The sequence below is a fragment of the Calliphora vicina genome, unplaced genomic scaffold (genome assembly GCF_958450345.1).
Source record: "Calliphora vicina unplaced genomic scaffold, idCalVici1.1 scaffold_58, whole genome shotgun sequence".
Classification (NCBI taxonomy): Eukaryota; Metazoa; Arthropoda; class Insecta; order Diptera; family Calliphoridae; genus Calliphora; species Calliphora vicina.
The window spans coordinates 42,570-114,658 of NW_027052666.1; the positions used below are offsets into that span (position 1 = coordinate 42,570).

The window sequence follows — 72,089 nt, forward strand, 5'->3', positions numbered from 1 at the left end:
GCCTTTTAAAATTGCGATTTATATGAAGTCGTTAAAAACTGGGTAATTTTGGGACATTTTTCGAAAAATGTCCGATATACCCGCATATATATCGGGTACTATTTATGCTAGCTACTTAAGTTATACTTTGTTAGAAAGCTATAATCTCATGCCATCCAAATATAAAAAAATTTAGCTTCCTAGCTCTTTAGGGCCTTTTAAAATTGCGATTTATATGAAGTCGTTAAAAACTGGGTAATTTTGGGACATTTTTCGAAAAATGTCCGGTATACCCGCATATATATCGGGTACTGTTTATGCTAGCTACTTAAGTTATACCTTGTTAGAAAGCTACAATCTCACGCAATCTAAGTGTAAAAAAATTTAGCTTCCTAGCTCTTTATGGCCTTTTAAAATTGCGATTTATATGAAGTCGTTAAAAACTGGGGTAATTTTGGGACATTTTTCGAAAAATGTCCGATATACCCGCATATATGTCGGGTACTATTTATGCTAGCTACTTAAGTTATACTTTGTTAGAAAGCTACAATATCATGCCATCTAAATGTAAAAAAATTTAGCTTCCTAGCTCTTTAGGGCCTTTTAAAATTGCGATTTATATGAAGTCGTTAAAAACTGGGTAATTTTGGGACATTTTTCGAAAAATGTCCGATATACCCGCATATATATCGGGTACTATTTATGCTAGCTACTTAAGTTATACTTTGTTAGAAAGCTATAATCTCATGCCATCCAAATATAAAAAAATTTAGCTTCCTAGCTCTTTAGGGCCTTTTAAAATTGCGATTTATATGAAGTCGTTAAAAACTGGGTAATTTTGGGACATTTTTCGAAAAATGTCCGATATACAAGCATATATATCGGGTACTATTTATGCTAGCTACTTAAGTTATACTTTGTTAGAAAGCTATAATCTCATGCCATCCAAATATAAAAAAATTAGCTTCTTAGCTCTTTAGGGCCTTTTAAAATTGCGATTTATATGAAGTCGTTAAAAACTGGGTAATTTTGGGACATTTTTCGAAAAATGTCCGATATACCCGCATATATATCGGGTACTATTTATGCTAGCTACTTAAGTTATACTTTGTTAGAAAGCTATAATCTAATGCCATCCAAATATAAAAAAATTTAGCTTCCTAGCTCTTTAGGGCCTTTTAAAATTGCGATTTATATGAAGTCGTTAAAAACTGGGCTAATTTTGGGACATTTTTCGAAAAATGTCCGATATACCCGCATATATATCGGGTACTATTTATGCTAGCTACTTAAGTTATACCTTGTTAGAAAGCTACAATCTCATGCGATTTAAATATAAAAAAATTTAGCTTCCTAGCTCTTTAGGGCCTTTTAAAATTTCGATTTATGTGAAGTCGTTAAAAACTGGGGTAATTTTGGGACATTTTTCGAAAAATGTCCGGTATACCCGCATATATGTCGGGTACTGTTTATGCTAGCTACTTAAGTTATACTTTGTTAGAAAGCTACAATATCATGCCATCTAAATATAGAAAAATTTAGCTTCCTAGCTCTTTAGGGCCTTTTAAAATTGCGATTTATATGAAGTCGTTAAAAACTGGGTAATTTTGGGACATTTTTCGAAAAATGTCCGATATACCCGCATATATATCGGATACTATTTATGCTAGCTACTTAAGTTATACCTTGTTAGAAAGCTACAATCTCATGCAATCCTCTAGCTCTTTAGGGGCCTTTAGAATTGCGATTGATATGAAGTCGTTAAAAACTGGGGTAATTTTGGGACATTTTTCGAAAAATGTCCGATATACCCGCATATATATCGGGTACAATTTATGCTAGCTACTTAAGTTATACCTTGTTAGAAAGCTACAATCTCATGCCATCTAAATGTAAAAAAATTTAGCTTCCTAGCTCTTTAGGGCCTTTTAAAATTTCGATTTATATGAAGTCGTTAAAAACTGGGGTAATTTTGGGACATTTTTCGAAAAATGTCCGGTATACCCGCATATATGTCGGGTACTGTTTATGCTAGCTACTTAAGTTATACTTTGTTAGAAAGCTACAATATCATGCCATCTAAATGTAAAAAAATTTAGCTTCCCAGCTCTTTAGGGCCTTTTAAAATTGCAATTTATATGAAGTCGTTAAAAACTGGGTAATTTTGGGACATTTTTCGAAAAATGTCCGATATACCCGCATATATATCGGGTACTATTTATGCTAGCTACTTAAGTTATACTTTGTTAGAAAGCTATAATCTCATGCCATCCAAATATAAAAAAATTTAGCTTCCTAGCTCTTTAGAGCCTTTTAAAATTGCGATTTATATGAAGTCGTTAAAAACTGGGTAATTTTGGGACATTTTTCGAAAAATGTCCGATATACCCGCATATATATCGGGTACTATTTATGCTAGCTACTTAAGTTATACTTTGTTAGAAAGCTATAATCTCATGCCATCCAAATATAAAAAAATTTAGCTTCCTAGCTCTTTAGGGCCTTTTAAAATTGCGATTTATATGAAGTCGTTAAAAACTGGGTAATTTTGGGACATTTTTCGAAAAATGTCCGGTATACCCGCATATATATCGGGTACTGTTTATGCTAGCTACTTAAGTTATACCTTGTTAGAAAGCTACAATCTCACGCAATCTAAGTGTAAAAAAATTTAGCTTCCTAGCTCTTTATGGCCTTTTAAAATTGCGATTTATATGAAGTCGTTAAAAACTGGGGTAATTTTGGGACATTTTTCGAAAAATGTCCGATATACCCGCATATATGTCGGGTACTATTTATGCTAGCTACTTAAGTTATACTTTGTTAGAAAGCTACAATATCATGCCATCTAAATGTAAAAAAATTTAGCTTCCTAGCTCTTTAGGGCCTTTTAAAATTGCGATTTATATGAAGTCGTTAAAAACTGGGTAATTTTGGGACATTTTTCGAAAAATGTCCGATATACCCGCATATATATCGGGTACTATTTATGCTAGCTACTTAAGTTATACTTTGTTAGAAAGCTATAATCTCATGCCATCCAAATATAAAAAAATTTAGCTTCCTAGCACTTTAGGGCCTTTTAAAATTGCGATTTATATGAAGTCGTTAAAAACTGGGTAATTTTGGGACATTTTTCGAAAAATGTCCGATATACAAGCATATATATCGGGTACTATTTATGCTAGCTACTTAAGTTATACTTTGTTAGAAAGCTATAATCTCATGCCATCCAAATATAAAAAAATTAGCTTCTTAGCTCTTTAGGGCCTTTTAAAATTGCGATTTATATGAAGTCGTTAAAAACTGGGTAATTTTGGGACATTTTTCGAAAAATGTCCGATATACCCGCATATATATCGGGTACTATTTATGCTAGCTACTTAAGTTATACTTTGTTAGAAAGCTATAATCTAATGCCATCCAAATATAAAAAAATTTAGCTTCCTAGCTCTTTAGGGCCTTTTAAAATTGCGATTTATATGAAGTCGTTAAAAACTGGGCTAATTTTGGGACATTTTTCGAAAAATGTCCGATATACCCGCATATATATCGGGTACTATTTATGCTAGCTACTTAAGTTATACCTTGTTAGAAAGCTACAATCTCATGCGATTTAAATATAAAAAAATTTAGCTTCCTAGCTCTTTAGGGCCTTTTAAAATTTCGATTTATGTGAAGTCGTTAAAAACTGGGGTAATTTTGGGACATTTTTCGAAAAATGTCCGGTATACCCGCATATATGTCGGGTACTGTTTATGCTAGCTACTTAAGTTATACTTTGTTAGAAAGCTACAATATCATGCCATCTAAATATAGAAAAATTTAGCTTCCTAGCTCTTTAGGGCCTTTTAAAATTGCGATTTATATGAAGTCGTTAAAAACTGGGTAATTTTGGGACATTTTTCGAAAAATGTCCGATATACCCGCATATATATCGGATACTATTTATGCTAGCTACTTAAGTTATACCTTGTTAGAAAGCTACAATCTCATGCCATCTAAATGTAAAAAAATTTAGCTTCCTAGCTCTTTAGGGCCTTTTAAAATTTCGATTTATATGAAGTCGTTAAAAACTGGGGTAATTTTGGGACATTTTTCGAAAAATGTCCGATATACCCGCATATATGTCGGGTACTATTTATGCTAGCTACTTAAGTTATACTTTGTTAGAAAGCTACAATATCATGCCATCTAAATGTAAAAAAATTTAGCTTCCTAGCTCTTTAGGGCCTTTTAAAATTGCGATTTATATGAAGTCGTTAAAAACTGGGTAATTTTGGGACATTTTTCGAAAAATGTCCGATATACCCGCATATATATCGGGTACTATTTATGCTAGCTACTTAAGTTATACTTTGTTAGAAAGCTATAATCTCATGCCATCCAAATATAAAAAAATTTAGCTTCCTAGCTCTTTAGGGCCTTTTAAAATTGCGATTTATATGAAGTCGTTAAAAACTGGGTAATTTTGGGACATTTTTCGAAAAATGTCCGATATACAAGCATATATATCGGGTACTATTTATGCTAGCTACTTAAGTTATACTTTGTTAGAAAGCTATAATCTCATGCCATCCAAATATAAAAAAATTTAGCTTCCTAGCTCTTTAGGGCCTTTTAAAATTGCGATTTATATGAAGTCGTTAAAAACTGGGGTAATTTTGGGACATTTTTCGAAAAATGTCCGATATACCCGCATATATATCGGGTACTGTTTATGCTAGCTACTTAAGTTATACCTTGTTAGAAAGCTACAATCTCACGCAATCTAAATGTAAAAAAATTTAGCTTCCTAGCTCTTTATGGCCTTTTAAAATTGCGATTTATATGAAGTCGTTAAAAACTGGGGTAATTTTGGGACATTTTTCGAAAAATTTCCGGTATACCCGCATATATATCGGGTACTGTTTATGCTAGCTACTTAAGTTATACTTTGTTAGAAAGCTACAATCTCATGCCATCCAAATATAAAAAAACTAGCTTCCTAGCACTTTAGGGCCTTTTAAAATTTCGATTTATATGAAGTCGTTAAAAACTGGGGTAATTTTGGGACATTTTTCGAAAAATGTCCGGTATACCCGCATATATGTCGGGTACTGTTTATGCTAGCTACTTAAGTTATACTTTGTTAGAAAGCTACAATATCATGCCATCTAAATGTAAAAAAATTTAGCTTCCTAGCTCTTTAGGGCCTTTTAAAATTGCGATTTATATGAAGTCGTTAAAAACTGGGTAATTTTGGGACATTTTTCGAAAAATGTCCGATATACCCGCATATATATCGGGTACTATTTATGCTAGCTACTTAAGTTAAACTTTGTTAGAAAGCTATAAGCTCATGCCATCCAAATATAAAAAAATTTAGCTTCCTAGCTCTTTAGGGCCTTTTAAAATTGCGATTTATATGAAGTCGTTAAAAACTGGGTAATTTTGGGACATTTTTCGAAAAATGTCCGATATACCCGCATATATATCGGGTACTATTTATGCTAGCTACTTAAGTTATACTTTGTTAGAAAGCTATAATCTCATGCCATCCAAATATAAAAAAATTTAGCTTCCTAGCTCTTTAGGGCCTTTTAAAATTGCGATTTATATGAAGTCGTTAAAAACTGGGTAATTTTGGGACATTTTTCGAAAAATGTCCGATATACCCGCATATATATCGGGTACTGTTTATGCTAGCTACTTAAGTTATACCTTGTTAGAAAGCTACAATCTCACGCAATCTAAATGTAAAAAAATTTAGCTTCCTAGCTCTTTATGGCCTTTTAAAATTGCGATTTATATGAAGTCGTTAAAAACTGGGGTAATTTTGGGACATTTTTCGAAAAATGTCCGGTATACCCTCATATATATCGGGTACTGTTTATGCTAGCTACTTAAGTTATACTTTGTTAGAAAGCTACAATCTCATGCAATCCAAATATAAAAAAACTAGCTTCCTAGCACTTTAGGGGCCTTTAGAATTGCGATTTATATGAAGTCGTTAAAAACTGGGGTAATTTTGGGACATTTTTCGAAAAATGTCCGGTATACGGGCATATATATCGGGTACTGTTTATGCTAGCTACTTTTTTTTTTAATATGTTTATTTATTTACATTTTTGGTAACAATTAAACTATATAAACATTAGTTAACAATATAAACTTAAAGATATACAAAGTCCCTTAATAGAGCTCTCGAGTATTATTGATATACAAGTAGTTTTCTTTTTTTATAAAATATATATTAATGATTTACTTTGAATAAAGATTGTTTTAAGATTTCTTGTAATGAAAAATTATAAAAAAACATTACATTTTTATCAAAAAAAAAAAATGGTTTAATTTGTCAGAGGGATAAAATAAAAGCAGTATAAGAAGTTATTGATTTAGCCACCAAAATTTTTTAGTATTTAATCTTTGCAAAGTGCAAGGTTTTTGATTTCCTATATCAGTATTATATCTGATATCATTCGTAATTGAACTGCAATTAACTGCTTTTATATTAGCCCTTAAAATTGCGATTTATATGAAGTCGTTAAAAACTGGGTAATTTTGGGACATTTTTCGAAAAATGTCCGATATACCCGCATATATATCGGGTACTATTTATGCTAGCTACTTAAGTTATACTTTGTTAGAAAGCTATAATCTCATGCCATCCAAATATAAAAAAATTTAGCTTCCTAGCTCTTTAGGGCCTTTTAAAATTGCGATTTATATGAAGTCGTTAAAAACTGGGGTAATTTTGGGACATTTTTCGAAAAATGTCCGGTATACCCGCATATATGTCGGGTACTGTTTATGCTAGCTACTTAAGTTATACTTTGTTAGAAAGCTACAATCTCACGCAATCTAAATGTAAAAAAATTTAGCTTCCTAGCTCTTTATGGCCTTTTAAAATTGCGATTTATATGAAGTCGTTAAAAACTGGGGTAATTTTGGGACATTTTTCGAAAAATGTCCGGTATACCCGCATATATATCGGGTACTGTTTATGCTAGCTACTTAAGTTATACTTTGTTAGAAAGCTACAATCTCATGCCATCCAAATATAAAAAAACTAGCTTCCTAGCACTTTAGGGCCTTTTAAAATTTCGATTTATATGAAGTCGTTAAAAACTGGGGTAATTTTGGGACATTTTTCGAAAAATGTCCGGTATACCCGCATATATGTCGGGTACTGTTTATGCTAGCTACTTAAGTTATACTTTGTTAGAAAGCTACAATATCATGCCATCTAAATGTAAAAAAATTTAGCTTCCTAGCTCTTTAGGGCCTTTTAAAATTGCGATTTATATGAAGTCGTTAAAAACTGGGTAATTTTGGGACATTTTTCGAAAAATGTCCGATATACCCGCATATATATCGGGTACTATTTATGCTAGCTACTTAAGTTAAACTTTGTTAGAAAGCTATAAGCTCATGCCATCCAAATATAAAAAAATTTAGCTTCCTAGCTCTTTAGGGCCTTTTAAAATTGCGATTTATATGAAGTCGTTAAAAACTGGGTAATTTTGGGACATTTTTCGAAAAATGTCCGATATACCCGCATATATATCGGGTACTATTTATGCTAGCTACTTAAGTTATACTTTGTTAGAAAGCTATAATCTCATGCCATCCAAATATAAAAAAATTTAGCTTCCTAGCTCTTTAGGGCCTTTTAAAATTGCGATTTATATGAAGTCGTTAAAAACTGGGTAATTTTGGGACATTTTTCGAAAAATGTCCGATATACCCGCATATATATCGGGTACTGTTTATGCTAGCTACTTAAGTTATACCTTGTTAGAAAGCTACAATCTCACGCAATCTAAATGTAAAAAAATTTAGCTTCCTAGCTCTTTATGGCCTTTTAAAATTGCGATTTATATGAAGTCGTTAAAAACTGGGGTAATTTTGGGACATTTTTCGAAAAATGTCCGGTATACCCTCATATATATCGGGTACTGTTTATGCTAGCTACTTAAGTTATACTTTGTTAGAAAGCTACAATCTCATGCAATCCAAATATAAAAAAACTAGCTTCCTAGCACTTTAGGGGCCTTTAGAATTGCGATTTATATGAAGTCGTTAAAAACTGGGGTAATTTTGGGACATTTTTCGAAAAATGTCCGGTATACGGGCATATATATCGGGTACTGTTTATGCTAGCTACTTTTTTTTTTAATATGTTTATTTATTTACATTTTTGGTAACAATTAAACTATATAAACATTAGTTAACAATATAAACTTAAAGATATACAAAGTCCCTTAATAGAGCTCTCGAGTATTATTGATATACAAGTAGTTTTCTTTTTTTATAAAATATATATTAATGATTTACTTTGAATAAAGATTGTTTTAAGATTTCTTGTAATGAAAAATTATAAAAAAACATTACATTTTTATCAAAAAAAAAATGGTTTAATTTGTCAGAGGGATAAAATAAAAGCAGTATAAGAAGTTATTGATTTAGCCACCAAAATTTTTTAGTATTTAATCTTTGCAAAGTGCAAGGTTTTTGATTTCCTATATCAGTATTATATCTGATATCATTCGTAATTGAACTGCAATTAACTGCTTTTATATTAGCCCTTCTAAAATTATGATAGAAGATTGGGACACAATTTTCAGTCTGAATAATATTTATCTTATCCAAGTATAAAAAGGCTTCAGGAGGCACAAAACCTTTTTCTAATGTATTTATAATATATTCATCATTCGTGTAATACGGAGCCATTATTAAATTATTTTCTATATATGATGTACATCTTGTAATATGATTTCTTATTAAATATATTATGAAATTGTCAATTCTAATTACATTTGAAATGTCATACAATTTTTTATTGGATATATATTTTTTATAATTACTTTCTGGTGATCTATATTTAGACGTGCAAGCTCTTAAACATTTTCTTTCAAACAATCTCAATTTTTCCATGTAAGATGGTGAAATATTGAACCAAATAGGGCAACCATAAGTAATAATTGGTCTAATTAATGTTTGATACATTACAACTTTTACTCTTGATGATATATACTTCGAGTAAAATAATGACTTGTATAGAAAAAATGCTTTTTTTGCTTTGTTTAATACTTCATTAATATGGGTGTTAAAATATAAAAATTTATCTAAATAAATACCTAAGTATTTTACTATTTCCTTATTTGGTATTTCAACGTTATTTATATTAGATTTAATACCAAACTGTTTCCAGTTTTTCTTAATATTATAATTACATTTATCTACTGGAGGACTAAATAGGATAGTTTCGCATTTTTGTGCGTTAATTTTCAAATTCCAATCAATAGTAAACTTTTCTACGACATTGAACGTTTTCTGTAGATTTAGATTGATGTTTTCAATGGTATTGTCAGCATGATATATTATTATATCATCTGCAAAGGATATTATGTTGTCTATTTCATTGAGTAATTTGAATATAAATAAATTAAAAAGTACAGGTGAATTTACCGTACCTTGTTGTAAACCGTTAGTTATTGAAAATGTGTTTTTACTTTTCTTTTTTTGATGATACACTTTAAAAGTTTTATTACTGATCATATTATAGATTAATATAATTTGATACATTGGAAAATTAAATTCATTTAATTGAAATATTAGTCCAGGTATCCAAACGCTATCAAAAGCTTTTTCCATGTCTATGAGACAGGCTCCAGTACAGAGTTTCCTATTCCAATTCCAATTGATGTTAGATAGAAGTAAATTGATCGCATTTATTGTTGAATGTTTATATTTGAAGCCAAACTGTTTTTCGTTTATTAAGTTCTTATATTTACAAAATGTATTAATATTATTATTAATACATATTTCAAAGATTTTACTTATATTAGGAAGTAAACTAATTGCTCGAAGATTTTTTGGATTACTTGAATCTTTATCTTTTTTCGGTAACAAAACAACTTTAGCTTCTTTCCATTTTATTGGGAAATAAGAATTATTTAGCATATTATTGAAAATATTACAATACTCAAAAATCATCTTATTAGGAATATTTTTCAGTACAATATTTGGTATTTTGTCAACACCTGATGACAGTTTACCTCTTAACTTATGAAAAATATATTGTATTTTATCTCTTGTAATGAAATAATTTTCTGTCTGAGATTCATCTAAGTTATCAGATGTCTTCTCTGTACTAAAATTTGTTAAAGTAGTATGGTTGTTTTCATATAAGGTTTTCATTTCTAAAAACTGATTAAAAAAATTATTTACTTGAACTTGTAAGTTGTTGTTTAAATTAATTGATTTGTGTGCATGAACAGATTCTAAAAATTCACCAACAGTGTCTAACATTTGTTCTTGGTCACGAATTATAAAATTATTTAAATTATCTTTTTCAAGACTATTTGGTGATATTCCCGCTCTATTTAAAAGGTGTTCCGAATATTCTGGTATTTTTATATTCTGAAGATTTAATGGTTTTAATTTCTTGAAATTCTTTTTTATTTCCTTGAACATGCCTATGGAATCTTTTGGATCTATTGTAGTCAATTTTTCTTCAATATCTTTGTTAATTACAACTTGAAAATTTTCATTGATAAGTTTTCTAATTAATTTTAACTTGACTTTCATGAGATTTAGCGAAGATTCGGATAGAATATGTTCTAATCTGTTATGTTTTTTAATATAATTTAGTATTTTACTTTTTTCTGTATGAAGTTTTTTAATGGTCGAGTTCGCTTTTTTGGAAAGTGAATCAATGTTTTTATATTTAGGTGTGACTTCTTCTATAACATTAACAATTATATTATTAAGTCTATAAACATGAGAGTCAATTTCAGAATTCAAAAGATTTCTATAATTTGGTATTTTGATTTCATTTTCCAATTTACGATTTATCTTGTTCTGAAATCTTTTCCAGTTTGTTTTCTTAAAATTGTATTTAGATATAGGTGGCTCTGTTATAAAAGTAAACTCCTCTTGTTCATTATTCATTGAAGCGTAAATTTGTATAGCATTATGATCACTGTCAAAATCTAATGTTTCAAGACCATTCAGTGAGTTGTTTTCCGTATGAATGTGCAATCTAAAATCTGCAATACAAATATCTAGATATGATCCTGATCTAGGAAAGGACGGGAAATTTGAAGCGTAAAGTTTACATCTGAAATTTATTATATTATCTGACAACCATTCTTTCAATTTATTTCCTTTCGGATTGTTAGTTGGGTTACCCCAATCTGTATTTCTACAATTTAGATCTCCTGCTAATATGTAGAAGTTGTTGGTATTTTGTAAATTTAGCGATTCAAATAAATTATGTATTTCAGTTTTAATAAAAGAATCATTATTGCCGGAAGGAAAGTATGCTGATATAATATACATTGACTTATTAGCAATCATTGGTATACGTATTATGCATGTTTCTAGAAACTTAAATGAATTTGTCATATTGTTGGAATAATTGTAGAATTTTATATTGTTTTTTATTAGTATTGCTGTTCCTCCTCCTTGTTTTGCATCAGTCCTATCTTTCCTAATCATTATATAGTTATTAAACTGTAATTTATGTCTAAAATTCAGTTTTGTTTCGTTCAATAGAACAATGTCGGGATTGTGTTTTATGAGAAATTGTTGAAGGTTATACCTTCTACTTATTGAAATTAAAGAATTTACATTAATATGTATAATTTTTAATTTTTTTGATATAGTGTTATGCTGTATACTATCCATATTTACACCCCTACCATGGAAAAAATTGTATCTATACGAGATGTTTGTAAGTGTAATTGTTTTTGCAGGTTTGCAATTTGATTGTTTAGATTGACCATCATATTTTTTAACTCTATCATAAAAGTGTTATTACTATTTTCATTTATAATATTTGTATTGGAATTAATATTATTATTATTACTTTTAACGACATTAGCAAAGATTATTTCTTTATTAGCAAGTAAATTAATATTATTCGATCTATTTTCTAATAATACTTTTTTTTTTAATCTAAATTTTTGTTGAAGTTGCTTAAAGACTTCGCAACCTTTATATGACGCCGGATGACCATATTTATTACAAACGACGCAATATAATTTGTCTTTTTCCTCTGCTGACACTTCAATTGTGGGACATTTACCTTTTTCATGATTGCAATTACATTTCACGCACTTTGATTGTAAAAAACAGTTGGCTGCGCTATGAAAAAATCCTTGACAGTTACGACACTGAGGTATTTCAGGGCGCCTTATTTGTTCCCATTTAACACAACGGTGTAAAAGAGCTTTAATATTTTTTAAATCAGTTATTTTACTGTTTGGTGAAATTTGAACAAGAAAAATTGGCAAGCTATAGCCTTTTTCAATCGATTTTTTTGTTGTAAATTGGCTAACTTTAACAAATTGTAATTCATCTGTTTGAAATTTGCATAGTTCATTTAATATTTCTTCTGTAGATATATTAGCCTCAAGACCTTTAAGTAAGTATGTTTTTGTTTTCAATCCTTTTGGCGTAAATGTAAAAAATTTTGCTTTTGTTTTTTCTAAATAAGATTTTACTTTAGAAAAGTCGTTTAAATTATTCATAAACAATGATTTTTTATTTCTGAATTCTTTAATTTTAAATTCATTTATTTTTAATGCATTTTTAATAAATTCAATAAGTTGTTTTGTTTCTATATCAAAAATATTGATCGGTGGAACTTTTTTGATGTTAGATTTAGTCATAGAAACCACTGTGTCACTCTTTTCTTTTGTTGATGAGGAATTCTTATTAGCATTCTGCATTTGATTCATTGCTGTAATAGCTGAATTTAATTTTTCAGATTTCTCCTTGTTCTCTCTTACATGATTCTCAAAATTTTTCAACAGGTTTTGATCACACTGAGTGTCTTTATCAGTATCAAGTACTGCATAGTAATTGTTTTTGTAGTGTTTATTTGTAGATGATTCCATTTCACTATTTCTTCTTTTTCTTTTGTTTTCAATATTAACATTACTATTGTTAATATTCAGTCTATCAACATGTTTAAACTTTTGAGCATCTTGCTCGCTCATATAAGAAATGTTTTTTGTATGTTTTTAAAGATTTTTTTATACTGAACACAATATATTCAAATAACTGTATTAAATATTTGCTCACTTTCAAAAAAAAAAAAATATTAAAGAAAACAACAATGTTTTGATTTATTTTGGTGTAAATGAAGTTAAAAATTCGAATCTCCGCAATGTGTGTGTCACTCATCACGGTCGCGATCGAACTCCTATGCTAGCTACTTAAGTTATACCTTGTTAGAAAGCTACAATCTCATGCCATCCAAATATAGAAACATTTAGCTTCCTAGCTCTTTAGGGCCTTTTAAAATTGCGATTTATATGAAGTCGTTAAAAACTGGGTAATTTTGGGACATTTTTCGAAAAATGTCCGATATACCCGCATATATATCGGGTACTATTTATGCTAGCTACTTAAGTTATACTTTGTTAGAAAGCTATAATCTCATGCCATCCAAATATAAAAAAATTTAGCTTCCTAGCTCTTTAGGGCCTTTTAAAATTGCGATTTATATGAAGTCGTTAAAAACTGGGTAATTTTGGGACATTTTTCGAAAAATGTCCGATATACCCGCATATATATCGGGTACTGTTTATGCTAGCTACTTAAGTTATACCTTGTTAGAAAGCTACAATCTCACGCAATCTAAATGTAAAAAAATTTAGCTTCCTAGCTCTTTATGGCCTTTTAAAATACGATTTATATGAAGTCGTTAAAAACTGGGGTAATTTTGGGACATTTTTCGAAAAATGTCCGGTATACCCGCATATATATCGGGTACTGTTTATGCTAGCTACTTAAGTTATACTTTGTTAGAAAGCTACAATCTCATGCAATCCAAATATAAAAAAACTAGCTTCCTAGCACTTTAGGGCCTTTTAAAATTTCGATTTATATGAAGTCGTTAAAAACTGGGGTAATTTTGGGACATTTTTCGAAAAATGTCCGGTATACCCGCATATATGTCGGGTACTGTTTATGCTAGCTACTTAAGTTATACTTTGTTAGAAAGCTACAATATCATGCCATCTAAATGTAAAAAAATTTAGCTTCCTAGCTCTTTAGGGCCTTTTAAAATTGCGATTTATATGAAGTCGTTAAAAACTGGGTAATTTTGGGACATTTTTCGAAAAATGTCCGATATACCCGCATATATATCGGGTACTGTTTATGCTAGCTACTTAAGTTATACTTTGTTAGAAAGCTATAAGCTCATGCCATCCAAATATAAAAAAATTTAGCTTCCTAGCTCTTTAGGGCCTTTTAAAATTGCGATTTATATGAAGTCGTTAAAAACTGGGTAATTTTGGGACATTTTTCGAAAAATGTCCGATATACCCGCATATATATCGGGTACAATTTATGCTAGCTACTTAAGTTATACTTTGTTAGAAAGCTATAATCTCATGCCATCCAAATATAAAAAAATTTAGCTTCCTAGCTCTTTAGGGCCTTTTAAAATTGCGATTTATATGATGTCGTTAAAAACTGGGTAATTTTGGGACATTTTTCGAAAAATGTCCGATATACCCGCATATATATCGGGTACTGTTTATGCTAGCTACTTAAGTTATACCTTGTTAGAAAGCTACAATCTCACGCAATCTAAATGTAAAAAAATTTAGCTTCCTAGCTCTTTATGGCCTTTTAAAATTGCGATTTATATGAAGTCGTTAAAAACTGGGGTAATTTTGGGACATTTTTCGAAAAATGTCCGGTATACCCGCATATATATCGGGTACTGTTTATGCTAGCTACTTAAGTTATACTTTGTTAGAAAGCTACAATCTCATGCCATCTAAATGTGAAAAAATTTAGCTTCCTAGCACTTTAGGGGCCTTTAGAATTGCGATTTATATGAAGTCGTTAAAAACTGGGGTAATTTTGGGACATTTTTGGAAAAATGTCCGATATACCCGCATATATATCGGGTACTATTTATGCTAGCTACTTAAGTTATACCTTGTTAGAAAGCTACAATCTCATGCAATCCAAATATAAAAAAATTTAGCTTTCTAGCTCTTTAGGGGCCTTTAGAATTGCGATTGATATAAAGTCGTTAAAAACTGGGGTAATTTTGGGACATTTTTGGAAAAATGTCCGATATACCCGCATATATATCGGGTACTATTTATGCTAGCTACTTAAGTTATACCTTGTTAGAAAGCTACAATCTCATGCCATCTAAATGTGAAAAAATTTAGCTTCCTAGCACTTTAGGGGCCTTTAGAATTGCGATTTATATGAAGTCGTTAAAAACTGGGGTAATTTTGGGACATTTTTCGAAAAATGTCCGATACACCCGCATATATATCGGGTACTATTTATGCTAGCTACTTAAGTTATACCTTGTTAGAAAGCTACAATCTCATGCCATCTAAATGTAAAAAAATTTAGCTTCCTAGCTCTTTAGGGCCTTTTAAAATTTCGATTTATATGAAGTCGTTAAAAACTGGGGTAATTTTGGGACATTTTTCGAAAAATGTCCGGTATACCCGCATATATGTCGGGTACTGTTTATGCTAGCTACTTAAGTTATACTTTGTTAGAAAGCTACAATATCATGCCATCCAAATATAAAAAAAATTAGCTTCCTAGCTCTTTAGGGCCTTTTAAAATTGCGATTTATATGAAGTCGTTAAAAACTGGGGTAATTTTGGGACATTTTTCGAAAAATGTCCGGTATACCCGCATATATATCGGGTACTGTTTATGCTAGCTACTTAAATTATACCTTGTTAGAAAGCTACAATCTCATGCGATTTAAATATAAAAAAATTTAGCTTCCTAACTCTTTAGGGCCTTTTAAAATTGCGATTTATATGAAGTCGTTAAAAACTGGGTAATTTTGGGACATTTTTCGAAAAATGTCCGGTATACCCGCATATATATCGGGTACTGTTTATGCTAGCTACTTAAGTTATACCTTGTTAGAAAGCTACAATCTCATGCCATCCAAATATAGAAAAATTTAGCTTCCTGGCTCTTTAGGGCCTTTTAAAATTGCGATTTATATGAAGTCTTTAAAAACTGGGTAATTTTGGGACATTTTTCGAAAAATGTCCGATATACCCGCATATATATCGGGTACTATTTATGCTAGCTACTTAAGTTATACCTTGTTAGAAAGCTACAAGCATATATATCGGGTACTATTTATGCTAGCTACTTAAGTTATACCTTGTTAGAAAGCTACAATCTCATGCAATCCAAATATATAAATAGCTTCCTAGCACTTTAGGGGCCTTTAGAATTGCGATTTATATGAAGTCGTTAAAAACTGGGTAATTTTGGGACATTTTTCGAAAAATGTCCGATATACCCGCATATATATCGGGTACTATTTATGCTAGCTACTTAAGTTATACCTTGTTAGAAAGCTACTATCTCATGCAATCCAAATATAAAAAAATTTAGCTTTCTAGCTCTTTAGGGCCTTTTAAAATTGCGATTTATATGAAGTCGTTAAAAACTGGGGTAATTTTGGGACATTTTTCGAAAAATGTCCGGTATACCCGCATATATATCGGGTACTGTTTATGCTAGCTACTTAAATTATACCTTGTTAGAAAGCTACAGTCTCATGCGATTTAAATATAAAAAAATTTAGCTTCCTAGCTCTTTAGGGCCTTTTAAAATTGCGATTTATATGAAGTCGTTAAAAACTGGGTAATTTTGGGACATTTTTCGAAAAATGTCCGTTATACCCGCATATATATCGGGTACTGTTTATGCTAGCTACTTATGTTATACCTTGTTAGAAAGCTACAATCTCATGCCATCCAAATATAAAAAAATTTAGCTTCCTAGCTCTTTAGGGCCTTTTAAAATTGCGATTTATATGAAGTCGTTAAAAACTGGGTAATTTTGGGACATTTTTCGAAAAATGTCCGATATACCCGCATATATATCGGGTACTATTTATGCTAGCTACTTAAGTTATACCTTGTTAGAAAGCTACTATCTCATGCAATCCAAATATAAAAAAATTTAGCTTTCTAGCTCTTTAGGGGCCTTTAGAATTGCGATTGATATGAAGTCGTTAAAAACTGGGGTAATTTTGGGACATTTTTCGAAAAATGTCCGATATACCCGCATATATATCGGGTACTATTTATGCTAGCTACTTAAGTTATACCTTGTTAGAATGCTACAATCTCATGCCATCTAAATGTAAAAAAATTTAGCTTCCTAGCTCTTTAGGGCCTTTTAAAATTTCGATTTATATGAAGTCGTTAAAAACTGGGGTAATTTTGGGACATTTTTCGAAAAATGTCCGGTATATCCGCATATATGTCGGGTACTGTTTATGCTAGCTACTTAAGTTATACCTTGTTAGAAAGCTACAATCTCATGCAATCCAAATATAAAAAAATTTAGCTTTCTAGCTCTTTAGGGGCCTTTAGAATTGCGATTGATATGAAGTCGTTAAAAACTGGGGTAATTTTGGGACATTTTTCGAAAAATGTCCGATATACCCGCATATATTTCATTGAGATTTCATTGCGAACAGTCGTGTTTTTACTAGTGCTCCAATTAATTTGCCAAAAAAAGTGTTAAAGTGCCCTTAAAAATTGTTTAAAAAAACGTTTTCTAATAAAACAAAACATTTGCTACAAATCTGCAAACAAAAAACAAACAAACATCCAGTGAAAGTGTGTTTTATTTTAAAATATAAAAAAAAACAATATACCTATAAATACCTATACAAAACATTAAAAAACCCAATAAGAAAAATCAAAAAACAAAAGAAACAAGTAAGAGAGCTATATTCGGCTGTGCCGAATCTTAAATATCCTTCACCAAATTATACTTTAAAATAAAAATTTTAAATATTTTTAGATAAACACAAATACAATTTTATTTTTCCAATTTTTTGAAATTTTTTTTTCGAAATTGTTTTATAATTTTTTTTTAAATTTAGTGAAAGAAAAAAATTTGGGTTAAAAAATATTTTTTCGATTTTTGACCCATTGTAGGTCCAACTTACTATGGTCTGATATACGTCGTTGCAAAGGTCTTAGAAATATCTATCATTAGATATCCATATGAAATATCTATCATTAGATATCCAAGATATAGGTCAAAATCTTGTGTAGAACAACATTTTCTGTAGAAAATCTTGTGTAGAACAATATTTTCTATAGAAAATCTAGTGTATGACGATATTTTCTATAGAAAATCTTGTGTAGAACAATATTTTTTATAGAAAATCTTGTGTATAACAATATTTTCTGTAGAATATCTTGAGTATAACAATATTTTCTGTAGAAAATCTTTAGTATAACAATATTTTCTGTAGAAAATCTTTAGTATAACAATATTTTCTGTAGGAAATCTTTAGTATAACAATATTTTCTATAGAAAATCTTGTGTATGACAATATTTTCTATAGAAAATCTTGTGTAGAACAATATTTTCTGTAGAAAATCTTGAGTATAACAATATTTTCTGTAGAAAATCTTGAGTATAACAATATTTTCTGTAGAAAATCTTTAGTATAACAATATTTTCTGTAGAAAATCTTTAGTATAACAATATTTTCTGTAGAAAATCTTTAGTATAACAATATTTTCTGTAGAAAATCTTTAGTATAACAATATTTTCTGTAGAAAATCTTGTGTAGAACAATATTTTCTATAGAAAATCTTGTGTAGAACAATATTTTGTATAGAAAATCTTATGTAGAACAATATTTTGTATAGAAAATCTTGTGTAGAACAATATTTTCTGTAGAAAATCTTTAGTATAAAAATATTTTCTGTAGAAAATCTTTAGTATAACAATATTTTCTATAGAAAATCTTGTGTATGACGATATTTTCTATAGAAAATCTTGTGTAGAACAATATTTTCTATAGAAAATCTTGCGTAGAACAATATTTTCTATAGAAAATCTTGTGTAGAACAATATTTTGTATAGAAAATCTTGTGTAGAACAATATTTTCTATAGAAAATATTTTCTGTAGAAAATCTTGTGTATAACAATATTTTCTATAGAAAATCTTGTGTAGATAAAACATTTTCTATAGAAAATCTTGTGTAGATAAAACATTTTCTATAGAAAATCTTGTGTAGATAAAACATTTTCTATAGAAAATCTTGTGTAGATAAAACATTTTCTATAGAACATCTTGTGTAGATCAACATTTTCTATAGAAAATCTTGTGTAGAACAAAATTTTCTATAGAAAATCTTGTGTAGAACAATATTTTCTATAGAAAATCTTGTGTAGAACAATATTTTCTATAGAAAATCTTGCGTAGAACAATATTTTCTATAGAAAATCTTGCGTTGAACAATATTTTCTATAGAAAATCTTGCGTTGAACAATATTTTCTATAAACAATCTTGCGTTGAACAATATTTTCTATAAACAATCTTGTGTATAACAATATTTGCTGTAGAAAATCTTGAGTATAACAATATTTGCTGTAGAAAATCTTGAGTATAACAATATTTTCCATAGAAAATCTTGTGTATGACGACATTTTCTATAGAAAATCTTGTGTAGATTGTAGAACAATATTTTCTATAGAAAATCTTGTGTAGAACAATATTTTCTATAGAAAATCTTGTGTAGAACAATATTTTCTATAGAAAATCTTGTGTAGAACAATATTTTCTATAGAAAATCTTGTGTAGAACAATATTTTCTATAGAAAATCTTGTGTAGAACAATATTTTCTATAGAAAATCTTGTGTAGAACAATATTTTCTATAGAAAATCTTGTGTAGAACAATATTTTCTATAGAAAATCTTGTGTAGAACAATATTTTGTATAGAAAATCTTGTGTAGAACAACATTTTCTATATAAAATCTTGTGTAGAACAATATTTTCTATAGAAAATCTTGTGTAGAACAATATTTTCTATAGAAAATCTTGTGTAGAACAATATTTTCTATAGAAAATCTTGTGTAGAACAATATTTTCTATAGAAAATATTTTCTGTAGAAAATCTTGAGTATAACAATATTTTCTATAGAAAATCATCTATAGAAAATCTTGTGTAGAACAATATTTTCTATAGAAAATCTTGTGTATGACGACATTTTCTATAGAAAATCTTGTGTAGATAAAACACTTTCTATAGAAAATCTTGTGTAGATCAACATTTTCTATAGAAAATCTTGTGTAGAACAATATTTTCTATAGAAAATCTTGTGTAGAACAATATTTTCTATAGAAAATCTTGTGTAGAACAATATTTTCTATAGAAAATCTTGTGTAGAACAATATTTTCTATAGAAAATCTTGTGTAGAACAATATTTTCTATAGAAAAACTTGTGTAGAACAATATTTTCTATAGAAAAACTTGTGTAGAACAATATTTTCTATAGAAAATCTTGTGTAGAACAATATTTTCTATAGAAAATCTTGTGTAGAACAATATTTTCTATAGAAAATCTAGTGTATGACGATATTTTCTATAGAAAATCTTGCGTAGAACAATATTTTCTATAGAAAATCTTGTGTAGAACAATATTTTCTGTAGAAAATCTTGTTTAGATCAACATTTTCTATAGAAAATCTTGTGTAGAACAATATTTTCTATAGAAAATCTTGTGTAGAACAACATTTTCTATATAAAATCTTGTGTAGAACAATAGTTTGTATAGAAAATCTTGTGTAGAACAATATTTTCTATAGAAAATATTTTCTGTAGAAAATCTTGAGTATAACAATATTTTCTAAAGAAAATCATGTGTATGACGATATTTTCTATAGAAAATCTTGTGTAGAACAATATTTTCTATAGAAAATCTTATGTAGAACAATATTTTCTATAGAAAATCTTGTGTAGAACAATATTTTCTATAGAAAATCTTGTGTAGAACAATATTTTCTATAGAAAATCTTGTGTAGAACAATATTTTCTATAGAAAATCTTATGTAGAACAATATTTTCTATAGAAAATCTTGTGTAGAACAATATTTTCTATAGAAAATCTTGTGTAGAACAATATTTTCTATAGAAAATCTTGTGTAGAACAATATTTTCTATAGAAAATCTTGTGTAGAACAATATTTTCTATAGAAAATCTTGTGTAGAACAATATTTTCTATAGAAAATCTTGTGTAGAACAATATTTTCTATAGAAAATCTTGTGTAGAACAATATTTTCTATAGAAAATCTTGTGTAGAACAATATTTTCTATAGAAAATCTTGTGTAGAACAATATTTTCTATAGAAAATCTTATGTAGAACAATATTTTCTATAGAAAATCTTGCGTAGAACAATATTTTCTATAGAAAATCTTGCGTAGAACAATATTTTCTATAAACAATCTTGTGTATAACAATATTTGCTGTAGAAAATCTTGAGTATAACAATATTTGCTGTAGAAAATCTTGAGTATAACAATATTTTCCATAGAAAATCTTGTGTATGACGACATTTTCTATAGAAAATCTTGTGTAGATCAACATTTTCTATAGAAAATCTTGTGTAGATCAACATTTTCTATAGAAAATCTTGTGTAGAACAATATTTTCTATAGAAAATCTTGTGTAGAACAATATTTTCTATAGAAAATCTTGTGTAGAACAATATTTTCTATAGAAAATCTTGTGTAGAACAATATTTTCTATAGAAAATCTTGTGTAGAACAATATTTTCTATAGAAAATCTTGTGTAGAACGATATTTTCTATAGAAAATCTTGTGTAGAACAATATTTTCTATAGAAAATCTTGTGTAGAACAATATTTTCTATAGAAAATCTTGTGTAGAACAATATTTTCTATAGAAAATCTTGTGTAGAACAATATTTTCTATAGAAAATCTTGTGTAGAACAACATTTTCTATAGAAAATCTTGTGTAGAACAACATTTTCTATAGAAAATCTTGTGTAGAACAACATTTTCTATAGAAAATCTTGTGTAGAACAAAATTTTCTATAGAAAATCTTGTGTAGAAAATCTTGTGTAGAACAACATTTTCTATAGAAAATCTTGTATAGAACAACATTTTCTATAGAAAATCTTGTGTAGAACAACATTTTCTATAGAAAATCTTGTGTAGAACAACATTTTCTATAGAAAATTTTGTGTAGAACAACATTTTCTATAGAAAATCTTGTGTAGAACAATATTTTCTATAGAAAATCTAGTGTATGACGATATTTTCTATAGAAAATCTTGTGTAGAACAATATTTTTTATAGAAAATCTTGTGTATAACAATATTTTCTGTAGAATATCTTGAGTATAACAATATTTTCTGTAGAAAATCTTTAGTATAACAATATTTTCTGTAGAAAATCTTTAGTATAACAATATTTTCTGTAGGAAATCTTTAGTATAACAATATTTTCTATAGAAAATCTTGTGTATGACAATATTTTCTATAGAAAATCTTGTGTAGAACAATATTTTCTGTAGAAAATCTTGAGTATAACAATATTTTCTGTAGAAAATCTTGAGTATAACAATATTTTCTGTAGAAAATCTTTAGTATAACAATATTTTCTGTAGAAAATCTTTAGTATAACAATATTTTCTGTAGAAAATCTTTAGTATAACAATATTTTCTGTAGAAAATCTTTAGTATAACAATATTTTCTGTAGAAAATCTTGTGTAGAACAATATTTTCTATAGAAAATCTTGTGTAGAACAATATTTTGTATAGAAAATCTTATGTAGAACAATATTTTGTATAGAAAATCTTGTGTAGAACAATATTTTCTGTAGAAAATCTTTAGTATAAAAATATTTTCTGTAGAAAATCTTTAGTATAACAATATTTTCTATAGAAAATCTTGTGTATGACGATATTTTCTATAGAAAATCTTGTGTAGAACAATATTTTCTATAGAAAATCTTGCGTAGAACAATATTTTCTATAGAAAATCTTGTGTAGAACAATATTTTGTATAGAAAATCTTGTGTAGAACAATATTTTCTATAGAAAATATTTTCTGTAGAAAATCTTGTGTATAACAATATTTTCTATAGAAAATCTTGTGTAGATAAAACATTTTCTATAGAAAATCTTGTGTAGATAAAACATTTTCTATAGAAAATCTTGTGTAGATAAAACATTTTCTATAGAAAATCTTGTGTAGATAAAACATTTTCTATAGAACATCTTGTGTAGATCAACATTTTCTATAGAAAATCTTGTGTAGAACAAAATTTTCTATAGAAAATCTTGTGTAGAACAATATTTTCTATAGAAAATCTTGTGTAGAACAATATTTTCTATAGAAAATCTTGCGTAGAACAATATTTTCTATAGAAAATCTTGCGTTGAACAATATTTTCTATAAACAATCTTGCGTTGAACAATATTTTCTATAAACAATCTTGTGTATAACAATATTTGCTGTAGAAAATCTTGAGTATAACAATATTTGCTGTAGAAAATCTTGAGTATAACAATATTTTCCATAGAAAATCTTGTGTATGACGACATTTTCTATAGAAAATCTTGTGTAGATTGTAGAACAATATTTTCTATAGAAAATCTTGTGTAGAACAATATTTTCTATAGAAAATCTTGTGTAGAACAATATTTTCTATAGAAAATCTTGTGTAGAACAATATTTTCTATAGAAAATCTTGTGTAGAACAATATTTTCTATAGAAAATCTTGTGTAGAACAATATTTTCTATAGAAAATCTTGTGTAGAACAATATTTTCTATAGAAAATCTTGTGTAGAACAATATTTTGTATAGAAAATCTTGTGTAGAACAACATTTTCTATATAAAATCTTGTGTAGAACAATATTTTCTATAGAAAATCTTGTGTAGAACAATATTTTCTATAGAAAATCTTGTGTAGAACAATATTTTCTATAGAAAATCTTGTGTAGAACAATATTTTCTATAGAAAATATTTTCTGTAGAAAATCTTGAGTATAACAATATTTTCTATAGAAAATCATCTATAGAAAATCTTGTGTAGAACAATATTTTCTATAGAAAATCTTGTGTATGACGACATTTTCTATAGAAAATCTTGTGTAGATAAAACACTTTCTATAGAAAATCTTGTGTAGATCAACATTGTTCTACACAAGATTTTCTATAGAAAATCTTGTGTAGAACAATATTTTCTATAGAAAATCTTGTGTAGAACAATATTTTCTATAGAAAATCTTGTGTAGAACAATATTTTCTATAGAAAATCTTGTGTAGAACAATATTTTCTATAGAAAATCTTGTGTAGAACAATATTTTCTATAGAAAAACTTGTGTAGAACAATATTTTCTATAGAAAATCTTGTGTAGAACAATATTTTCTATAGAAAATCTAGTGTATGACGATATTTTCTATAGAAAATCTTGCGTAGAACAATATTTTCTATAGAAAATCTTGTGTAGAACAATATTTTCTGTAGAAAATCTTGTTTAGATCAACATTTTCTATAGAAAATCTTGTGTAGAACAATATTTTCTATAGAAAATCTTGTGTAGAACAACATTTTCTATATAAAATCTTGTGTAGAACAATAGTTTGTATAGAAAATCTTGTGTAGAACAATATTTTCTATAGAAAATATTTTCTGTAGAAAATCTTGAGTATAACAATATTTTCTAAAGAAAATCATGTGTATGACGATATTTTCTATAGAAAATCTTGTGTAGAACAATATTTTCTATAGAAAATCTTATGTAGAACAATATTTTCTATAGAAAATCTTGTGTAGAACAATATTTTCTATAGAAAATCTTGTGTAGAACAATATTTTCTATAGAAAATCTTGTGTAGAACAATATTTTCTATAGAAAATCTTGTGTAGAACAATATTTTCTATAGAAAATCTTATGTAGAACAATATTTTCTATAGAAAATCTTGTGTAGAACAATATTTTCTATAGAAAATCTTGTGTAGAACAATATTTTCTATAGAAAATATTTTCTGTAGAAAATCTTGAGTATAACAATATTTTCTAAAGAAAATCATGTGTATGACGATATTTTCTATAGAAAATCTTGTGTAGAACAATATTTTCTATAGAAAATCTTATGTAGAACAATATTTTCTATAGAAAATCTTGTGTAGAACAATATTTTCTATAGAAAATCTTGTGTAGAACAATATTTTCTATAGAAAATCTTGTGTAGAACAACATTTTCTATAGAAAATCTTGTGTAGAACAACATTTTCTATATAAAAGCTTGTGTAGAACAATAGTTTGTATAGAAAATCTTGTGTAGAACAATATTTTCTATAGAAAATATTTTCTGTAGAAAATCTTGAGTATAACAATATTTTCTAAAGAAAATCATGTGTATGACGATATTTTCTATAGAAAATCTTGTGTAGAACAATATTTTCTATAGAAAATCTTATGTAGAACAATATTTTCTATAGAAAATCTTGTGTAGAACAATATTTTCTATAGAAAATCTTGTGTAGAACAATATTTTCTATAGAAAATCTTGTGTAGAACAATATTTTCTATAGAAAAACTTGTGTAGAACAATATTTTCTATAGAAAATCTTGTGTAGAACAATATTTTCTATAGAAAATCTAGTGTATGACGACATTTTCTATAGAAAATCTTGTGTAGAACAATATTTTCTATAGAAAATCTTGTGTAGAACAATATTTTCTATAGAAAATCTTGTGTAGAACAATATTTTCTATAGAAAATCTTGTGTAGAACAATATTTTCTATAGAAAATCTTGTGTAGAACAATATTTTCTATAGAAAATCTTGTGTAGAACAATATTTTCTATAGAAAATCTTGTGTAGAACAATATTTTCTATAGAAAATCTTGTGTAGAACAATATTTTCTATAGAAAATCTTGTGTAGAACAATATTTTCTATAGAAAATCTTGTGTAGAACAATATTTTTTATAGAAAATCTTGTGTAGAACAATATTTTCTATAGAAAATCTTGTGTAGAACAATATTTTCTGTAGAAAATCTTGAGTATAACAATATTTTCTGTAGAAAATCTTTAGTATAACAATATTTTCTATAGAAAATCTTTAGTATAACAATATTTTCTATAGAAAATCTTGTGTATGACGATATTTTCTATAGAAAATCTTGTGTAGAACAATATTTTCTATAGAAAATCTTGTGTAGAACAATATTTTCTATAGAAAATCTTGTGTAGAACAATATTTTCTATAGAAAATCTTGTGTAGAACAATATTTTCTATAGAAAATCTTGTGTAGAACAATATTTTCTATAGAAAATCTTGTGTAGAACAATATTTTCTATAGAAAATATTTTCTGTAGAAAATCTTGAGTATGACATTTTATAGAAAATCTTGTGTAGATCAACATTTTCTATAGAAAATCTTGTGTAGAACAATATTTTCTATAGAAAATCTTGTGTAGAACAATATTTTCTATAGAAAATCTTGTGTAGAACAATATTTTCTATAGAAAATCTTGTGTAGAACAATATTTTCTATAGAAAATCTTGTGTAGAACAATATTTTCTATAGAAAATCTTGTGTAGAACAATATTTTCTATAGAAAATCTTGTGTAGAACAATATTTTCTATAGAAAATCTTGTGTAGAACAATATTTTCTATAGAAAATCTTGTGTAGAACAATATTTTCTATAGAAAATCTTGTGTAGAACAATATTTTCTATAGAAAATCTTGTGTAGAACAATATTTTCTATAGAAAATCTTGTGTAGAACAATATTTTCTATAGAAAATCTTGTGTAGAACAATATTTTCTATAGAAAATCTTGTGTAGAACAATATTTTCTATAGAAAATCTTGTGTAGAACAATATTTTCTATAGAAAATCTTGTGTAGAACAATATTTTCTATAGAAAATCTTGTGTAGAACAATATTTTCTATAGAAAATCTTGTGTAGAACAATATTTTCTATAGAAAATCTTGTGTAGAACAATATTTTCTATAGAAAATCTTGTGTAGAACAATATTTTCTATAGAAAATCTTGTGTAGAACAATATTTTCTATAGAAAATCTTGTGTAGAACAATATTTTCTATAGAAAATATTGTGTAGAACAACATTTTCTATAGAAAATCTTGTGTAGAACAACATTTTCTATAGAAAATCTTGTGTAGAACAACATTTTCTATAGAAAATCTTGTGTAGAACAAAATTTTCTATAGAAAATCTTGTGTAGAACAAAATTTTCTATAGAATATCTTGTGTAGAACAAAATTTTCTATAGAAAATCTTGTGTAGAACAAAATTTTCTATAGAAAATCTTGTGTAGAACAAAATTTTCTATAGAAAATCTTGTGTAGAACAAAATTTTCTATAGAAAATCTTGTGTAGAACAAAATTTTCTATAGAAAATCTTGTGTAGAACAAAATTTTCTATAGAAAATCTTGTGTAGAACAAAATTTTCTATAGAAAATCTTGTGTAGAACAAAATTTTCTATAGAAAATCTTGTGTAGAACAACATTTTCTATAGAAAATCTTGTGTAGAACAACCTTTTCTATAGAAAATCTTGTGTAGAACAACATTTTCTATAGAAAATCTTGTGTAGAACAACATTTTCTATAGAAAATCTTGTGTAGAACAACATTTTCTATAGAAAATCTTGTGTAGAACAACATTTTCTATAGAAAATCTTGTGTAGAACAACATTTTCTATAGAAAATCTTGTGTAGAACAACATTTTCTATAGAAAATTTTGTGTAGAACAACATTTTCTATAGAAAATCTTGTGTAGAACACCATTTTCTATAAAAAATCTTGTGTAGAACAACATTTTCTATAGAAAATCTTGTGTAGAACAACATTTTCTATAGAAAATCTTGTGTAGAACAATATTTTCTATAGAAAATCTTGTGTAAAACAATATTTTCTATAGAAAATCTTGTGTAGAACAACATTTTCTATAGAAAATCTTGTGTAGAACAATATTTTCTATAGAAAATCTTGCGTAGAACACTATTTTCTATAAACAATCTTGTGTATAACAATATTTGCTGTAGAAAATCTTAAGTATAACTATATTTTCTGTTGAAAATCTTGAGTGTAAAATTTTTCTATAGAAAATAAAATAATTTTCTATAGAAAATCTTGTCTATAACTATTTTTTTTGGACATGTGTATAACAGTATTTTCTATAGAAAATCGTATGAAAAACAGCATTTTCTTTAAAAATCTTGTCTATTATAACAGCATTTTCTATAGAAAATCTCGTATTCAACACCACTTTCTATAGACAATTTTTTGATAACAGACGACTGTTTACAACATAAAGCTACAGTAATATTAAAATTTGAAGTACTCTGGTGATGAAGAAAGTAATTTTTTAATACTATTTTAATACGGAACAAAAATATAATTTTCCATCCCTGTATATAAGATTAAAAGTAAATCTTAAAATAGGAGAACACATATGGAACCGTAACAGCAAATCCAATATAGAATCGTTTACATAATCTGTTGAAATTTCATAAAATTTTATAGAAATTGCAAACGGAATGACAAACTTACATATACATATGTATATAGCCTTGCCACTTAAGATGAAGGGTATTAAACAAGGCGAATTTACTGTACAGGTGGCGTTGATATTACAACAAGTACAACATTGCAAAAACAACATTGTGTTTTATTGTTGCTTGGGGGGCAAATGTGTCAAAAGCAGCTGATTAAAATAAAACAAAAATTTGTCAAACAAACAAAAATAATAATCAAAAATTTGTGAAAAGAAACAAAAATAGTAATTAATTAAATAAAAAAATAAAATATAAAAGTAATTACGGGTTGTTATTCGTATTTTTAAAATGTTTTGCGGTGCAAAACTAGAGAAATCCAAGGCGCACAGCTCCAACAAGAACATCCTTCCAAAGAGTATGTGCCTGAAGCCTGTGAAATGCAAGTTTAGCATACCCATAGATGTAGAGTCTGTTAATTTAAAGTAAATTTAGTGCAGGGAGACTGTATGATATACATATATGGAGTATCTGCGGTGCTTTGCGTTTGAGTGAGTCAAAGGATGTGAGTTGTTGCTTGTTATTTGTTATATTTCATAAAAAATATGTGTTAACAATAATTTATTTATAAAGGAATTTGGCCACTTTATATCCTGTTGTGTATTTTATGGACTAGCTGATGACAATTATTTCATGTAAGATAAAGGTTTACATCACTTTGGCGTAAACACACTAAGCGTAAACAAATTAAATATACTGTACAGAAAATAGGCCGGGGCTGTTCCTGTAGACCTTTGCAGACCATATGCCTGGTGGCGGTGTATTTGCTCATACCATTACACCCATTGCTTGTTGAGTACAATCGGGTGAAGTGAAATTCCTTATTTCAGATCATCACTACAAGAGAGAAGGGACAAGAAAAGGTATTAATTACATACACTATAGTAGGGTCAGTGATAGGCAGGGGTTCTGCCCACCGGGAAATTTTAGATCAGTAAAAAAAGTAATACGTGTCCCGGCGTTTCGCTGGGTCAGATCTTGGAATCGAGATATATCGATTTGAAAGTAGAATGTATCGTATAGGAAAAATTGTAATTCGCTTGCCTTTTTTATACTTTTTGACCATCTAAATGTCCGAATATCGCAAAGTTATGTTACCGATCTAACATTTCCCGGTGGGTAGAACCCCCGCCGATCACTGACCTTTCCATTTGTCGCATAGTGTTACAATTTTTGCATGTTGTAAATACCAATTATGTTTTAGATAACAGTTTGTATTAAATAATGTTTTTTATTCCAAGAATGGAGTTAATTAATATATTGTAACTTATAATATTTTGTAAATTCTTCACAATAATAACTTAATAAAACGATTTTGGACTTTCAGTTGACTACATCGGTTATTATTTTGTTGAAATTTATACTTTTATCTTTTTCAAATTATTTGGTAGCCCTGAAAAGGGCAATTGGTTGTCATGGGTAGTTGTATTTGGCATCTAAAAAAGAGAACATGGATGCTGTTAGGGGTACAGGTTGAAAGATGGGTATATATTAATCTATTTACTTACATTTTTAATAAGCATTTCAAAAAAAGTAAAAAAATGGTATTTTTAAAGATTAATTTTAATCATCTTTTTAAATCCCATTTTTTTCTGTTTGAATTTTTGCTCTTTTAAACGCTTGTTTAAGTGACGAACGCGGAAGTGAATCCGGCACTTGAAGAAGAAGGCTTTTATCTTCTCAGAAAGCTCTATAGACCCGCTTTCCTCAAGCAGCCGCTTATTAAGATTTTTAGAATGGGAAATCTCTAGTCCGTTTATTTTATAAAAAACTCCTTCCAAGGCCTTTATTTGTTCCACAAATGACCATGTGGGTTTTTTCAAAAAACCTTTTGATACCTGATCGACCCATGTATACGAATTTTCTTGACATTTGTACTCCTCAAGGTGTAGCTTTCGGATGATGTAGCCTGATATGTACTCCAAGGCATCCTCTTCTAGAGTACCCATGTCTAGAAAATTCGTTACATCTAGGTCGTCCAGAGTATCAGTGTTAGGACCACTTTCATCTTCTTCAAGAAAGTCTGGTAAATGTTCTATAGATGTGTGTTGCCCAAAAGTGTTGTTGTTTTTTTGGTTATTGCTGTTATTAAGCCATTCGGTGCTGTCGTAACCAACATTGCCAGTGCCACTGAGGTGTTCTGTGTTTCTTGCTGAAAATACTTAATAAACCAAATTTAGGATGATCAAACATACAATTTTAATAACATACCTAAAATATATTTGCGCAGGCGGTATTTAAAATCTTTAGGTGATGGGTGGTCATTTAAGCCACCTTTGCTACGTATAGCACCAAAAAAATTTTCAAGTATATCTTGATTTACCCGCCTGGTACATATGTAAGCCATATTAAATTTCTCCGCAACATAACTATGGAGCATTTCTAAGGAATTATTAGATATAATAATCCCTTTTTGGAACCACTCCAACGTCTTTTTGTTTGGAATTATGGGAGAACTCATCAACTCTGTCATACGCTTTAGAATTTCTCTCTGGCGCTCTAAGGCAATTCCAAACGGTTCCTTAAAAGGAATCTTTATTTACATTTTTTAAATATAATATTTCAAAGAATTTACCTTTCCAGGGTAATTATATGTATCCAACGAAGAATTGAACACATCAAACCAGTCATTAATCAATTGCACAAAATCTGCAGTATTTACTGCGTTATATAATTCCATGCCTAGCGAATAGCATCTTCGAATGGCGTTTGCTGAGGTATTGGAAAAAAGCTGTGACGCCAGCTTTACTTTTTGTCGACCTAGAAGTTTAAAAAAAATATTGAATGGATAAATAATTAACTGTTATCTAATTAATTAATTACCTGGACCTTTTACATCAAGGTGTTCGTTATTTAATTTAAACGTTATTGAGACGTCACCAGCTGATGTGTGCTTTAACATCTCAATAAAGGTGCGTGATGTTAATATGCTTTTATTGAAAATTAATCCGGTATCAATGAAATGATTCCTTATTAATTTAAGAAGATGTGGTGCGTCAGCAAAAACAAATATCTTATCGGTCTTATTGACAGGATGCGGAAACCATGGTTTTTCTGAGCAAAATTTGGTTGATAGAAGAAAACAATATTAGCATTATTTTTTAGATCTAAAAAGTTTAATAAGGGTCTTGTATTCTTAATATTATGCCTTAAAAATTAATTAAATCTAAATTTACCGAAATTTAATTCATTGCTTATTATTAGTTCTGAACTTAATTATTCTTAAAAATTAATCAAATCAAAATCGTCTTAAAAATTAATTCGATCTTAAAAATTGACTCGATTTTAAATTTAAATGTGGAACTTAATTATATATTAAACATTATTTAAATCGAAATTTACCGAAATTTAATTCTTTGCTTAATATTAACCATGCACTTAGTTATTTTTAAAACTTAACTAAATCGAAATCGTCTTATTCGATCTTAAAAATTAGTTCGTTCTTAAGTATTAATTAACAAGTATGAATACCACCGATTTTTTTTACCATTTGTAGAAGAGCAAAGTACAGAACGCGATGTAACTCTAACCAATATTAACATTATTTGTCCCAAGGCGAATTTACTTAAAGTAAATTTGCCTTGATTTGTCCTCGACGAGTTAGTGGATGCAAAATGTAAAAAGATTTAATTTCAAGATGTGTAGGTTGTGGTGATTATATAAAAACTTACCTGCCGAAATATTTAATTCTCTCCATAACTTACGATTTGTGGGTCCCATGTCGCATACTATTGCAACAACTGGAAACCCAACTCTTTGAAGTTCAGTGATTATACTTGTTATAACTTCGACAGTCATTTGGCAGTCAAAGTTATAAAATATTGGTTGCTTCCAAGATTTACGAAGACCTCGAGCCATAACCACTTGTACATAATTTGCTGGGTTTTTAACAGTATCATCAGCTTCGTCATACTCAAAAGTTTCCATAACCTTCATTTCGTCGAAAGCGAGTACGCAAATTTTATCCTCAGGATCAAGGTCGGAGATTTCGCGCATGAAGTCTATGGCTGTTGTTAATATACCTTCACTGAGGTTAACTTTACGGCTCCAGCGCTGCAACGTCGAAACGTGTGGTAATGGAAACCCTTTTTTATATAAATGGTTATATGCTCTTGGTCCGAAAGCGTGTAAGCAAATCGCGCTTGAAATATCTGGCCATCTCCAATTGATATTGCCTGGAGCCATTATTTTCCGGATCTGTCCCTCCGTAAAAATTGTGCGCATTGCCTCGACGACTGTATTAGCCTTGGCCAGGTTACACCTGAGGTCCTTAATTTCTGCTTCCAAACTTTTGATTTTCTCCAAATACGGTTTAATAAAAGTTGGAGCAACCGGTCTGTAATAAATATATGCTTGGTTTGTAAAACATAACTTACTTTTCCACAAAAACACAAACTTCGCTAAAAATCATTAAAAAAAGTTTTAAAAATTCATATCGTATATACCAATAGTTCAGTTCTCACATTTTGCTACCTAAATATTATCCCCTATTTCTAACTCTAACTTCACTCAGATACATATCAGCTAAATTTAATTTCGATAAGTTAAATAATTTAAAATATTAAAAAAGTAGCATTAGGAGAAAAGTACTAATTTCCCTTTTCCTCCTTGAACTCCCATCAAGTTTGAAATTTAAAAATACTCCATTTTGTTTATGCTACAGACTTGTCTCAAACTATTAAAATCTGTGTTAATGTTCCCAAGAAAAAATATGTTTTAAAAAGTGCCAAAATGTTTACCCGGATTTGGCGCAATATACTCCTTGGTATCTAGTTCCAAATAACATTGGTTTAAAAAATACAATTTTTAACCGTTTTCTCCCCTAAAAGGTTTGAATTTCGAAAATGAACCAAACATCTGTCAAAATTTTTTTTAAGTGGAGTAATATGTATATTTATTAGTATTTTTTTGTATATTTATTAGTATTGAATATGGTTAACGAATTTACCTGTTTTTACCCATTTTTTATCCCCTTAACGTCCGGTGTGCGATGATGAATTAGTCAGTCAGTAACGTTACTCTTTTATATATATGAATATACATATATGTATAGAACATTAAAGAAGAAACATACTCAGTTTGGGTGTTTTTTTCAGATAGCATCTTTTTGGTGATTTTGCTATGTCATCACTTATCATCGGAATCATATAATTGGTTGAAAATGACTGATCCATTCCAACTGGATTGTTATTCACTGCCAAGTTAAATAATGGTGATTTATCCGTTGCACGTTCCGCCGAAAATGCAATAGAATTGTTGTTGAATAAGACCTGCTGGTCCATTGCAATTGGTGACGAAAATTGTTGTTGGGTTTTGTCTGGCATTCTATATATAAAAACAATACAGATATATTAATAACTTACATATGTATATACAATGTTATTCTAGTTACTTACATTGGGACAGCATTCGGCAACAAGGCAATACTTTTTTCCATTCCAACTGGATTGTTATTCACTGTCAAGTGAAATAATGGTGATTGATCCGTTGCACGTTCCGCCGAAAATGCAATAGCATTGTTGTTGAATAAGACCTGCTGGTCCATTGCAATTGGTGACGAAAATTGTTTTTGAGTTTTGTCTGGCATTCTACATATATAAAAAAAACAATACAGATATATTAGTAACTTACTTATGTATATACAATGTTATTCTAGTTACTTACATTGGCACAGCATTCGGCAACAAGGAAATACTTTTTTCCAGTTTCAACATGTGTGATGGCGCAAAGTGGTCCGAGCAAACTAGGGCTTGTCGGGAGAAGTCCAGACTGCAAATTTTGCTCCACTTAAGCCGGCGGTCATCGTTAGGTACCCGAAAGAAGCTTCCGTTTCCCGGTTTTTGTTTTTTTCTGCATATACAACAATGTTTCATTTTATTTTCACAAAAAGTAAAATCAAATTTAAAATAATTAAATTTTGAAAATAACTGATTTTTGTAATTGAAAAGTCAACTTTCGACGTAAAATAAATTCGCCTTGTAAACAACTTTTGACAAGTCAATCCCCAAGGCGAAAAAAAAAGTAGATCAGCTGTGCTGTTAACGCCACCTGTAATATAAATTCGCCTTGGTATTAAAAGAATTAAACACAACAATCGAACAAAAAGCTTTTTCTGAATTGTTTGTTATTTACTTTCATGTTTAAAAACGGCTAAAAAAATAGAATAACAATATGGGAGTCAAGGCGAATTGTTTAGACAAGTGAACTGTCAATTCACTTGTGATTGTTGTGGCGAAAAATACAACAAACCCAAAAGCAAAAACAACAACAGGCAACTTTGACAGTTCGACTATCTTTTAACAAAAAGATTTGTTGTTTTTGTACATGTTGTAGTTCTGTCGTCACCTTCTATAGATTCGCCTTGCTGGGAGTGGTGCGTTGCTCAATTATTTGTTGACAATAGCAACATACAACAACAAAAATGAAATAAGCGCAAAAGCAACGTGCTCAAACAACGTGGTTGTTGTTTTTGCACAATATGTGTTCTGTGCAGTGTTACCATATGTCAAGTTTTCCCTTTTTAGCAAGGTTTTTGAGACGCAAAAAGTTTTATTTTTTAAAAAAAAAGTTTTTTTGGAAAATTGATATCAATAAGTTGAACCGATGATTTCAAAATGATAGTCCCCAAATTCATTCACTAAATGGGGAGATTGATTTGAATATATTGAAAGTGTCTCCAGCACTAAATTCACATAAATTATCTCAGTTTGATTACATATATGTACGAATTGGATTTTGTAATTTTAGTATGTACTTAGAAATAAAAAGTTTTCTTCAAAAGATATATAGCAACACTGGTTCTGTGTACGCGTGAGAGAGTTGCTCTTTTGAGAACACATTATAAAAAGCTCTCTCTCAAGGCGAATTTATATACCAGGTGGTGTTGATAATGTTGTTTTGATGTTTGAGCTGTCAATTATCCTATGATTGTTGCGGCGAATGCTACAACAAACGTAAAAGTAACAAAAACAACAGGCAAACTTTGACATCTTAAACCACATAAACAAAAACAAATTGCAAGTGGTTTTTGTAAATGTTGTACTTGTTGTAGAATCGACACCACCTGGTATATAAATTCGCATTGCTGAAGATTGACAAAAAAAAACACATACATACATACATACATACAAATAAAGATTTGTTTGTTATTATACATATATTTGCATGACATCATTGAAAACAATAACAAATTACATTGTGTTTTGGTTTTATGGTTATTTCTCAGCCCAGGTCCAACTTACTATGGTCTTATATACGTCGATGCAAAGGTCTTTGAAATATCTATCATTAGATATCCATATTGTCTATATTAATGACTTAGTAATCCAGATATAGGTCAAAAATAGGTAAAAAATCGAGGTTGTCCTGGTTTTTTCCTTATATCTCAGCTATTTGTGGACCGATTTTCTCGATTTTAAATAGCAACCGAGCCGGAAGAATTCCGGAGACATTGATATATGAATCATGTATGTATGTTATTTGGGGGCTTCGGAAAGTTGATTTCAACACACAGACGGACAGACGGACATGGCTATATCGATTCCGCTATCTATAACGATCCAGAATATATATACTTTATGGGGTCGCAAATGAAAAATGTGGAAATTACAAACGGAATGACAAACTTATATATACCCTTGCCACTCATGGTGAAGGGTATAACAAGTAAGAGAGCTATATTCGGCTGTGCCGAATCTTAAATACCCTTCACCAAATTATACTTTAAAATAAAAATTTTAAATATTTTTAGATAAACACAAATACAATTTTATTTTTCCAATTTTTTGAAATTTTTTTTTCGAAATTGTTTTATAATTTTTTTTTAAATTTAGTGAAAGAAAAAAATTTGGGTTAAAAAATATTTTTTCGATTTTTGACCCATTGTAGGTCCAACTTACTATGGTCTGATATACGTCGTTGCAAAGGTCTTTGAAATATCTATCATTAGATATCCATATGAAATATCTATCATTAGATATCCAAGATATAGGTCAAAATCTTGTGTAGAACAACATTTTCTGTAGAAAATCTTGTGTAGAACAATATTTTCTATAGAAAATCTAGTGTATGACGATATTTTCTATAGAAAATCTTGTGTAGAACAATATTTTTTATAGAAAATCTTGTGTATAACAATATTTTCTGTAGAATATCTTGAGTATAACAATATTTTCTGTAGAAAATCTTTAGTATAACAATATTTTCTGTAGAAAATCTTTAGTATAACAATATTTTCTGTAGGAAATCTTTAGTATAACAATATTTTCTATAGAAAATCTTGTGTATGACAATATTTTCTATAGAAAATCTTGTGTAGAACAATATTTTCTGTAGAAAATCTTGAGTATAACAATATTTTCTGTAGAAAATCTTGAGTATAACAATATTTTCTGTAGAAAATCTTTAATATAACAATATTTTCTGTAGAAAATCTTTAGTATAACAATATTTTCTGTAGAAAATCTTTAGTATAACAATATTTTCTGTAGAAAATCTTGTGTAGAACAATATTTTCTATAGAAAATCTTGTGTAGAACAATATTTTGTATAGAAAATCTTATGTAGAACAATATTTTGTATAGAAAATCTTGTGTAGAACAATATTTTCTGTAGAAAATCTTTAGTATAAAAATATTTTCTGTAGAAAATCTTTAGTATAACAATATTTTCTATAGAAAATCTTGTGTATGACGATATTTTCTATAGAAAATCTTGTGTAGAACAATATTTTCTATAGAAAATCTTGCGTAGAACAATATTTTCTATAGAAAATCTTGTGTAGAACAATATTTTGTATAGAAAATCTTGTGTAGAACAATATTTTCTATAGAAAATATTTTCTGTAGAAAATCTTGTGTATAACAATATTTTCTATAGAAAATCTTGTGTATGACGACATTTTCTATAGAAAATCTTGTGTATGACGACATTTTCTATAGAAAATCTTGTGTAGATCAACATTTTCTATAGAAAATCTTGTGTAGAACAAAATTTTCTATAGAAAATCTTGTGTAGAACAAAATTTTCTATAGAAAATCTTGTGTAGAACAATATTTTCTATAGAAAATCTTGCGTAGAACAATATTTTCTATAGAAAATCTTGCGTAGAACAATATTTTCTATAAACAATCTTGTGTATAACAATATTTGCTGTAGAAAATCTTGAGTATAACAATATTTGCTGTAGAAAATCTTGAGTATAACAATATTTTCCATAGAAAATCTTGTGTATGACGACATTTTCTATAGAAAATCTTGTGTAGATCAACATTTTCTATAGAAAATCTTGTGTAGATCAACATTTTCTATAGAAAATCTTGTGTAGAACAATATTTTCTATAGAAAATCTTGTGTAGAACAATATTTTCTATAGAAAATCTTGTGTAGAACAATATTTTCTATAGAAAATCTTGTGTAGAACAATATTTTCTATAGAAAATCTTGTGTAGAACAATATTTTCTATAGAAAATCTTGTGTAGAACAATATTTTCTATAGAAAATCTTGTGTAGAACAATATTTTCTATAGAAAATCTTGTGTAGAACAATATTTTCTATAGAAAATCTTGTGTAGAACAATATTTTCTATAGAAAATCTTGTGTAGAACAATATTTTCTATAGAAAATCTTGTGTAGAACAACATTTTCTATAGAAAATCTTGTGTAGAACAACATTTTCTATAGAAAATCTTGTGTAGAACAACATTTTCTATAGAAAATCTTGTGTAGAACAACATTTTCTATAGAAAATCTTGTGTAGAACAAAATTTTCTATAGAAAATCTTGTGTAGAAAATCTTGTGTAGAACAACATTTTCTATAGAAAATCTTGTATAGAACAACATTTTCTATAGAAAATCTTGTGTAGAACAACATTTTCTATAGAAAATTTTGTGTAGAACAACATTTTCTATAGAAAATCTTGCGTAGAACAACATTTTCTGTAGAAAATCTTGTGTAGAACAATATTTTCTATAGAAAATCTAGTGTATGACGATATTTTCTATAGAAAATCTTGTGTAGAACAATATTTTTTATAGAAAATCTTGTGTATAACAATATTTTCTGTAGAATATCTTGAGTATAACAATATTTTCTGTAGAAAATCTTTAGTATAACAATATTTTCTGTAGAAAATCTTTAGTATAACAATATTTTCTGTAGGAAATCTTTAGTATAACAATATTTTCTATAGAAAATCTTGTGTATGACAATATTTTCTATAGAAAATCTTGTGTAGAACAATATTTTCTGTAGAAAATCTTGAGTATAACAATATTTTCTGTAGAAAATCTTGAGTATAACAATATTTTCTGTAGAAAATCTTTAATATAACAATATTTTCTGTAGAAAATCTTTAGTATAACAATATTTTCTGTAGAAAATCTTTAGTATAACAATATTTTCTGTAGAAAATCTTGTGTAGAACAATATTTTCTATAGAAAATCTTGTGTAGAACAACATTTTCTATAGAAAATCTTGTGTAGAACAACATTTTCTATAGAAAATCTTGTGTAGAACAACATTTTCTATAGAAAATTTTGTGTAGAACAACATTTTCTATAGAAAATCTTGTGTAGAACACCATTTTCTATAAAAAATCTTGTGTAGAACAACATTTTCTATAGAAAATCTTGTGTAAAACAATATTTTCTATAGAAAATCTTGTGTAGAACAACATTTTCTATAGAAAATCTTGTGTAGAACAATATTTTCTATAGAAAATCTTGCGTAGAACACTATTTTCTATAAACAATCTTGTGTATAACAATATTTGCTGTAGAAAATCTTAAGTATAACTATATTTTCTGTTGAAAATCTTGAGTGTAACATTTTTCTATAGAAAATAAAATAATTTTCTATAGAAAATCTTGTCTATAACTATTTTTTTTGGACATGTGTATAACAGTATTTTCTATAGAAAATCGTATGAAAAACAGCATTTTCTTTAAAAATCTTGTCTATTATAACAGCATTTTCTATAGAAAATCTCGTATTCAACACCACTTTCTATAGACAATTTTTTGATAACAGACGACTGTTTACAACATAAAGCTACAGTAATATTAAAATTTGAAGTACTCTGGTGATGAAGAAAGTAATTTTTTAATACTATTTTAATACGGAACAAAAATATAATTTTCCATCCCTGTATATAAGATTAAAAGTAAATCTTAAAATAGGAGAACACATATGGAACCGTAACAGCAAATCCAATATAGAATCGTTTACATAATCTGTTGAAATTTCATAAAATTTTATAGAAATTGCAAACGGAATGACAAACTTACATATACATATGTATATAGCCTTGCCACTTAAGATGAAGGGTATTAAAAGAATTAAACACAACAATCGAACAAAAAGCTTTTTCTGAATTGTTTGTTATTTACTTTCATGTTTAAAAACGGCTAAAAAAATAGAATAACAATATGGGAGTCAAGGCGAATTGTTTAGACAAGTGAACTGTCAATTCACTTGTGATTGTTGTGGCGAAAAATACAACAAACCCAAAAGCAAAAACAACAACAGGCAACTTTGACAGTTCGACTATCTTTTAACAAAAAGATTTGTTGTTTTTGTACATGTTGTAGTTCTGTCGTCACCTTCTATAGATTCGCCTTGCTGGGAGTGGTGCGTTGCTCAATTATTTGTTGACAATAGCAACATACAACAACAAAAATGAAATAAGCGCAAAAGCAACGTGCTCAAACAACGTGGTTGTTGTTTTTGCACAATATGTGTTCTGTGCAGTGTTACCATATGTCAAGTTTTCCCTTTTTAGCAAGGTTTTTGAGACGCAAAAAGTTTTATTTTTTAAAAAAAAAGTTTTTTTGGAAAATTGATATCAATAAGTTGAACCGATGATTTCAAAATGATAGTCCCCAAATTCATTCACTAAATGGGGAGATTGATTTGAATATATTGAAAGTGTCTCCAGCACTAAATTCACATAAATTATCTCAGTTTGATTACATATATGTACGAATTGGATTTTGTAATTTTAGTATGTACTTAGAAATAAAAAGTTTTCTTCAAAAGATATATAGCAACACTGGTTCTGTGTACGCGTGAGAGAGTTGCTCTTTTGAGAACACATTATAAAAAGCTCTCTCTCAAGGCGAATTTATATACCAGGTGGTGTTGATAATGTTGTTTTGATGTTTGAGCTGTCAATTATCCTATGATTGTTGCGGCGAATGCTACAACAAACGTAAAAGTAACAAAAACAACAGGCAAACTTTGACATCTTAAACCACATAAACAAAAACAAATTGCAAGTGGTTTTTGTAAATGTTGTACTTGTTGTAGAATCGACACCACCTGGTATATAAATTCGCATTGCTGAAGATTGACAAAAAAAAACACATACATACATACATACATACAAATAAAGATTTGTTTGTTATTATACATATATTTGCATGACATCATTGAAAACAATAACAAATTACATTGTGTTTTGGTTTTATGGTTATTTCTCAGCCCAGGTCCAACTTACTATGGTCTTATATACGTCGATGCAAAGGTCTTTGAAATATCTATCATTAGATATCCATATTGTCTATATTAATGACTTAGTAATCCAGATATAGGTCAAAAATAGGTAAAAAATCGAGGTTGTCCTGGTTTTTTCCTTATATCTCAGCTATTTGTGGACCGATTTTCTCGATTTTAAATAGCAACCGAGCCGGAAGAATTCCGGAGACATTGATATATGAATCATGTATGTATGTTATTTGGGGGCTTCGGAAAGTTGATTTCAACACACAGACGGACAGACGGACATGGCTATATCGATTCCGCTATCTATAACGATCCAGAATATATATACTTTATGGGGTCGCAAATGAAAAATGTGGAAATTACAAACGGAATGACAAACTTATATATACCCTTGCCACTCATGGTGAAGGGTATAAGAATGAGTCTCTGCTCCCAATGTAACAAAGAGTTACCGACAAAATTCGTCAAATGTTTCGCCTGCAACTCTCTTTATCATTTTTCTCCTTGCTGCTCACTATCGGAGAAAACTTACATGAGCATGCACAATGAACGGAGAACCGAATGGAGATGCCAGAAGTGTAAAGTAAGGAAAACATCTACTAGTAGTAGAGTTGTGTAGCTCATGAATGACCTAGTTCAATTGAACTATTCGCTCAACTGAGCGAAGTGAATCATTCATCATACTGAGCGCTTTCAGCTCAGCACTGAACGTTTTCAACTGAGCGGTTTTGCTTTATGCTCATGTTTCTTTCAGTACTCATGAAAGAGCTGCACAAGCACATTCATTTGTCATCTTCAATGTTTCACATGTTTCACTTTACTCTTAAATTCTGTAACATTCATTCGCTCACTGACATTTTCAAGCCGACTTAAGCCGAAAAAAATACGGCGGCGGCGGCTTTGAAAATTTATCGGCGGCTCGGCTCAGCCGGCTGAATGATGTGTACTATTGAATGAGTGTGAATTTATTTATGGTAGGTGGTGTAGAATGAAATAAAGAAAGAGTATTGCTACAGTTTGTAAGTATATTTCATAAAATAATAATGTAAAAGGGAAATACATAATTGTTATTTTTAAAATAATAATTGTAATTGAAAGTATGTAATTAGTAAAAAATACTATTTCAAAAATATATTAGTGGGATTATATCTACCAAAAAACATAATTAAAAAAATAGAAAGTACTGATATTCTTAATTAAATTAGCAATATTATTTCAATCACTTATTTTTAGAAAACATATACTAGTGTTTATAAACCGGATAACCGAAAAACCGGTTTTTCTTCGAAATCTCGGTTTTTTGCGAACCGGTTAATTTAAAATGTTGATTTTCGGTTAACCGGTTTTTATCACTCGGTTAACCGGTTTTTAAAATTTTAGACTAAAATTGATAAATCTCACGTTTTTGTGCATTTTTAATATTATTTAATATTATCAGACACATTATTGGTCTGATTTGAAACCTAAAGTGCTGATTAACAATACAATAGATTAATATTTTTAAGAATTACAATGATTCTGAATAGTAGAGGACGATGAATTTACTTAAAAACTTTTTCAGAATAAATTTCACATAATGAACCTATTAATAATTAAATTCCGCATAATTCTATAAGTTTAGGCTAAATCTCACTAATGATTCATATCATATCAGAAAGTAGAGGTGATAATTAATTTCAAAATTATGAAATTTTTAATTATAAAAGTGATTTACATTTTTTGGTTGAAATTTAATGAATAAACCAATAATTAAAACCAGTATTATATTATTAAGGTATTTATAGACGGCAATGCTGGGTATTAATATTTGTCAAAAACTCAAGTATCATAATACAATTTCATCGTCTAAACAAAATTTGTATTAGATTTTCAAAAAATACGAATGATTTTTTTGATTTACGGTCGGTATTCAAAATTTGTTTAAAAATATTCAAAAACTTTTTATTTTCATATGTATCGGGTATGTATGTATTTATAAATACAAAAAATGCAAACAAAGAAATAAAATATGTATAATAATATCGTGTAAACAATAAATGTTTTTTCGAAACGATTTCTTTAAATACCGAAAGATTTCAATAATATTTTAAATTTGAAAAGTGTTAGTAACATATTTATACTCAATTCCATTTGACTGAGATAATAATTTTGAAATTTTTACAAAATAAAATGGACTTGGCACTTTTGTATATTTATAGTTATTTAATATTAACCACTCCTGACTACTAAAAACTACAAATTCCAATGCTGGGTATACTTTATGGGACATTTTATGTTTTCTAAACATATATGACGGTTAACCAGTTTTTTCGATGTTTTTCTTAAAAAAGCCCAATTTTCGGTTAACCGACAAACCGGTTTTTTAAAAAGTCGGTTTTTTATAAACACTAACTAACATATACATATCTTATGCACTTTTTTACTATACTGCTACATCAACAGAACCTTTATCAGCTGCCATGAGCGACCTATCGTGGGTTTTTCGCTGTTTTTTGGAATGACAGTTTTACGTTATTTTTATTTCGTAAAACAATAAAATATTATTCCTTAAATTCAGAAATTCTATTTATATATTGTTAGATCATAAAACAATTAAGTTAATGTTGATAACATTTTTATACAAATTGTATCACTAAACTATTTATCTTAAATATAAGTTGTAAAACTCAGGTAAAAAATATATATTTTGCCAATTGATAACTAACATTATGTAAATGGGAGAACCCCCAAAAAATTGCAACAATATACATTTTGGTTTAGTTATTGTCACATTTTTATTTTGGATCACAATTATTAGATCATCAAAATATTTTTCCTTTTTCAAATTCCAGTTAATATCTTGAGTTTTTTGGTAATTTTATTATTTTGTGTCAAAAGACTGTGTGTTTTTACAACTAAATAATTGATTTAATTCACTACAAGCAATTCTCAAAATGAAATGGTCATTATACAACATACTGAGCTAATGAGCTAAAAGAATGACCTAGTTCATTTCAGTGAGCCGAGCTGAAAAGAGCGGTCACTTCACTGAGCTAATAAACCCAACTCTAACTAGTAGCAACAATGCGTATCATGTAATAGTTGATGATAATCCGCAACAAACAAATCAACAAAAACAGCAAAGAGATTTTGATGGTGATGATGATGATGCTCCCAAACGTTTTAAAGAATTATCACTAAACGATGTCAACAACAGCGTGTACATGGTAAAGACCGACGTAAACTGATTAAAAACAGACGTCACATGCATGAAAACAGACATGCATGATATTAAAACAGCAATACAGCAACTCACAACAACAATTAATCAAAACTCCCAAATAAACACAAACATTCAAACTGCACTCAACACAATTACAACCACTCTCACAAATCTTACTTCTCAAGTGAGTGAACTCTGCGAGAGTAACAAAGAAAAGGAAAAACAAATGCAAGACATGGACAAACGTATCAACTCTTTGGAGCAAAAACTATTAAACAAAAACGTAGAGATTAAAAACATACCAAATGTTAATCTCCCACCAAACAATGTTGTCAAAACAATCGCCACATCGGTAAACGTGAAAATCAACGATGCTGATATTAGTAATTCCTATATTTTAAAAAAATCACAAAAATTGATTGTTGAGTTCACCTCATTAAATAAAAAGAAAGAATTATTAAGTAAAATCAAACGTCATAGAATAGAGTCAAAAGTGTTAACTGATGATGCCAACGACAATAATTATTTGTACATAAATGACCATTTAACCGCACACAAACGTCGCCTACTATGGTTAGTAAAAACAAAAGCCAAAGAATCTAATTGGAAATTTGTATGGGTACGAAATGGAAGCATCTTTGCAAAAAGAAATGAAATTTCCAACCCAATCATAATAAATAATGCCGCCGATATCGAACTAATTACAATTTAAATTACATATTAATAAATATAATCTGCATAAAAAAAAAAAAATCTTATCCTTTTTTATAAAAATGAACATTGTTACAACAATAGAAAATTTTAATCAAATAGAAAAAAACTTTTTAAGTTATCCCACAACTATAGTTTATATGAATATTCGTTCACTTCGTTTAAACTTCACCCCTTTCTCAGCTTCGATACATAATATTATAAACAACATCAACTTTATTATCCTCGTCGAGACAAATATTACAGATGATGAAAATAATATTTACTACATAGAAGGCTTCAACTCTCACTTTTTTAATAGAGAAGGTAGAGGCGGAGGGATAGCAGTATTCGTCAGAGACAACATAATACGCACAAACATTAATCTTAAAACTATCTCTTTCGAAGCAATACAAATTAATGTAAGTAATAAAAACAAAACTTACTCTCTTATTACAATATACCGACCGCCAAACAAAAATATAAAAGAGTTCATAATAGAACTTGACAAAGTTCTAAACAAAATAAAAAACAAACAAGATGTTATTGTTATTGGAGATATCAATATTGATATTCTCACACAAAACATCACAACAACAAAATACACTGAGATGCTGTCTTCTAACGGACTACAAAGTATAATTAATGAGAGCACAAGAGTAGATATCAACAAAAAAACAAGCACTTGCATCGATCACTTACATATACGAAACAATATAACAACAGCAAAAACACATGCATCGATAATAAAAACAAGTATATCTGATCACTACTCTATCGATATCTATCTATCTATCACCTACAACTGAGGATGAAATATATAACATTTTAAAAAATATGAATTCAAGGAAAGATGCCGGTATAGATGGAATCAGACCCAAGGACATAAAATATAATGCTGCCTTTCTTACACCTGTAATTACTGCCTTGATCAACCTGAGCATCCGTAACGCGACAATTCCAAGACAATTAAAAAGCGCAATAATACGACCAATCTATAAAAATGGTACAAAAAGCGACTGTAACAACTATAGACCCATTGCTATATTACCTGCTATAGAAAAAGTACTCGAAGAAATAATAGTTAGAAGACTTAATGAATTCCTTAGGAAATACAAGATTCTAAACTCTAACCAATATGGCTTCCAGAAAGGAAAAATTATAAATCAATTGCTGGGAAATTTTTCCAACCACATAAACAAATGCCTGAGTGAAAACATCCACTGCCTAACTTTATTTATCGACTTTAGCAAAGCCTTTGACACGCTCTCGCACTCTAACCTTTTAGAAATTCTGGAACGAAATGGAATAAGAGGCAATTGTCTACAATGGCTAAAACATTATTTAGAGCTCAGAACTTACCGGGTAAAAATTAGTAATACGTTAAGTAAGGAGACATCTTCCAAAAACAACGGAGTACCACAAGGCTCAAAACTTGGTCCACTGCTTTACCTTATATATGCAAATGATATGATAAATATTCTCAAAGAAAGCTCAGTATTTGCCTTCACAATGCCAACCTCTGTGTAGACACATGTAACACATCTATAGAACTTGTTAAAAGCTATAAATATCTCGGAGTGTACGTAGACGAAAATTTCAAGTGGCTAACTCATATTAACTATCTTCGAAACAAACTAAGAAAAACTGCATACAGTCTGTTTCATTTAAGCAATTGTGCCACCTTCCAAGTCTTGAAACAAGCATACTTTTCTCTAGCTGAATCATACATAAGACATGGTATCACGGCTTGGGGCAGCTCCACATATTGCAGAAGTCTTCAGCAGTCACAAAATCAAATCTTAAAAATCCTATTAAAAAATTATCAACACAAACAACTACTACAATATGAAATGATATATGGCAACGATAACAATGCAAGTACAAACAACACCAGAAATATTAACAACATAAACAACAACACACATCTCAACACCACAAATCTCAACAACACAAATACCAACACAAATCTCAACAACACACATCTCAACAACACAAATACCAACAACACAAACCTCAACAACACAAATTTAAACAACACAAATCTCAACAACACAAACCTCAACAACACAAACACCAACACAAATCCCAACAACACACATCTCAACAACACAAATACCAACAACACAAACCTCAACAACACAAATTTAAACAACACAAATTTCAACAACACAAATATCAACAACACAAATCTCAACAACACAAATTTCAACAACACAAACACTAACAACACAAATCTCAACAACACAAATCTCAACAACACAAATCTCAACAACACAAATTTCAACAACACAAATCACAACAACACAAACCTCAACAACACAAATTTAAACAACACAAATTTCAACAACACAAACACCAACAACACAAATCTAAACAACACAAATCTAAACAACACAAATACCAACAACACAAATTTCAACAACACAAACGTCAATACTCAAACGTCAATTACGCTTATGTCAACGCCACCTCAAACATAAATCTGAACATCACACACAACACCAATACAAACGCTAGTAGTTTCAACACAGCAAACAACATAGCTACCAAACTACAAATATTAAACATCAAAAGCATATACTGTACCACTTTAATTAATGAGTTCTACAATGATCATAGATTCCTGAAACCAATCGATCACCTGTACAACACAAGACGTCGAGCAGAAGGAAGATACAAAGTAGATCGCCACAGAAATAACTACGGCAAAAATTCATTAAATGTTATCCTACCAAATATTTTTAATAATATACCAACGAATATATTAAACATCGCTAACATTTATAGAAGAAAAAAATCATTAAAATTATATTTCATAAATTCGCAATGAAAATAAAACATTTAAATTGTATTTTATATTATAAGTTTTTTCATCCTGCAGACAAGCCAATAGGCTTCGCGGGGTTAGAATTAAGAGAAAATGTAAATCAATTTCAAAGTTAATAAATAATGAAAAAAAAAAAAAAAAGCTACTTAAGTTATACTTTGTTAGAAAGCTATAATCTCATGCCATCCAAATATAAAAAAATTTAGCTTCCTAGCTCTTTAGGGCCTTTTAAAATTGCGATTTATATGAAGTCGTTAAAAACTGGGTAATTTTGGGACATTTTTCGAAAAATGTCCGATATACCCGCATATATATCGGGTACTATTTATGCTAGCTACTGAAGTTATACTTTGTTAGAAAGCTATAATCTCATGCCATCCAAATTTTTTTTTTTTTTTTCATCATTTATTTATTGTATCTTCATTATTTAATGAACTAACAATAAGTGGTTCAAATCTTATCTATATATATAAAAGAGTAACGTTACTGACTGACTGACTGACTGATTCATCATCGCACAGCCCAAACGGCTGAAGCTAGAATCACGAAATTTTAACTGTGGGTTCCTCCCTCACCAAAACGATCCGATAAGAAGGGATTTTTGGAAATTCGAACGTTTAGGGGGTAAAAAAGGGTAAAAACGGGTAAATTCGGTAACCTTATATCTTCAAAACTAATAAAGATAAAAAAAACTTAAAGTTGCATGTTACTCCATTTAAAAAATAAGCTGACAGGTGTTTCGTACTTTTTCGAAATTCGAAACATTTAGGGGAGAAAACGGGTAAAAACTGTATTTTGGTACTTTTTTGGCACCCTATGTATCTTTTAAACCAATAAACATATAAACAAATTTTAAATCGCATTCCTTACTTATCAAAAAATAAAAAATATAAGTTTGGTACTTTTTGGAAATTCGAACCCTTAAGGGATAAAAATTGTGTTTATTTTTGGTACTTTTTCATAAAATATGTTTTTCTATAATTTGACATAGGCATACGAATATTTTATTATGAGCTCCCACCACGATACAGAAATTTATTTGAATTAAATTTTACCAAAGCAATGGGGATAAAAAAGGTACCAAAAAGGGGATAAAATCGGAAAAATACATTTTATTGAAATTATTAAGCCAATTTTGATAATTTTTTTAACACTGGTTCCTGGATTCATACAAAAATTAACTAACAGGGTGTTATTTGGAACTCGAGTGCCAAGGTGTATATTGGGCCAAATCCGGGTAAACAGTTTGGTACTTTTTTAAAACATATTTTTTCTTGGGCACAGATTTTAATATTTTGAGACATGTCTGTAGCATAAACAATTTTGGCAAAATGGAATATTTTTAAAGGTCGAACTTGAGGGGTGTTCGAGGAAGAAAAGGGAAATTGGTACTTTTCTCCTAATGGTACTTTTTTAATATTTTAAATTATTGCACTTATCGACATTAAAGTTAGCTGATTTGTATCTGAGTGAAGTTTGTGTTAGGCATAGGGTATAATATTTAGGTACCAAAATGTGTGAACAGAACTATAGGTACTTTTTTGTTCTTCTAATGGTACTTTTTTGAAATTTCTATAACAATGGACTTAGAAACATGAAATTAAACATATATGGTCCTAAGTGAGTGAGAATTCTAGGGGGAGACTTTTTGGTACTTTTTCTTTATTGGAATGGTACTTTTTGTAATTTCTTCACCAATGAACCTAGAAACATAAAATAAAGCTTATATATAAACCGAGTGAGTAGGAAACCACAAGTGTGGGTTTTTTGGTACTTTTTCTATATTCTAATGGTACTTTTTTGAATTTTCTATAACTATGGACTTAGAAACATGAAATTAAGCATACATGGTCCTAAGTGAGTTAGAATTCTAGGGGGAGACGTTTTGGTACTTTTACTTTATTCGAATGGTACTTTTTGTAATTTCTTCACCAATGAACCTAGAAACATGAAATAAAGCTTACATGGGCCCGAGTGGGTGGGAATCCACACGTGGTTGCTTTTTGGTACTTTTTCTATATTATAATGGTACTTTTTGAATTTTCTACAATAAAGGACCTAGAAACATGAAATTAAGCGTATATGGTCCTATGTGAGTGAAAATTCAAGCGGATACTTCATGGTACTTTTTTTTATTATAATGGTACTTTTTTTAATTTTCTATAACAATGGACTTAGAAACATGAAATTTAGCATACACGGTCCTAAGTCAGTGAAAATTCTAGGGGGAGACTTTTTGGTACTTTTTCTCTATTCGAATGGTACTTTTTGTAATTTCTTCACCAATGAACCTAGAAACATGAAGTAAAGCTTATATGGACCGGAGTGAGTGGGAATCCACAAGTGCCTGATTTTTGGTACTTTTTGTATATTGTAGCGGTACTTTTTGAATTTTCTGTAATAATGGCCATAAAAATATGAAATTAATCGTATATGTTATAAAGTAAGTGAGAATTCCAGGGGGAGACTTTTTGGTACTTTTTCTTTATTCTAATGGTACTTTTTTGAATTTTTTATAACAATGAACTTAGAAACATGATATTAATCGTATATGTTCTAAAGTGAGTGAAAATTCTAGGGATAGACTTTTTGGTACTTTTTCTTTATTCGAATGGTACTTTTTGTAATTTCTTCACCAATTAACCTAAAACCATGAAATTAAGCTTATATGGGAGTGAGTGGGAAACCACAAGTGGGGGATTTTTGGTGCTTTTTATATATTCTAATGGTACTTTATGAATTTTCTGTAATAATGGACATAGAAATATGAAATTAGGCGTCTATGGTCCCAAGTGAGTGGAAATTCAAGGCGCTTGGTACTTTTTCTTTGTTCTCATACGTACTATTGTGAATTTACTATAATAATGGACCTAGCGTTTCCAAAAAACCAAAGAATTTCAAAACCGCGGTTTTGTTTTTTTTTGGGTTTTGTGATAATTTTTAAATATTAATTGTTATAGAAACAAAATTAGTTGATAATATAGGAAAGGCTATACAAATTTAAAATTCAAAATCGACGGGTTATGGTTTAGTGAATGCGAATTCAGAAGTGATAATCAATGGTACTATTTGTTTATTGCAATGGTACTTTTTGAATATTTTATAATAATTTTAGGCACACATGATTTTAAATGAATTTGAATTCACAAAAGGTGACTTTAGTGGTAACTTTCTTTTGCATTTTCTATAATAATGGACCCAGAAATACGAAATTAGACATTTACAATTAGATTCACAAAGGGAGACTTAATAGTACTATTTCATTCTTCTAATTGGGGTGGCGAAGCGCACCGGGTCTGCTAGTATCTAATATTATTATTTAATTAGTCCAGCCAGTGCCGGACGAAAAAATTTTGTGTTCATGGTTGTTTTGGTTAAATTGGCATTCTTCCTTCTAGATTAGGTCTGCTGTGTCCCTTCTTCTTAATCGAGTGTGGCCACGGTTATCTAATATGTTGCGGGCCAGCGGGTTTGGGTGAACTTCAAGTTTTTTTAAATATTTTTGTACGTTTTTCGAGATTTCAGTTTTTACAATGGGCACGTTTAGATCTTTGTGTAAGTTAACGTACGCTGTGCATTGGGCACACGTTCGTCTCTAAATTTAAATTCAAAATTCACACATTTATAGTTCTGCATTTATTGCACAAAATTCACACATTGGAAGTACTGCATTTGCATAAATTCTGTACATTAATTTCGGGAGTCTGGTTACAGATCTCCTCATTGTGTGCTTTAATGTGATTGGTTGGTTTAGCAATATTTTTGTGTGCGATATTTTGCAGACTCGGCAAAACGTTTTGGGTCTTTTTTTTAAGTAATCAAAATTTTAAGTCAGTCTAAGATCAGATTCAGACCCACATAGTGGTGTCGGCGTAAAAAGCTCGTTTTCAACTACTAAAGATTTATAAATAAAAAAGATACAAACTGTTTATAATTAATTACAATTAAATACTTACAAGTGTTAATAAAAAGATACAAACTGTTTATTATAATTTACAATTAAATACTTACAACTAAGATAATAAACTGAACCAAAATCCTGTTTAATATTGAAAAGTGAAAAAATTAATTTGTTTATAATAATTTAGAATTAAATGCTTACAACTGTTAATAAAAAGATACAAACTGTTTTATAAAAGGTGTAATTAATAAGATCATAAACTGAAAAATAAAGAAGATAATAAACTGAACAATTATCCTGTTTTTATTGAAAGGCGAAAAAATTAATTGGCGCCCAACGTAAAAAAAGAATAATTTAAAAAGAAAAGAAGTCCTCATAGAAGAAGAAAGCTGAGAAAGTGAACGAAGTGGTCCTTAAGATGTCGCAGCAAAGTATGCAGTTGGTCATGTAAGCGATTCTTGCCGTTTTAAATGTATCCTGTTATTTATCTTTTAATACGCTTCTAACATTAACAATAAATTAAGTGAAACTAATTATAAATTAAGTAATTATTAACGATAATTGAATAGAAAAGAGCCAAATATCAATTGAATTAGCTTATGAAGTGTGACATTTTTTTTGTAATCGGATTTGAATGTTGACTCGATTATCTGCCTTGTGAAGCTAGTTTTTAACCTACCGAATACAGTTTGTCTTGACTCGTTTATGATTTCTATTGAGGAATCTATTAGGGAAGCGGAGGACCTCATTGATCGACTAGGAAATCTTAGCATTGAAAGTAGAAACAGTGGCACAATGGATGCTAATACCCTACAGACACTTCTTGCCGCTGCGGTTAGGATGGCGACAGAACAAACCCGCGGTCAGTTTCAGGGAATGGTCGAAGAGCTTAATCGGAAAATTGATGCTCTCCAGGTTGCTCCTGCCGTGGAGGAATATAGGGATATAGAAATTGTTCAGGGGGTTTCATGCGAGGAATCGCTTGACATAGTTAAGTCCGTTCCCGAGTTTAAAGGTGACACTTCTATGTATGTCTCTTGGCGTCAAGCGGCTGTTACGGCCCACAAATTATTTGAACCGTACCAGGGCAGTTCTAAGTATTATCAGGCGGTTGCCATACTTAGAAATAAAATCGTAGGGAGTGCTGACTCTGTTTTGAGCACATACAATACAGTTTTAAATTTTTATGCCATTCTCGCCAGGTTAGATTTTGCATACTCCGATAAGACATCGATATATACGTTGGAACAGGAACTCTCTACTCTAAGGCAGGGCCAAAGGCCAATCATTAACTTTTATGACGACGTCGAGCGTAAATTGACCCTAATTATTAACAAAGTCATAATGTCTCATGAAGGAGATGCTGCATTGATTAAATCTCTGAATCAAAAGTATAGAATGGATGCATTGCGCGTGTTCATATCGGGGCTTAGAAAACCTCTTTGTGACACCCTTTTCTCCTGTAAGCCAACTGACTTACCGTCTGCTTTGGCGTTGGCACAGGAATTAGAAACAAACCAGAATAGGTACAATTTTGCTACAGTTTATAATAACGGACTTGGCAAAGTTCAGCCAAACTATACCCCGCAAACGCATCCGAGATTCACTACTCGCAAAACTGCATTTCCCAATAACCAGCCGTCTGGCAATTATCCAAGACAAGTAACACCAAATTCGCCTTTTAATAATCAAATGCAGCAACCCTCCAACCAGACACAACGATTCTACCCACAGCCTCGTCCGTTCTCCCGGGTAAATGTTCAACCATCAGGTACTCAAGGTTTTGGTTTCCAACCTAACACCCAAATGGTCGATGCAGATGTCAGTATGCGTACGGTCAGATCCAACTTTCAGAGATCCCGCGACTTGAGAGGGGATACTAGATCGGACAGGCAAAATGTTCGTGAAGCGCAGAGAATAAACCACCTTGACCACGAAGAACAGGACCTTGACGCCACCAATAATGATCTTTTACAAGAGGACCATACTTCGGAAAATATACCCTTTGAAGACGAAATTAATTTTTTAGGGGTGGCTCAATTCTCCCCTACATCGAACGAACAATAGGTGACAGAACCATAAAACTTTTGGTGGATACTGGAGCCACTAGAAGTTACATAAGAAATTTCCAGAATCTGAAAGGTATAAAGAAAGTTTCAAAACCATTCCTTGCTAAATCTCTGCATGGTGCCAGCAGAGTCGAACACGCGACTCTGGTAAACGTTTTCAACAAAACTGAAACGTTTTTCTTACTTCAAGACCTGAAATTATTCGATGGCATTATCGGTTTTAACTTCATAAAATCCATTAAAGGTATAATCGACACGGAACAAGACATACTTCATTACGAGGGAGGACATGAAAGGTTAAAGTATTTAAATTTGAATGCAATTAATAATCTGACAGTTGAGGCCATCCCTAGGGAGGTTGAAAACAGGTTTTATGATATTATTCATGCAAATTCAGCTGTTTTTGCTAATCCAAATGAAGCTCTTCCTTACACAACTAATATTTCTGCCACAATCCGAACGAAAGATGAGGAACCTATCTACTCTAGGTACCAATCATATCCTATCAGCATGATTGACTTTGTCAACAAGGAAGTAAAAAAACTTTTAGGGGATGGTATAATTAGGCCATCGCGATCCCCTTACAACAGCCCAGTCTGGGTGGTGGATAAGAAGGGAGTAGATGAAAATGGAAACCAAAATAAGCGTCTTGTGATTGATTTCACTAAATTGAACTCAAAAACTATTTGCGATAAATATCCTATACCAGATCCATCCGTAATTCTGTCAAACCTCGGGAAGGCACGTTATTTCACAACACTTGATTTGAAAAGTGGCTTCCATCAGATTAATTTAAGAGAGCGAGATCGAGAAAAGACAGCATTTAGCATTAATAATGGCAAATACGAATTTTGTCGCTTGCCATTCGGTTTGAGGAATGCGCCTAGTATTTTTCAACGAGCAATAGATGATATATTGCGCGACGAGATAGGGAATTCTTGCCACGTCTATATAGACGACATTATTGTGTTCTCCGAATCTGCGCAGAAACATATTGAGGACGTTGACAGGGTTTTGAGGAAGTTGCTTCATGCGAATATGCGAGTGTCACTCGAAAAATCTAAATTTTTTAGGACCTCCGTCGAGTATTTGGGATTCGTTGTTTCAACTAAGGGCATTAAAACATGTCCAAGTAAAATGGAGGCAATAGTAAAATACGAGACTCCTTCAACCTTAAGGGGTCTAAGATCCTTTTTAGGACTTGCAGGTTACTACAGACGATTCGTGAAGGACTACGCAGCCATCGCGAAGCCGCTGACTAGGTATTTGCGTGGAGAAAATGGACATGTGAGCACCCGACAATCTAAATTGGTGAAAATTCAACTCGATGAAGAGGCTTTGGCCGCTTTTGAGAAGTTGAAGAAGCTCCTTGCTTCTGAAGATATTCTTCTTTTGTATCCTAACTTCGAAAAACCGTTCGATCTTACTGCGGATGCATCTTCTCATGCAATTGGCGCCGTTCTTTCGCAAAACGGGCGTCCAATAACAATGATTTCAAGAACATTGACCCCCGCAGAAGAAAACTATGCTACCAATGAGCGGGAATTATTAGCCATTGTATGGGCACTTAAAACTCTCAGACACTATCTGTATGGGGTCACAAATCTTAATATCTTTACAGACCACCAGCCCCTAACTTTTTCTGTTTCCGAAAGAAATCCTAACTCAAAAATAAAACGCTGGAAAGCATTCATAGAAGAGTATTCACCCTCATTTTTTTACAAGCCAGGAAAAGATAACGTCGTTGCAGACGCATTATCGAGACAGTTTCTACACATAACCACAGACTCATCGTCCTCTGATTCTATGAGCTTTCGCTAACTGAGGTTATCCCAACTGTTGAAAATCCGATAAATGCTTTCAAGAACCAAATTATTCTGGTGCAAGAGAATGGTGTGGAAAAGAAAACTAGGATAATTTTTAGGGATCGCATCCGGCATCGCATTTCATATCAAACTATTGAGGATCTGCTTCATTCAATCGAATCCGCAATTAATCCACGAGTCGTGAATGCAATATATTGTGACCTGCACACTTTGGCGCAAATTCAACATTTTTTGATATCCAATTATCCATCAGTTAAGTTCCGTTACACTACCAAATACGTCACTGACGTTTTTAATCCCAGTGACCAGTTGGATATACTTGTCACTGAACATAATAGGGCACACCGATCCATCAAAGAGAATATCACTCAAATCCTTTAGGATTATTTTTTTCCTGATATGAGAAAACAACTAAAGCAAGTAATAGCTAGTTGCAAAACATGTCGAGAGGCGAAATACTCGAGACACCCCCAGAAGCAACGAATATCTGAAACACCAATACCATGTTCTGTTGGAGAGATATTGCACATAGACATCTACACCACGGATAAAAAGTTTTTTTTGACATGTATAGACAAATTTTCAAAATTCGCTATTGTCATGCCCGTCGCATCAAGGGCAATTATTGACATAAAACCTGCCCTTCTGGGAATATTGAATTTTTTTAAGAACACCAAAATGTTGGTATGTGATAATGAAAAATCTCTAAATTCCGAAACAATAAAATCACTCGCCAAGAATAGTTTCGGTACTGATATTTATGCGATCCCACCACTCCATAGCACATCTAATGGACAAATAGAACGTTTCCACAGCACATTGACGGAAATCGCGAGGTGCCTGAAAATAGACGAAATCGCTATTGATGCAGTTGATTTGGTGTTGCTCGCCACCTCAAAATACAATAGGTCGATCCATTCCACTACCGGAATGAAACCAATTGATGTGGTTCATACAATACCAGAGGATCTGAGGGAAACAATTCGCTTGAGAATCACAAACAAACAGGAATCTGATTTGACTTATCACAATAAAAAGACAGTTTCTAGAACATATAATCCAGGCGATAAGGTCTATGTTAGGGCCAACAAACGATTAGGCAATAAATTTAGCAAAGCCTTCGTAGAAAAAGTGGTTCAGCAGGATTTGGGAACTACACTGAAAATTGATAATAGGATAGTTCATAAAGACAATATTAAATTTCTTGTTGCAGTTTGATGACATTCCTGACGACTTGTCGAGCGTCCACCATCCTCAACTACACGGCTTCCGATTACATTCCTTTACAAGATGGGGATGTTGCCATCTTTAATGACTTTGGGGTTTTGGCTCACATAACAAATTTGACCTCATTTGGTGAACTGACGACGGATACAAGAAGACTTTTGGATTTGTTCCCTAAGTCTCACATGAAGAAATTGCTGGAGACTGACCTTGACCAGATTGTGAAAATGATGCACACACTTACCGTTCACCACAGGCATGCACGCAGCATAAACTTAATTGGGAAAGCACTGAAATACATTGCTGGAACTCCTGACTATGATGACTTTAGCGAGGTCAGTAACACTCAGGAGAAATTGATCTTGGCAAATAATAAACAATCAATAATAAACACTGAAATTCAGTCTCAAATTAATAACTTGACACGGACTGTGAACTCCTTACTAAAGGATTATAAAGCCCGTGAAATAGATTCAGGTCATCTTTACGATTTATTGAGTATTCGAAATAGAGCCATTATTAGGGAACTGGACAATGTAGCGTTGTCGGTGGTACTAGCCAGGGCTCAGATAATAAATCCCGTGTTGTTGGATAGCAAAGATGTCGAGTTTGTATTGAAATCCGAAGTAGTCTCTGATGTAAGTATAAGTGATATTGTTGCGAACTCGAAGTTGAAAGTGGTCCAAAATAAGGATATTATAGTTTTTTTGATTAAGTTTCCTGTCATTAGATTGCATTGTAAATTACAGAGAATATATCCAGTTGTTCACCAGAACAAGGTCCTATTATTTGAGACAACCAACATCGCTAAGTGCGAAAACGTACATTTTATGTTGAAGAATTGTAAAAAGAGATCCATTGCGTCATTTTGTCAGATATTAGAGGATGAAGAAAATTCATGTCTCAAGGGTTTGCTAAATAATAACACATCTTCATGCAAAACAATTTCTGCGCATGAAATACCATATCTTGTAACGGTTGATGATGGTATAGTCATTATAAATGATCAACCTTCACGCATAAATATTCAAAGGGAAAATAAAACCCTTTCTAAAGGCACATACCTCATTACATTCGAGGAAGAAGTCATTGTTAATGCATCAAAATTCAGAAATAACCGAAAAATAACTTACTTAAAACCAGAATCACCTATTGCATATACGGTTAATTTTTCAGAACATTTGTCAGTTTTATCGCTTCCATATCTTAAGGAATTGAACATTGAAAACAGAAACGAGATTTCACGTCTGCACTCTTTGGTCAGAGGATCCTTTTACACATCTGCCTCACTTTTCGCGCTGGTGATCGCAATCTGTGTTTTGCTTTTGATAGCCAAAAGACGGAAGGCAGTTGAGATCACTAACGTAATTCGCGAGATCGAACAGACGGGGACGTCTGTATCTTAGGGTGGGAGTAGTTAACGTACGCTGTGCATTGGGCACACGTTCGTCTCTAAATTTAAATTCAAAATTCACACATTTATAGTTCTGCATTTATTGCACAAAATTCACACATTGGAAGTACTGCATTTGCATAAATTCTGTACATTAATTTCGGGAGTCTGGTTACAGATCTCCTCATTGTGTGCTTTAATGTGATTGGTTGGTTTAGCAATATTTTTGTGTGCGATATTTTGCAGACTCGGCAAAACGTTTTGGGTCTTTTTTTAAGTAATCAAAATTTTAAGTCAGTCTAAGATCAGATTCAGACCCACATAGTGGTGTCGGCGTAAAAAGCTCGTTTTCAACTACTAAAGATTTATAAATAAAAAAGATACAAACTGTTTATAATAAATTACAGTTAAATACTTACAACTCTTAATAAAAAGATACAAACTGTTTATAATTAATTACAATTAAATACTTACAAGTGTTAATAAAAAGATACAAACTGTTTATTATAATTTACAATTAAATACTTACAACTAAGATAATAAATTGAACCAATATCCTGTTTTATATTGAAAAATCCAGACCCACATAGTGGTGTTGGCGTAAAAAGCTCGTTTTCAACTACTAAAGATTTATAAATAAAAAAGATACAAACTGTTTATAATAAATTACAGTTAAATACTTACAACTCTTAATAAAAAGATACAAACTGTTTATAATTAATTACAATTAAATACTTACAAGTGTTAATAAAAAGATACAAACTGTTTATTATAATTTACAATTAAATACTTACAACTAAGATAATAAACTGAACCAAAATCCTGTTTAATATTGAAAAGTGAAAAAATTAATTTGTTTATAATAATTTAGAATTAAATGCTTACAACTGTTAATAAAAAGATACAAACTGTTTTATAAAAGGTGTAATTAATAAGATCATAAACTGAAAAATAAAGAAGATAATAAACTGAACAATTATCCTGTTTTTATTGAAAGGCGAAAAAATTAATTTGTATATTCGCGTTTTTGATATACCAGGGGGCAACTGTGATCATTCTTAGAAACTTGTTTTGGCGTCTTTGGATCTTTTCTACATTTGACGCTGAGGCCGTGCCCCATAACTGTATGCCATAACACCATATCGGTTTTATGATCATGTTATAAAGTAGAAGTTTACGGGGGCATGATTCTCTACGCAATGTAAATGTAATGTGTGTACATTGTTACGCGCGGGGTAATAATAATATGAATAACAAAAATTCCATTAAATTTGAAAACAAAATAATGTATTTATAAAATGTAAAATACCGAGTTTAAGAGGCATATAAAGAGATTTTCCGACTAGCTTATATTGGTAGATTGGTTCTTAACCCGTATTGAAGCGCATAAGCATATAAATACTCTTAATGCCTATAAATACCAAAGAGTATCAAATTACTATAAAAAAAAATAACACTGAAAATATAAACCAAACCATGGCGAGTATAGTGCCATGTAGGGTAATTTAATTCCCACCCAATTGATGAACAATAAAACGCCTTGACAGATAACTTACCCTAAATAATTTTAAAATCTGTCCCTAATATAGACTGACTTACTAACTTACATATTGTTACGATTTACTTTAGTTATCCTTCCCATTAAAAAGATATTTATAGGTACATTTTAATAAAGCAAACAAATGAATTTATTGAAAATATAAAGAAGAAACATAATAAAATAAACAATATATAAACATAAATCTAATTAATGATCATTACATAAAGAGAATGTAGATCAGACTAAATTAATGAAGTTTTAAATTATATTATTTAGGCAATAATTATGAATGAGATAAGAGGACCAAATTAGAAACGGACAAACGGAGAAAAGAGTATGTAATATTAAAATAATTACAAAAAAAATAAATGAGATCAATATATTATTACTCACAACACAATTGTTGGTGTTCCATTTTAAAGCTGTCTCGATTGAAGGGCCCAGCAAAACGAGATGACAATGATGATTTTGTTGTTGTTGGCTTTAAAAGAAATTCTCACAGTTTTTGTAATTTTAAATATACATACGTAGTTATTTTTAGAATAGTAAAATAAAAAAAAAAATAAATAAAAAGTAATAAAAGATATTTTAGGTTTAAATTACAGTCTCATAGAGAATATTATGTACAAATGATTTTAATTCAGTTATTAATGATTTTTGATTTTAATTTAGTTATAATAATTATTTAAATTCAATGTAATATTTTCAAATGTATTTTTAAGTATTAATTAGAATCATTTGTACATATAATATAGATAATAAGTAATTATAGTAAGATTTTACATTTTTGTTTGTTTAGAATGAATTTAATTGATTTATAATATATATAATTTATAAGACAAAGATATTTTAAATTAAATTTACATTTTATAGTTTTAGTTCAAACAAAATAATATTCCTTTAAATTTATATAATACTAGTTTTTTAAGGTTCAGATTAGGTTTTAATTCATGTAGCAAATTTGTATAATTTAAGTTTTAGATAATTTTATATATATATGATTTTAATAGTAATTCTAAGAAATTTTAGTAAATAGTGTATAATTAAATAAAGTATAATCAAGTAATATCATATGTATAGTTTTAGTTTAAATAACTTGAAATTTTAAAGACTTTTTTTTGTTAGATTCTAAAGAGCTTTAGTTAAATTAATTCATGTTTTCTTAGTAGCTTTTAAGATCATTTAGTAAAGTTTTTAGGAATTTTAATTAGAACAATTTTGTTGTTTTTAAGATCATTTAATTAAGCTTTTAGCAATTTTAGTTAGAAAAATGGTGTAGTTTTTAAGATAATTTCATTAAATTTTTAGGAATTTTAGTTCAGCATTTTGGTTATAAAAATTTTATTATGTCATGTTTTCCATGCTATTTAACCATCCCTTTCAAGTCAGGGTAGGATTTTGGTTCCACACGTGGACTTTCTAGCCATGTGTGCTTGAAACTCAGAAGGTCTAGATTGGACTCTTTTGGAATGTGGTGGTTTAAGACCCCAAATGGGACACTTTCCTTGAAAGAAAATAACGCCATACATAAAAGGCTTGAATACACGTGATTCACAAAAAAAATCTTACCTTTGGTATGAATTATCAATTTCTGAAATTGCAGACCGATTGAATGTAGAATCAGCTTTATGCGGCTTCAATTTTAATGCAGAATTGTTAGAATTTAATTTCACATAAAAATATTCAATTAATTTATAATTGTTAATTATAATTTTATAATTTTTTCTTTCTTTGTACTTTGCACTTTTATTTAAATTTTATTCTTCCAATTTGTTATAAGTGTACACTTGTTATCTTCACAACTTTCAAAATGCTAATAACTTTGATTTGATTAAAATTTGTATTTGGTGGTTCGTATTACAAAGTGCGTAATTTAATCAGGTTTTGATACTCAATGAGAGTAAAAAAAAATAGGTAACGCATTATCAATAATTGACCTGTAGCAAAAGGAAGACAGAAATATTTGCATTGAAGATCATAAAAAAAATGCAAACACCAAAATTATTACCATATATGGTCATAAAATATGTCTTGAGTTGAGAGTGCAACCAAGTAAACACACAATTATACATACATATGTATATTAATCTGTGTGAATGCAAATGAGCTGGCAGAGAAACTATTTTCTAGCATGATAGAAATTGATGAAGAACCCTTATCACCATAATTCAAAACTAAATGAATGCAAATGTATGTAAAACAAAAATATGATGTAATTATGAAGTGTAAAATACAAATGTAAAGTTTTATAAACAAAAATCATTATTGCTAGAATAGAAATCGCAACAAAGCTGCTTCGATCTGACATTTTCTCAAAATAGGAAGACGAACAGAAATCCGATTTCATTACGTTTTAAGAAATGTGTCTCTGTAAATTTGATTTTCAAGATATTTAGCGAATTTTTGTTATTCATTTACCGAAATAACGTGGGGCACCCACCCACGAAAGCCGGGTAATATTCAAATATAAAATTAATGAACAAAATTTGATTCATAATACTATGACTTGAGGTCTGATGTTTGGTACCTGCCAATGTAAACTCCATTAAGATCCTCTGTGTCGTACAAGTTGCTTCCAATCTTTTCACGTATCCTACATTTTATGTACTTCGGCATAAACTTTCTGTTAATGCGCTTCGACATATTGCTTAAAACGTGATTCTTTCTGAAAACAATTTGACCTTTTTGAAAATGAATTGGGCGAGATCGTAAATTATACGTTTTTGTGGCTTTTTCATGAGCTATGTTCAAATTGTCTCGAATCTTACTTCTTACTTTCTGCAACTTATCAACATTAGGTAAAATTTGAAAATCCTCACCATTTAAACATTCTAATTTTTCTAAAATTTTATAAGCAGAGCCATGCTGTACCATATTTTGGCCAAATGCGGCATATTATGGAGAACATCTAATTGATGAGTGATAATCACTTCTGAGAATTGACAAAATCTGGGGTATATATTTGTCCCAATCGCTATGGTCTTTATGGTCTTCTAAAAAGCATCGAATCTTTGTTATTATTTCCCTATTTGCGCGCTCTGACGCATTAGACTGAGGAGCGTAAAATCCTGTTTTTACATGATCAATTTCGTATAAATTTAAAAATTCTTTCATTTCGTTAGAAACGAATTGTTTTGCATTATCACTATGTAAAAACCTGGGTACGCCGAAAGTAGGAAAAATCTCAGATTGAAAATACAAAATTACATTAGCAGATGTTGCTGCTCTAAGAGGCTTTAAAAATATGAATTTTGTTAGATGATCTAAACATATGAAAATGACAGTGTTCTTAACTTTTGTAAATGGATATGGGCCTAAGAAATCACAGTAGAGTCTTTCGAAAGGTCTATTTGTGAGAATTTGTTTGCCCATAAGTGGCCTCGATATCTGATTGGTTGACTTCATTGATTTACATTTTTCGCATTTGCTAACATATGCTTTTATATCATTTGCCATTGTTGGCCAATAGTATTTTTGTCGTATTCGGGCCAATGTTTTAATAAAACCACCATGGCATGATATAACAGAATCATGAGCAGCTTTAATGATACCAGCAGATAAAGATTTCGGAACCCATAAACGCCACAAATCAGTTTCATCGTCCTCACAACCATCTCTGAATTTTACTCGTTTGTAAACCAAATTGTCAGAGATAACCAAATCAGGCAATTTTTCTTTATTGTTTGTAACAAAATTCCTAAGATTTTCATATTCATCATTGTCAAAATCGGGTGATTTAAGGTCAATTTCTAAGGTCATGTCAGGCAAGGATATTTCTTCTACATCCATTCGCGATAGGCAATCTGGCACTATATTTAATGAGCCTTTTCTATGCTCGATTTGGAAGTCATATCGCTGTAACTTTAAGCTCCACCGCGCTAATCGCCCACTTAAATCCTTTTGGGACATTAGCCATTTTAAGGATGAGTGGTCGGTTAAAATTCTAAATGGCAGTCCTTCAACGTAGGGTCTGAAACGGTTTACACAAACTATTGCGGCCATGCATTCAAGCTCAGTAACTGTATAGTTTCTCTGAGACTTGTTAAGTTTCTGAGAAACAAACGCAATCGGATGTTCATTGCCATTATCGTCGTATTGGAAGAGAACACCACCAACTCCAATCCTTGAAGCATCGCACTGAATTATGAATTCGCGATCAAATTTTGGTTGTGCCAAGACTGGGGCTGAAGATAATGCAATTTTCAACTTTTCGAAAGACAATTTGGCATTTTCGGTCAAAGTAAATGGTTTAGGTGTCTTTTTAAGGCAGTCTGTGAGAGGACCAGCTAGATCTGCAAAGTTATTTATAAAGGCCCTGTACCAATTGGCCATGCCAATAAAACGGCGAACTTGTTTAGGGGTTTTAGGTACACTAAAGTTTACTATAGATTCTACTTTTTCGGGATCAACTTTTAAGGTGCCATTTCCTACTATATACCCTAAGTAGCGTATCTCCCTCTGGCAGAATTTACTTTTTCCTATGTTGATTGTAAGTTTAGCAACTTTCAAACAGTTAGCTACTTCTTTCAGCAGAGCCATATGAGATTCGAAATCAGAACTGCATATTAGCAAGTCATCTAAATAGATGAAAACATTTTCCCGTAACCGTGAGGGTATCACCTTATCCATTAGCCTGCTCATGGTTTGGGGACCATTGCATAACCCAAATGGCATATATTTGAAATGAAATAATGGCTTTCCCGGTACTACAAATGCTGTCTTTTCTTTGGAACTCTGTGTCAAACGAATTTGCAGAAAAGCATCTTTTAAATCTATCCCTGTAATATAAAAAGTGTCCTTTAACCTACTCAATAAACCATTAATATGGGGTAGGGGATATGAGTCTTTTTTCGTCACGGCATTAAGTTTACGAGAATCAATGCAAAGACGAACTTTGCCGGGTTTTCGCACTAAAACCACTGGTGAACACCATGGTGAATTTGATTCCTCGATTATTCCCATGCTTAAAAGGCGATCAATTTCCTTATAGGCTTCCTCCTGGCGAGGTGGTGACAAGGGATAATGCCTACATTTAATAGGAACAGCGTCTCCTGTATTAATATCGTGTTCTAATAGGTCTGTACATCCTAATCCTATTTTCTCGTATGAGGGAAACTCTAAAATTGTACTCTCCAATATCAGCTTTTGCTCAGATGTGAGCTCGTGAAATTTTGTTTCACTTTTGCTGGATACTGAAGAATCAAGTTGAAAAGAAGATATATTGGGAATTATATCGGGTGCGAGTGCAAACTCACGCCAAAAATTTGTACCAAAATAAGCCTCTTGGCTAAGTGATGGAACCAAATAAAACAAAATATCTTTGGTGACGTCTTTATAATGAATAGGTAATATACAGAATCCTAATATATTTTGTTTCGCACCATTAGCGATTGACAATGCTGATCTGATTTGTTTATAAGTAATATTATTTCTTTTCAAAAACTCTAGACAATTTGTTCCCAAAACAGAAACATTAGCCCCTGAATCGAGTAAACCTGTAATACTATCATTAAAAACTTTTACTTTGACGAAAGGACGATCATCTGAACCATGTAGAATAGTTGATTCTAACAATTTCTGATAGTATTTACGTTTCATGAAACGTTGTCTACACTTCATAATTTTAAAAGATGTATTTTGAAAAGAGTAAAGTTTCTTACAAATTGTATTCTTATACACTGGTTCGCTGTTAAAATTTACAAAGGCTTCAGTCTGTGTTGAAATGTCTTTAAAGGTTGAAATTGGTTTAGGTTGTAGAAAATTATGTTTGTTTGTTGAATTGTTATTAAAATTTAAGATTTCATTGGAATTTTCCAATTTAGGTTCTAATTTGAACTCGGGGTTTTGTGGGATGGACGAAAGTCCCCGGTAGCCATTTCGCCCGCTGTCTTGTTTCCCTGAAATATGTGCCTATTTGGACATGTAGGCGTTAATACTCCTTTCTGTCCGCACTTGAAACAAAAACGATCGGTGATAACTTTGTCACAATATATATAGGAATGTCCGAGAGACAAACAATTCCAGCACTTTATGTTAGAAAAGTCATATTTGCTATTCCTTTTAGAAATTTGCAGTGCTTCAACCTGTGGATCGAACATTTCAGAATTTTCCAAATCAATATCAGGTGAATCAAGTTCACTTATATTGCGAAATGGGCCTACATTTTGCGAAAAAGCTTTATTATCCCTAAGGACCTTTTCAGCTTTTCGAGCAATATCTCTAAAATCGTTAAGGGTTTTAGATTCGGAACTGAATAACAAGAATCTCAAATTGGTTTGCAAATTCCGTTTTATGATGTCAACTAATGTTGAATCTGGTAAAGGACTTTGCAATCTTGAGTTCATTGCAACGAGCGCGGTGTGAAAATCATCGTATGATTCTTTGTTTTGTTGCTTACGCAACGAAATTCTTAACAAAATATCATGTTCCGATTCTAAAAAGCCGAATTCTTTAGTTAGAGCATATCGAAGAATTGGGTAAGTAACATCTCGGTTTTGTTTCATGAAGAGCCAATACCATTGCTCAGCTTTTCCTTCCAAAAGCACATGGAAGTTAGACAAAAGATGTTCATCAGAACATCGTGTGCGTGTGCTAAGTGTCTCTACTTTGAACAAAAAATCGGACACCGAACCAGTCCCATCATAGGAAATTTTCCACTTCTCCAATTTTATAACTGAATCGCTAAATGTCGCGTTAACATTAGAAGATCTATTAAAATTGTAATTTGGAGCGTTTGCATAAGTGGTATTGGGTTGATTAGTAGGTCGTCCCTGAGAACCTGTGCTACTCGTATTACCTATTTGTGATATGCTATCTCTTATAGATGAGAGCTCTTTTCTAAACTCCTCTCTTGTGTTATGCATGCTTTGTTCCATTAATGTTATTAAAGTATCAAAAGGCGTAGCTGGATTGGAATTAGAAGCACTAGGCTGAGTAATTACATCTATATTGGAAAATACATTAGGGTCTTGTCCTTCTAACGGAGGAAATGTTGTAGGTAATGATTGGGGGTTACTCATCGTGGATATATTTTGAAAGTCTAAGTTCTTAGGCAAATTATTGCAACTTTGAGTACGTGGTACTTTTTGAGATGTTTTCTGTGTACTTTTCACAGCGGGTGAGTGTACGACACGAGGTTTAGAAGTGGTTGGGTGATCTTGCAACTCAATAGAAATATTGTTACTGGAAGCAGAAGTGCTTCTACCACGACCTCTCGAATTATTATTTCCCTGAGAACGAGTGTTCATAACGTACAAATGCAAATATCAAAATTAACCAACTATGTGTTTTAAGAACAAATTATTTGAATTTCATCAACAATAAAATTTATTCAACGAAAGAAAATAATAAATATAAAAAAAGTGAAATATATATAAGTAAATATAAGTAAATACGTAAATTTTTAATCAAGTGATCAATAAATTCAATGTTTGTAGGGAAGGATAAACATAAAGAAAAAGTAACAAGTAAATCAGTCAGTCTAAATAAAATATTATAATTGATTGGCTTTTGTTAAAATATTTTTGTTATTTGTTTTTTTAAACTGCTTCTTTTCAAAATTTATGATTTAAATTTAGCAAAAGGACTCAAATAGTAAAACAAACTAAAATTAAATGAAAACTCAGGTGCTACAAATAACCGAAATTTATATTCAGAATATTGGACTTCCTGAGGTAAATTTAATAAAAATAGGTTACATGATAAACTGCATTGTTTGAGTGTATCGCTACTAGATTCAAAACTTAAATATTCTAAATGACTAGGACTTATACAATCTTAACAAATGTAATTGGTGTTATTACTTCTTTATACAAAAGAATTCACATTTAAATTTCAACCATATTAAGTAAATATTTTAAATTAATATTTTCAATACTTCTTTTTAATTCTTGTATAGACCATTGTTTTCCTCAATCTCCTCTTACGTTGAGCCATATACTTAGGTTACGGCACATATGCATCTTGACTTGTAACATTGTTGCAAATGCATTGGCTATTTTGAAGCTAAACAAGGCCTATACCGTTGGATTAACGTTGGGCGCCATATATGTTACGCGCGGGGTAATAATAATATGAATAACAAAAATTCCATTAAATTTGAAAACAAAATAATGTATTTATAAAATGTAAAATACCGAGTTTAAGAGGCATATAAAGAGATTTTCCGACTAGCTTATATTGGTAGATTGGTTCTTAACCCGTATTGAAGCGCATAAGCATATAAATACTCTTAATGCCTATAAATACCAAAGAGTATCAAATTACTATAAAAAAAAATAACACTGAAAATATAAACCAAACCATGGCGAGTATAGTGCCATGTAGGGTAATTTAATTCCCACCCAATTGATGAACAATAAAACGCCTTGACAGATAACTTACCCTAAATAATTTTAAAATCTGTCCCTAATATAGACTGACTTACTAACTTACATATTGTTACGATTTACTTTAGTTATCCTTCCCATTAAAAAGATATTTATAGGTACATTTTAATAAAGCAAACAAATGAATTTATTGAAAATATAAAGAAGAAACATAATAAAATAAACAATATATAAACATAAATCTAATTAATGATCATTACATAAAGAGAATGTAGATCAGACTAAATTAATGAAGTTTTAAATTATATTATTTAGGCAATAATTATGAATGAGATAAGAGGACCAAATTAGAAACGGACAAACGGAGAAAAGAGTATGTAATATTAAAATAATTACAAAAAAAATAAATGAGATCAATATATTATTACTCACAACACAATTGTTGGTGTTCCATTTTAAAGCTGTCTCGATTGAAGGGCCCAGCAAAACGAGATGACAATGATGATTTTGTTGTTGTTGGCTTTAAAAGAAATTCTCACAGTTTTTGTAATTTTAAATATACATACGTAGTTATTTTTAGAATAGTAAAATAAAAAAAAAAATAAATAAAAAGTAATAAAAGATATTTTAGGTTTAAATTACAGTCTCATAGAGAATATTATGTACAAATGATTTTAATTCAGTTATTAATGATTTTTGATTTTAATTTAGTTATAATAATTATTTAAATTCAATGTAATATTTTCAAATGTATTTTTAAGTATTAAGTAATTAGAATCATTTGTACATATAATATAGATAATAAGTAATTATAGTAAGATTTTACATTTTTGTTTGTTTAGAATGAATTTAATTGATTTATAATATATATAATTTATAAGACAAAGATATTTTAAATTAAATTTACATTTTATAGTTTTAGTTCAAACAAAATAATATTCCTTTAAATTTATATAATACTAGTTTTTTAAGGTTCAGATTAGGTTTTAATTCATGTAGCAAATTTGTATAATTTAAGTTTTAGATAATTTTATATATATATGATTTTAATAGTAATTCTAAGAAATTGTAGTAAATAGTGTATAATTAAATAAAGTATAATCAAGTAATATCATATGTATAGTTTTAGTTTAAATAACTTGAAATTTTAAAGACTTTTTTTTGTTAGATTCTAAAGAGCTTTAGTTAAATTAATTCATGTTTTCTTAGTAGCTTTTAAGATCATTTAGTAAAGTTTTTAGGAATTTTAATTAGAACAATTTTGTTGTTTTTAAGATCATTTAATTAAGCTTTTAGCAATTTTAGTTAGAAAAATGGTGTAGTTTTTAAGATAATTTCATTAAATTTTTAGGAATTTTAGTTCAGCATTTTGGTTATAAAAATTTTATGATGTCATGTTTTCCATGCTATTTAACCATCCCTTTCAAGTCAGGGTAGGATTTTGGTTCCACACGTGGACTTTCTAGCCATGTGTGCTTGAAACTCAGAAGGTCTAGATTGGACTCTTTTGGAATGTGGTGGTTTAAGACCCCAAATGGGACACTTTCCTTGAAAGAAAATAACGCCATACATAAAAGGCTTGAATACACGTGATTCACAAAAAAAATCTTACCTTTGGTATGAATTATCAATTTCTGAAATTGCAGACCGATTGAATGTAGAATCAGCTTTATGCGGCTTCAATTTTAATGCAGAATTGTTAGAATTTAATTTCACATAAAAATATTCAATTAATTTATAATTGTTAATTATAATTTTATAATTTTTTCTTTCTTTGTACTTTGCACTTTTATTTAAATTTTATTCTTCCAATTTGTTATAAGTGTACACTTGTTATCTTCACAACTTTCAAAATGCTAATAACTTTGATTTGATTAAAATTTGTATTTGGTGGTTCGTATTACAAAGTGCGTAATTTAATCAGGTTTTGATACTCAATGAGAGTAAAAAAAAATAGGTAACGCATTATCAATAATTGACCTGTAGCAAAAGGAAGACAGAAATATTTGCATTGAAGATCATAAAAAAAATGCAAACACCAAAATTATTACCATATATGGTCATAAAATATGTCTTGAGTTGAGAGTGCAACCAAGTAAACACACAATTATACATACATATGTATATTAATCTGTGTGAATGCAAATGAGCTGGCAGAGAAACTATTTTCTAGCATGATAGAAATTGATGAAGAACCCTTATCACCATAATTCAAAACTAAATGAATGCAAATGTATGTAAAACAAAAATATGATGTAATTATGAAGTGTAAAATACAAATGTAAAGTTTTATAAACAAAAATCATTATTGCTAGAATAGAAATCGCAACAACATTTTTGCTCGTTGACTTTAATTTTCCATTGTTTTAACCATTTTTCTAATTCAAATATGTGGTTTTGTAAGTGACGAGACGCTTCTTGAGGGTTTTCATGAATGCTTAGAATAGCAGTATCATCAGCAAATGTTGATGTATGAGTGCGATTGTTAGTTGGCATATCAGACGAATACATCAAATATAAAAAAGGTCCCAGGATACTGCCTTGGGGGACTCCAGCTTCAATGGGTTGTGCAGTACTTAAAAAGTTTCCCTCTTTAACCTTAAATGTTCGACCAGTTAAATAGCTTTCCAACAGCTTATGTGTGTTTGGCGGTAATTTTTGACTCAATTTGTATATTAATCCAGCATGCCATACCTTATCAAACGCTTGAGAGATGTCGATGAAGAGTGCAGAACAGTATTTCTTTTCTTCAAACGCTTTTCTCACCATATTTACAAGTCTATGGGTTTGTTCGATAGTACTGTGTTTTCTTCTAAATCCAAATTGATGATTCGGAATACAATTGTTTTCAGTTAACATCGGGTACAACTTGTTCATAAGTATCTTCTCAAATAGCTTTGATATATTAGACAATAGGCTGATGGGTCTGTATGATTCTACTTTTGTGTGATCTTTTCCCGGCTTGGGTATCATGGTAACCAGTGAAACCTTCCATTCTGGAGGATAATATTCAAGTCGTAATATAGCATTAAAAATAAAAAGAATTATTTTTATTGCTATCCGGGGTAGCTCCATAAGCATCTTGTTGCTGATCTTATCCATACCAGGCGCTTTCTTGGGATTTAAATCAGCAATAGCATTTTCGATCTCTCGAATCTCAAAATGTAGGGGTACGGCTGCTGCAAAATAGGGTGCAACAGTTGGCAACTCAATTGCTTCGTTTGATGTGTTCGGTGTAAAAAAAGTATTTACTCCGAACACATGCCATCCAAATATAAAAAAATTTAGCTTCCTAGCTCTTTAGGGCCTTTTAAAATTGCGATTTATATGAAGTCGTTAAAAACTGGGGTAATTTTGGGACATTTTTCGAAAAATGTCCGATATACCCGCATATATATCGGGTACTGTTTATGCTAGCTACTTAAGTTATACCTTGTTAGAAAGCTACAATCTCATGCAATCTAAATGTAAAAAATTTAGCTTCCTAGCTCTTTAGGGCCTTTTAAAATTGCGATTTATATGAAGTCGTTAAAAACTGGGTAATTTTGGGACATTTTTCGAAAAATGTCCGGTATACCCGCATATATATCGGGTACTGTTTATGCTAGCTACTTAAGTTATACTTTGTTAGAAAGCTACAATCTCATGCAATCCAAATATAAAAAAATTTAGCTTTCTAGCTCTTTAGCGGCCTTTAGAATTGCGATTTATATGAAGTCGTTAAAAACTGGGGTAATTTTGGGACATTTTTCGAAAAATGTCCGATATACCCGCATATATATCGGGTACTGTTTATGCTAGCTACTTAAGTTATACCTTGTTAGAAAGCTACAATCTCATGCAATCTAAATGTAAAAAATTTAGCTTCCTAGCTCTTTAGGGCCTTTTAAAATTGCGATTTATATGAAGTCGTTAAAAACTGGGTAATTTTGGGACATTTTTCGAAAAATGTCCGGTATACCCGCATATATATCGGGTACTGTTTATGCTAGCTACTTAAGTTATACCTTGTTAGAAAGCTACAATCTCATGCCATCCAAATATAGAAAAATTTAGCTTCCTAGCTCTTTAGGGCCTTTTAAAATTGCGATTTATATGAAGTCGTTAAAAACTGGGTAATTTTGGGACATTTTTCGAAAAATGTCCGATATACCCGCATATATATCGGGTACTATTTATGCTAGCTA

The 72,089-nt window shown here is 30.0% G+C and overlaps 1 protein-coding gene across 1 annotated transcript; it reads left to right on the forward strand.

The window, feature by feature from the left end:
- The first annotated feature begins 44,160 nt into the window (after nucleotides 1–44,160).
- On the forward strand, nucleotides 44,161–47,275 carry LOC135963135 (putative uncharacterized protein DDB_G0286901). The gene is made up of 2 exons (XM_065514904.1): nucleotides 44,161–44,675; nucleotides 46,465–47,275. Exons 1-2 carry the CDS (start codon nucleotides 44,161–44,163, stop codon nucleotides 47,273–47,275), a joined length of 1,326 nt encoding a protein of 441 aa, XP_065370976.1.
- Nucleotides 47,276–72,089: the final 24,814 nt, after the last annotated feature.

Excerpts from the sequence above, each read along its gene's own strand:
- LOC135963135 (XM_065514904.1), top strand. The coding sequence starts at position 44,161 with ATGCATGATATTAAAACAGCAATACAGCAACTCACAACAACAATTAAT. Across the intron at positions 44,676-46,464 it reads CACAAACGTCGCCTACTATG|CAATTGTGCCACCTTCCAAG; the intron begins GTTAGTAAAAAC and ends GTTTCATTTAAG.